The sequence below is a fragment of the Eptesicus fuscus genome, chromosome 12, assembly GCF_027574615.1.
Source record: "Eptesicus fuscus isolate TK198812 chromosome 12, DD_ASM_mEF_20220401, whole genome shotgun sequence".
Lineage (NCBI taxonomy): Eukaryota > Metazoa > Chordata > Mammalia > Chiroptera > Vespertilionidae > Eptesicus > Eptesicus fuscus.
In genome coordinates this window covers 27408441-27479700 of record NC_072484.1, presented here as the reverse complement: position 1 = coordinate 27479700, position 71260 = coordinate 27408441, and the positions used below count along the sequence as shown (strand labels likewise).

The window sequence follows — 71260 nt, the reverse complement described above, 5'->3', positions numbered from 1 at the left end:
TGATTTTTAGAGAGAGAGGAAGGGAGAGAGGAGGGGAAGACACCGAGAGAGAGAAACATTGATGTGAGACAGATAATTGGTTGTCTTCCACACTCGCCCTGACCTGGGCCAGGGATCCAGTCTGCAACTGAGGTACATGCCCTTGACCAGGAATCGAACCTGCGACCCTTAGGTCCTCAGGCCAATGCTCTAACCACTGAGCAAAACAGGCTAGGGTGACAGTTTCTCTTGATGTGTGTAAAAATGTGGGATTAATCTTTCAAACTAGCTCTGGAGATTTTTTAAAATTGTGTGTGTGTGTGTGTGTGTGTGTGTGTGTGTGTGTGTGTGTGTGTATTAAAGTAAAGTCATTAGGAGTATTGAGACCATTGAGAAGTAAATAGATCACCAGATTAAACTGGAGGTTTTCTTTGGCTGTTTTAATGACCTCATAGAAAAAATTTTTATCTGAGATTGAGATTCTAACTAGAATTGAGGTATTGCCATTCATGAATATGAAGCTTTTATTGACAACAATTACTGGATCCAAAATGTAAAGAGACAAAAGGAAAGCCAGTGGTCATTTATTTTATTGCAAGCTACATACATTTAGAATTTTCTAAAAAATGCTTGCATTCTTACAAATTGCCTATAAATGTTCTCAATTTAATTAAAGAAATCCAAATGAATAATTTAGAATCTTTCTGGTCAAAAATATCTTCAGAAAGGAATTGCTTAAGAGGCCAAAGCTGTGCTATACATTGTACTGTGCATCACAATAACAGTGACATTTGTGAAGCTTATTTAACAACAGTGGTAAAATACTTACAGCTCTCTTATGTAAGAGAATATTTTAAGAAGGGTTCATATTTTAATAAGAGCTAAAATGGAGACATTGTATTTAAAAATTTATGTTAGCTATAATTCACCCACCCTTTAAAGTACATAACTTAGTGATATTTAGTATATTCACAGATTGTATAACCACTATCAAATTTCAGAACACTTTCATTACCCAGAAAGAAACCCCATATCCATTAACAGCTATTTTCTAATCCCACCTCCCCCAATACTTGGAAATGAAATGTGATAACCTTCAAGCAGAATTTGTTATTTAGCAAAATCTCAGGGCTGGGGAGAAACCTCAGGAAACCATATGGCTCATTTTCTACCCTTCAGAGCTTCTGGAGGGAGAGCTACACATTTTTACAATAGCTACTGTGCACTCTACAAGTTAACATGAGAGAAGTGGCAGTATGATAACCATATTATACCAGGTTAGATGGTTTCTGCATTCAAAGGGCCTGCTTAACTTGTTATTGTATAGCTTTGTGTCTAATCTGGGATCAAACCTTGATACTCTTATGAGATAGTAATACTTTGGGTGTTATTCTCAGATTTATCATACAATATTATTTGACATTTTTTCTACCATTTACTACTTTATTTTAACATAATCACTGGCTTTTCTTTTGTGCCTCCTGAATCTTTATGCAAAAACAAGAAAGGTAACTACTTTAGGGAAATCAAGATGTTTTGATTCTTTGTTGTCACGGATTCTGTTGGAAGAAATACAATCGCATTTATATGTCTCACCAAGATGCGCAATGTACTTTCACAAGGAGACCCTAGTTCCTTTCCATCAAAAGGATTTCTGAAGAGCTTCAATCAGAGAAACAATACTGTTTTGTAATAATAAACAGGAGCTGAAAATTGTTTAGAGCAACAAAAGAAAAATATTTCTCTCCCCCAAATCTGATTACTTAACAGTAATACTTCGGCAATATCAGTAGTTATTAAAAACATCTACTTTACATTTGTCAGGGGGAAAAAGAGGGAAGTATAAGCAAGAAGCTACAATACCAAAGAAATATAATAAAGCTAGATTTTTAAAGGTACCTTCTAGTTTATGAGAGGAGGAATTATCTCAGTTATTTTTTTCCAGAGGATTTTACAGATTTCAGATGGAAAGAGTAAGTGCCAAAGTGGGAATATTCCCAAATAGCACTGATTGGGGGGCGGGGGGTGGATAATGGCTCAACATAGCGGAGCCTGGGTGCCAACGGTGGATCACCTGGATCTTGTCTGAACTACATTTCAGGAAGAATAGGGGGTCTTCATACCTTGTTAGCCACTTCTTAAACATTTCGCAAAAGATTTCAATATGCTAGATATCTTTGGGCCTCTTGAAACTATTGAAGTAGATCCCAGGCCATACTTTGAAGAGGAAAATTCAGTAAAGTGAATAAGTGGAATAGTGTTGTATTTCTAGGTTGAGCCCTATGATATGTAGTTGATTGGATGGAAGTGGTTAAAGAGGCTTGGGGAGCAAACACTTAGGAGGGAAAGGTCAGGTTGCTGGTTAGAAATAACTGCATTTGAGTAGCTTACATCTCTGACGTCTGAGAGTTTTGCTCTAGCTCTTCTCTTGTTTTAGGGACCTAGAAGAACTTTCTGCACTGAGCTTCTCCTCCAGGAAGTGCCAGGAGAACTGAGGAGATGAGCCTATGTGTACATAAATGCTTTGAGCTTGTCCAATGGAAAAGGCTTAGACAACACACAGTCAACGTGAAACATAAAAGTATCAAAACAGCTTTGAAAGAAAAAAAGAAGGCACTGGAAAATTAAAATCACCTGAAGCATTTCCCAAGAAGACAAACATACTTCAGTCTGGTTTAAAATAAGCAGAATCTCATGAAATTTAATTTAAATGAATTAAAGATTATCCTTTTAAACTGCCTTCATACTTAGTTGTTAAACTAAAATATCCCCATAAGTAGTTAGTAAACACTTACTTGCATATTATGTTACGGACTTGATGCTCTATTAGTTAGAATTAGATACCCCCATGTTCTTTGCATGGCTGCAGACAATGGGGATTATATACAGCATGGACTGATACAGATGCATGAGCAAGCCTGTTCAGCCAGAGAGCTTCTGGCAGCTAAAAATGAGGTAATTGTTCATGTGAGATAGTCACAACCATGTTTTTGTAAAGGAAGTGAGTTTTGGGGAGGATATTTTTCAGGGGGTCAGGAATAGGTATAGGAAAGCACAAATTTTTACCCTTTTGAATGGGCAGAAGGGGTGAGGAGGACACCCTGGTTTCATCTAAACTAGGTTTATTTTAAACTTTTTATTGAAGTATAATGGGCAGATAGGAAACTGCACAGATCATAAGTATAAAGCTTAATGAATTTTGCACGCATTGAGCACACCTGTGTTATCAGCACTGAGATCAAGAAACAGAACATTACCAGTACCCCCAAATCTCCCCTTGTCTGTGGTCTGAATTTGATTTATACTGGGTATAAGATAGCATTCATTTCCAAATCATGTTTAAGACATTGCTAGGGAACACAGCTCTGTGTGTGTGTGTGTGTGCGCGCGCCAATCATACCCAACTATCTCTGTTCAGCTCTAATTTTGCCCCGTCTCCAAGTATTGCATGTGTGAGGTGGGGGATAATTTCGTGTTTGGATACACACCACTTTCAAAATTAACTCAAGTCATTTTCCATTCTTTTTCTCTTTCAAAGTTGTCAGTTCTATGCCAGTGGACAACAGGAACCACAATGAAGAAATGGTAAGTTGAAATATAAGTCCAGAATCTAGACTTATTACTAGACTGTAGATTCTCCCACTTCTTATTACACCAAACCAAACAAAATAAACAAAAACAAAAAACACATCTTAGTCTTACAAAACCAGGTTTTCATCCCTGAGGGAATGAGGGCAAAGGGTGTCCCTCCTGCCCTAAGCTCGCACCTCCTTCCCGGATGTTTTAGTGCCTCTGAGGATAACTTTCTCATCCCACTGTTTCCTCCCAACTTGTTCAGAAATGGGTATTTATTTCTCTTCTCAGGGTAATCTTGGCCCAATGCCATCTTGCATTGCTCTGTGGAGAGGCCTGGGAGGTTTCATTAGTATAGGAAACTAATCTACATTCCTACCCCAAGGATTCTGCATCAGTACAGCTCACAGAGCCAAGTCTTTCTGGGCATCAACTCTGGGTTGAGTAGTCTGTCATCCCATTGGTACCAGCTTTTGCCAACCTGCTTTTGGGTTTCCCCCAGGTGACTCGCTGCATCATCGAGGTTCTCTCAAATGCCCTGGCGAAGTCCAATGCTCCACCCATCAGCCCTGAGTGCCGACAAGCCCTGAAGAAGAGTAAGTTTCCTGCACTACCAGGGTAGCTTTGTCCCTCAAGTGATCCTTGTTCCTGCTCCCTCTAGTTCACCTTCCACTTTACCTCCAAATGAACCAGGGACATAATGCAGTGGGGGGAGTACAGACTAGACTGGTATCAGGGGAAGCAGAAGATATGGCTTCGAGGCTCTATTCTGCCACTTGATAGCTATGTGACCTTGGGAGCACTGCATCCCTTGCCCCTTTGGGCTTATTCATCAAAGTAAAATGAGGGGGTTGAACTCAGTGGTATTTGAGATGTCTTAAATTCCTTGGTTCCAGAGTTTGGATTTTCATTTGGGTGCAGAAAGATGTGGGGAGTGCTTGTTTGTGATTGGAGGAGGGAGGATTGAGTGTTCTGGAAGTGTTGGAAGCTGAAAGAATAGAAGGATATTTTAAGAGTATTCTCCTCTTTTCTTTCTACTCTTGACAGTGATGATCCTCCAAGTTAGAAGCTGGGAAAGATGACTTGGAAACGTGTGGCCTGTTTACATGACAGATGGGTTAAGCCATTTTAACGCAGAGATTATTCGAAGGGAGATACTACCAAATTGTACCAGGAATTCGGGGCCTGAGAACTGGAAAGGGTGAGGGTAGAAGCAGAGCATCCAATGAGTCAGAGCAATAACCTTCTGAATCTAGATGGGATGTTTTCTCTACACAAATCAGCTTCTGTTGAAAACAAAACCGGAACAGTGACGCAAGCAGTATCAATTGGGAGTTGACGTCAAGAGATCAATTTTATAAAACTATGCAGTCTCTCTTATGAATGAAGTAAAACTGATTTAAACAAATCCAAAAACACTGTTCCCTTCAGCACCTCTTTATGCTTTTAAATTTTTAGTCAGGCTGGGAACAGTGGACTTTTCTTTTTCTTTTCACCTTCAAAATTTCTCATTGCACTTAGATGCATAGCCCATGGACACAGACAATAGTGCAGTGAAGGCCAGGGATGGGGCAGGAGCCAGGCAGAGGGGGGCAAAGGGGAAGAATGGGGGACATCTTTAATACCCTCAACAATAAAAATAAAATTTTAAAAATTTCTCATTGCAATATAATACTCTCTTGCTATTGCTGCACATGAACCCACAAGCATAAAATGGTAAAAACAAATATCAGCAATTGACCAAAAGAATTGCCTGGGGGACTCAATCCACCATTGGGAGTTTCAGGGTAACCATAGTAGGTGTATGAACCTCTTCCACTGGGTTGATCGGGTCATCCTTGCAACATTATAGAGATGGAACGTGCAATTTCCCCTTTTTACTTGAAAGAGTGAGCTTTACGCCTTGGTTTTACAGATGGCTAGTGATTGTGCTGCTAATCACAGCCCTCCTCTGATCTCACCTGTGGGAGCTTAAAGCTAAATTTAGGAGGAAGTGCTAAGCCTCAGGCACAAGCTGCTATAGGCAGCACATGTTTAACTGGGGAAAAATAAAAATACTCTGTTCCTGACCAGCAGGCAGTAGGAAGGGGCCACATAGTCTCTGCCCCGGGAAGCTGAGATCCTGTCTGATCATGGCATTATTTCAGCTGACTCTCAGAATGACATTGGTATCTGGCCAAAGCCTCCCTGCTTATGTGAGCCTACCTGGCCAGCCCCACCAGCCTCAATGCTACACCTACCACCACTGGCTCTTAAAAGGCAAAGGGACTGGTGAGGTGCCAGCCAACAGGTATCTGGGTGTGAAAGGTCAGAGACATTTCAACTGTCTCATAAAACATGAGAATGTTATCATGGCAGGCTGGGCATTAAGCAGGGGGATACAGACCTTCCACTGTTTCTTGGACATTTTTGCAAAACAGACCAATTCTTTTCTATTTTGCAAATGTCAGTTCAACATGACTCAACAGAGCCATGAAAATGAAAATATAATGTGAACCACAAATATAATTTCAAATTTTCTAGTAGCTATAAACTTGAACAAAAAGATAGATACAGAGACAGTAAAGCATCAAACAGACTGTCAAATTACAGGGGGCAAGTTAGGGAGAGGTGGGGGAGATAAGAGATCAATCAAAGGACTTGTATGCATGCATATAAGCATAACCAACGGATGCAAAACTCTGGGGGGTGAGGGCATATATGGGAGTGGGGTGGGGAGTGGCAATGGTAAGATATGTACACATATAATACCTTAATAAAAAAAATTGAAAAAAAAATTTTCTAGTAGCCACATTAAAAAGATAAAAAGACAAGTGAAATCAATTTTAATAATATACTTAATTTTATCTAATATATTTTATTTACTATATAATTTGTATACATCCAATATATTTATGATATATAGTATCCAAAACATTCAAAATATAGTCATTTCAACATATAATCAATATGAAAAATTAAGATGGTTTACAATTTTTATATGAAGTTTTCAAAATCTGGTGGTTACCTTATAGCACGTCTTCCGTTTGGACCAGTCACATTTCAAGTGCTAAATAGCCAGAGAGCTGGTGGGCCATACAATGGACAGCTCAGATGTAGCCCCAGAGCTGTGGGTGGCGTTGGCTGCAGGCATTCTATCTGAACTCAGTGATAGAAGTAGAAATCCAAACCTCCCAGCTAACAAGTCAGACAGTGTTAACTGCATATCTCCTTTCATGGGATGTCCTTGAGTTAAGGAGGATTTAGTACAGGAGCTGTCGCCATTTGAAAAAGATGGGAGAGAACAGCATTCAGTTAAAATATTGGGGTAGATCATCTACTGTTGACTCTTGAAAGTACAAAGAAAACTCAGTCTACTGATCTTCATCCTCAACATTTGAGAGCATGTTGGGCAGATGGGACTTGAGTGAAGGAAGAAATGGCCTTTCCACTGCTGTGTAGTATTCTTAGTAAAGAAATATGCACCCTTCTTCTCACCAAAACTGTTATATTGTCATTACTGCTAGGTTGAATTTACATAGCTGATTGGATAATAAAAGTCTGATAAACTAAAAATTAAAAAATTTTCCATTTTCCTTTGAATCCTGATATTTTTTATTTTGGCGATTTAACTTTATTTAGCTGGATTCCAGGTGGAGCCATTAATACAATGGTAACTTTTCAATCCCTACTTAGAGCAAAGATGGAAAGAATAGTCCCGAATCACACTTCTCTTAGTCTCAAGGTCTTAGTCTGCAAAAAGATGAATTAGACAAATTCAAAGGTTTCTTCTGGTTCTAAATTCTAGTATTTCATAAATCTATACTTGGATTTCAGTTTGATCATCGATAGGACCAATGAGAGATGCTGGTTGGGTGTTATGAAAACATAAAAATAGAAAATTTATTATTAGATTGAAACAGCCAAGGAGTTTCCATACCATTTGCTTTTAAAAGGAATCTAAGTATTTCTTTATTAACTTAAACATTTTTCAAGTGATTGTTCAGCACCCTTAGGATTTGTAGTGATCACTGAGATTGGTGCTTGTTGAACCACAAGCAATTCTGAAGTTACACGTACTCTTTTAAATTTTTCATTACAGGTGGAAAAGAGGTTAAAGATGAAGAGAAAAGTGAAAATGAAAAAACAAGGTTCGAAGTAAGATTGTTAAGAGACCAAGCTGACGCCTCAGAAGCCCACAGGCCCTCCAGCAGGGAGGACACAGGAGACCCGGAGGTGGCGGACATCCAAGGCCTGTCAGTGGCCAACACAGAGGGAGGTGGGCACAGCCGAGAGGGAGCAGGCGAGCCCCAAGGGAGCCTCCATCCCTCTGAGAATCAAGTCTCCAAAGAAGCGAAGACATACCATTCTGAGAAGAGCGAGGGAGAGGAAGGAGAGAAACACCCGAAAAGGGAGCATGGGGAAGGTGGCAGTGAAGAGAAACACCTGGAAGAGCCAGGCGAGACACAAAGTGCCTTTCTTGACAAAAGAAACCAGGCTACAGCTAAGAAAAAAGAGGAGATAATGTCCAGATACAATCCACACTCTTCCAGGCTCCCCGAGGAGAAGACACACAGCAGGGAGAGGAGTAGCCAAGAGAGTAGAGAAGAGACAAGGAACCCGGAGAAACACTCCCATGAGTCTAAAAGCCAATCTGGGAGCCAGGAAGAATCTGAGGAAAGTGAGGAAGATGCCAGCCATGAGCTGGACAAACGACACTGGAGGCCGAGACATCACCACGGGCGGAGCAGGCCTGACAGATCCTCTCAAGAAAGGAATCTTCCCTCTGAGGAAAGGGGACAACCCCATGCGGAATCTGAAGAGCCCAACGTGGGCAGGGCCAGCTTAGGGGACAAGAGGGACCGTTATCCAACCCACTACCGGGCTTCAGAGGAAGAACCCGAATATGGGGAAGACGTGAGGAGTTACACAGGGGTCCCGGCTCCTGAGAACCTGGCAGGGGTGCGATATGGGAGCAGAGGAAATGAGAAGTACGGGGCTCCAAGGCCTCCCAGTGATGAGAGCCAGGAAGAGGACAGGCGAATTCACCCCAACGCAGAGCTTGACAACATGGCATATGGGTATGGTGAGGAGAGTGAGGAGGAGAGGGGCCCTGAGTGGGGATACCGCCACAGAGCCAGGGTCGGGGAGCCTGGGGCCTATGCCAGCCCAGACAAAGCAGAGAAACGATTCTTGGGTGAAGGACACTACCGTGTTCAAGAAAACCAGATGGACAAGACAAGGAGGCACCCGCAGGGCGAGTGGAAAGAGCAGGACAGAAATGACCTCAACTATGGCGAGGAAAACGGTGAGGAAGGGGCCCAGGGGAAGGGGCAGCGGCAGGAGGACCTGCAAGGCACCAAGGAGAACAGGGAGGAAGCCCGGCTTCCAGGCAAACAGTATGCTCCCTATCACACCACTGAGAAGAGGAGGAGGTTAGGGGAGCTGCTGAACCCTTACTACGCCCCTTCCCAGGTGAAGAGCAGCCACTTTGAGAGAAAAGACGACATAGATGACAATCTTCTTGAGGGTGAAGATGAAAATGGCCTGACCTTGAATGAGAAGAATTTCTTCCCAGAATACAGCTATGACTGGTGGGAGAGAAAGCCCTTTGAGGAGGATGTGAACTGGGGATATGAGAAGAGAAACCTGGTCCCCAAACTGGATCTGAAAAGGCAGTACGACCGTGTGGCCGAACTGGACCAGCTCCTGCACTTCAGGAAGAAGTCGGCTGAGTTTCCAGATTTCTATGACCCCGAGGAGCTGCTGAGCCCACGCCACGCAGCGGAAGGTGAAAAGGACAGGGCTGGCCCCGGAGTTCTGACCGAGGAAGAGGTACAGTGTGGGGATTTTGTTTAAAATTAACTTAAGATGGTTAATGTTAATATGCTCAAGACTATCTAATATTAATGGGGAGAAACTGGTGGGAATTAATCACCATGATAATGCACCCCTAGTTAACGGAGTGGAGACAACATCTGTTTGATTCCCCCCCTGATAATCTTGCCACTGTCGGCATCCCTGCCCACCTGCTGCTCAACCTTGACCACACGTTGCATCCCCTGGAGAGCTTGCAGAATTACTGATGTCTGGGACTCACCCCCAGAGATTCTGTTTGGTACTGGGTGCTGCCTGGGCATCGGACTTTTTTTTAAAGCTCCCAGGTGGTTTCAGTATTCAGCCAAGGTTGATAATCAACCACTGCTCTGGTGTCTTCCCTTGCTTATTTGGCATTGCATCACTATTTCCCAAGGAAGAACAGATGATAGAGATATTAGTTATTGTGGTCTTTCCTTGCCAGCACATGGCCAGTAATAATCAGAAATTTACACCTGGGAGAGGTAACATGATCAGAGCTGTCCCCTTTTCCTCATATTGATCACATACAGTAGGTGCTTCTCAAACCTGACTGTGCATCCGCATCTGGAATTCAGTAAGTCCCAGGTGGAGTCCAAGAATCTGCATTTCTGACGAGTTCCTCAGTGACGCCGCGGGTGCTGCTGACGGGGGGGCTACACTTTAAGAACCACTGATGTAGGGTGTCTCATATAACCCCGAACATATCAAAAATTCCCCTTTCTGTTCATGCTGCCTTAGACTACAATGAAATAAATTGATCTGGGACCTTATGCTTCTATTTTTCTGTGTTTTTTAGGAAAAAGAACTTGAAAACTTGGCTGCCATGGATTTGGAACTACAGAAAATAGCTGAGAAGTTCAGTGGTAATCGAAGGGGCTGAGGGTCCTTGGAGCCAAAGGCCATTTTAAGAAGCAGCCTTCACATTATCTATTTCCCACCACTTCACCGGAAGACACCATTTATCTAGCCAAAGGCAGAAAATAGAATTTATTCTTCATTAAGTGCTTGAAGCATCGGGAATGTCTTTAATTTTTGCCAGAATGCTATTGAAAGTAAAAATAGCATGACTTGTAGCATATTCTCTCGCAAAATCAACATATTAACATGCTTGTGACAATGACTGTGCTACCATCCTTGAAAATATATGTTTGTATCAGTTTAAAATAATAAAAGATTCATCTGAAACCAAAAGTTTCATGTTCTCAGCTTCCTTTGGGCTAATACAGAAGAGTGTGATTTCCAAATCCATTCTTTAAAGTGAATGCTAAAGACAGTACTAGCACTAGGATTTATTGGTCTTAGACTTAGAATAGGAAAAAAATGCAAAACTTTCAAGGATGTAAAGAGAGATCAGGAAAAGACATTTGCTCCTGGAGGCTGGAGAAAGATTAAATAGGCTTGAAGAACCTGTTTGGAAAAAAAAAAAATGAGCCAAGACATTACTTTAAAAACCCTATAATCTGGAGAGCTCTGGGAATATCCGGCTAATGGTCAGTTTTCAGGGCTGAAGAGAAAGCCTGGATAATGGGTAGAACTCAGGATTGGGAATCACATCTGGTCCAGAAAGATCTCTGGACCATCAGGGCCTGATTTCTACTCTGCAAGGCAGGGATGGGGAACCTTTTTTTCTGCCAAGGGCCATTTGGATATTTATAACGTTATTCGCAGGCCATACAAAATTATCAACTTAGCCTGCTATATTTGGTCAAACATTTAATTAACCCACTCCTAATGCTTTGGCAGGGCAGGAGGTTAGTGGTTGAGCACCGACCCATGAACTAGGAGGTTGAGCACCGACCCATGAACTAGGTCACAGTTCGATTCCCGGGTTGCAGTCTTGATCCCCATAACAGGTATGCAGGAGGCAACTGATCGATGATTCTCTCTCATCATTGATATTTCTATCTCTCTCTCCCTCTCCACTCCTCTCTTTGAAATCAATAAAAACATATTTAAAAAAATAGAAGTCAAGGATTGCCCAGGGCCACCAACTTCTTTTAATTACAATAATATATGTTTAAGGTGAAAACATCAAGTTAATGACAAGAACACTCTGGCTGCTGGGTTGAGATAAGGCCGAAGGGAAGTGAGGGTGGAGATACAGAAGCCAGTAAGGAGGCCACTGCAATAATCCTGGTGGGTCATCGTGATGACTGGGACCAGGGTGATGGCCCTGACGGTGGGAGTAGTCACACTCTGACCTATTTTAGAGAGACATGACAGGTAGGGCTGATGGATTTGGTGTGGCATGAGAGAAAGAGGCATCACAGATGATACCAAGGTTTTAGGCTTGAAGAAGAGAGGTGGGGAAGACTGCAGGAGGGGAGGTATGAGCAGCTCAGGTTGGGGTATGTTGAGTTTGATATGTGACCAGACACCAAGTGGAAGTGTTGAGTTGGGTATATGGGCCTGGAGCTCAAGGGAAGGTCTGTGCTAAGGACATACTGTGGGAGTCATCATCATAGAGATAGTATGTAAAGCCTTAAAACTGGGCGAAATCACCTCCTTTTCTATAAATGAGCCAAAGATGGCATCTGTGCATTAGCCCCAAAGGTTGGTTATTTCTTCACTGTAGGCTGAGAACTATTAATTCAAAAGCCTGCCAGGGCCAGACACAAATTTTACACATCCATTTATTTTAAACATCATCCAAATGAGCAAACGTTTAGACATTTAGGATCCACCTGCCTACCTCTGCCAAAGCACACCTGTCATCTGCTGGCCATTGATAAAATAGTCTTGTGCTTATAAAACCCCAAGCCTTATAAGTTATCACATTTATTTTTATTTATTTATTTTTTTGCCCCTGAGCTCTTAGACCCAGCAACTCCCTGCCACACTGCTGAGCAACATTGCTAGACACAAAAGGCACCTCTCTGATTCCCCTCTCCCTGGGAGTTCTCTTGTCTCGCTTCCCATCTGAGTAGCAACTCCAAGGTATCGCTTCTGGGCAGGTTTCTGCTGTGAAGGACATCTCCCTTCCACCTTCGAAACCTGTCAGGTGTCACCCATTACATTACACAATAAAATATGTGGGTGCTACTGCCACCTCATGGCATATCTTTTTCTTTCATCATCTCCCAAATCCCTCCATCTAGGGAATGAGTGTAGATAAAAAGTGAAGAGGTGCAATTGGTGAGCCAACTGGTGCAATGTTTTTCTAAACATTCATCTCAGAGGGGATGAGGAACCAGTGGTGGAGATGGAGGAAGAAAGGCCAGAAAGGCAGGAGGGAAACCAGGAGAGTGCTGTCCTAGAAGCCACGGGAGGAAAACTGTAGCAAGGAGAGGGGTCAACCATGTCAGATGCTGCCAGCAGGTTTGGGGGGCCCAGAAGGATCACTTAAATCCATGGTCAGCACACTTCTTTTTCTTTTTAAAAAATATATTTTTATTAATTTCAGAGAGGAAGGGAGAGAAACATCAATGATAAGAATCATTGATAGGCTGCCTCCTGCACACCACCTACTGGGGACTGAGCCTGAAACCCAGACATGTGTCCCTGACCAGGAATCCAACCATGACCTCTTGATTCATGGGTTGACAATCACTGAGCCACACTGGCTAGGCAGCACACTTTTTCTTAAAGAGCCAGATAGCACATACGTTCCGCTTCAAGGGTCATATGGTCTCTGTCACAACTGTCCGCCTCTGCCACAGAATAGAAGCAGCCAGGAACCATATATATACAAATTAGCATGGCTGTGTTCTACTAAAACTTAATTTATGGGCACTGCAATTTGAATGCCATGTAATTTTTCAAGTCACAGGACTATTCTTCTTTTGCTTTTCCCCTCAACCATTTAAAAATGGAAAAATCATTTTTAGCTTGCAGGCCATACCGGCAATGAGCAAGATTGGACTTGTGGGCTATATTTTACTGAGCCTAATTTAAATCAATCACATTTTTTTCTTTTGCCTCCTCTCTTCCTTGAGTCTGTCACCATGTTTACTAGTAACAGGTTTTCAAACCACAAATCATCAGTCCTCAAAATAAACTATATTGAGAGGAAAATAACTTTCAAAGGTTAGGGTTAACTTGTTGCTAATGCAGGTCAGTCCACAAGTCAACCCCAGGGGCAGCTTGGTGGGCACACAGGTAGTGCAGAACAGACTGAATGGATAGAATGGAACTTGGGAATGGGCTGAGTCACAAGGAAGAGATGGTTCTAACAGTCACCAGTGGAGACCAGCCACAACTGAATGAGTCTATGCCCCGTTCCCCTTGACCTGGTTGTATGTGGGTGACACTTGCAAGTACTGTTTGCAAAGGCAAGTTTAGTGAGGTGCCACTCAGGGCATGTTTCCTTCCAGATCATGTGTTACAATCAGCTGAAAGCCAGTGAATGCGGTGTCACAGACGGCATCATTAACGTCAGGCCAACAGATCCCGGTAGAAAACACTTTTATTCTTTAAAAGCAATTGTTATAAGAAAAAAGAATCAGAACTGTACCTGGTAATCACACTGGCCATTATTAAAATAGTGCATGCTATTAGGAAAAGCATTTTTTTTTTTTCTGAGATGCTCCTGGCTGATCATCTGCGTCTGTACTGTAACGATGTGAACAATACACACCATGAGCGTGTTTAGTGAGCAAGACTCGTGGACAGGAGCCTTGGCTGACTTGAAACACTTGTCTTGGCTGCAGCAGATGCCCAAATAATGTGATTATATTTTTTCGGAGCTTAAAAAGACTAACCAACTAATCATGCCAGAGCTCAACAAACCAGCATTAATAATCACCAAAAAGGCACTTTAAAATACATTTGACAAGGAGTGACACTAATGCAATGAGAACTGGTCTAAGCCCTGTGCTAAACTGTCAGTTATAGGGATAGTGCATTCTGTCTCCATGTGTATGTGTATACACATATATATATATAAATATCTATATATATGAATATATACTAACATCCATATACAGCAGGTCCTCGGATAACATCGGTTCATTCAGTGTCATTTCATAACATTGATGAGATGCCTTAAGAACTTAACTCTTGTTTCTATGAACTAGCCTATGGTAAAATTGGCTTCAGTATACATTGTTTTTGCTTCAAGTCACAGAATCTACTGACAACGTTAAATGAGGACTCACTGTACATATATTTGTGTATTCAATTATGTATCTCCATAAGTCTCTGGGGAGGGAAAAAACCCTTTGTTTCCTTTAATTGAATAGTACCCCAAAATTCTAGTCACTTTATTTAGAATAAAGAATGAGGAGATTGGTAAATTAATACAAAAAAGCACCCTACTACACCTATCAACAACAAAAAAAGCAATAAAATAAATACTTGACTTTCCTAAGTTGTCAACTATTAAAATAAAACATCTGGCATTTAAAAAAAGTTTCTCCCACTGCAGGGAAGAGGGTGGACATTTTTGGTACTGTAAATCTAACACACACATCTGTATTGCTTAGGTTGCAAAGAGTGGAATAAACAGGGAAATTTTCCACAAATTCCTTCCTTAAAGTACCCACCAAGTTTTAACTATGCTGTGTTATTCTGCTTAACATATAAACAAAGTCTTGTGTAAATATATCTTTAGGATGTCTAAATTCTCAAGATATCTGCATGGAGTACTAAAAGTACTTAGTGTATTGCTGTGAAATAAACAGAATTGGCCATATCTCAGTCCACTGCATACCCAGGCCTGGGTATTTTGGCTCAAGGTTTTGACAGACCAGATCCACCTGTCAGAGGTGAACAAAAGGCTTACTTATCTTTCCCAGGAACAAGCATACAGACATAATCTTATTCTTAGGACATTTAAAGTTTACTTCCTAACTATATAACGCCTAAGAACAAAAATCAAAGGAACTTTTGAAAGGTTAAGAGTCAGACTCTGGGCATTTCCGTTTTTTAGCTGCTGGTTCTTCCGTCTTGCATAATTCTAAAGTGCTTGAGTTGGATTTGAGACCGGGGTCTGCTTTAAGGTTGTCCATGGTGACAGTGAAGCCTGAGAGAAGGTACCCCCCACCTCCACTCATCAGCAGTTTGGGATGACTTCGATCTGGTAAAACCTAATCAAGACAGAAAGACAGACATTCATGTTTTCCTCAGCAGGTAAAGTACATGCTAACAATATACATGCCAGAAACCAGAATTTAAATGACACAGATTCTCTTGAACATTTAAATGAACCAATTCCTAAGGAGCTCCACCCTTTAAATCAGGAGTCCTCAAACTTTTTAAACAGGGGGCCAGTTCACTGTCCCTCAGACTATTGGAGGGCCGGACTATAGTTTAAAAAAAAACCTATGAACAAATTCCTATGCACACTGCTAAGTCGGCTGCTAAGCAGGACAGGCAGCGGCGGCAAAAACACCCGGCGGGCCGGATAAATGTCCTCGGCGGGCCGCATGTGGCCCGCGGGCCGTAGTTTGAGGACCCCTGCTTTAAATGATTGTGTTAGTAAAAGTACCGAAATTGGTTTAAGTGATTTTCTTGTGAAAAATAAAACTGAAGCTGCTTCTCTTCATCCTAAAGCAAGTTTGTAGTGGCAAATGGTTTGTGCAGTGCTCTGGGCCTGGATACTTCATGGCCAATGGTGGGGCTTAGGTCCATGGAGATGTAGCTACTGGACATACACCAGTCTCCCTTTCCTATGCCCTGTTGACTCTGACAAGACTTCTCTCCTGCTACCACAGCTAAATGCGATGGCTGCCCTGGAGGGCAGGACAGCCCAGGGCGGTAAGTGTCCTGTTAAGACAAGCAAGATGTCCAAGCAGCAGGGCAGAGCCCGTGGCAGCATGGAGGTGTTCCCGCAGATCTTTCAAGAGGGAACTGGCTGTGAGGATTTCAAGCAGCAGAAAGCTTCTAGCAGCTGCTCCTTTGGGATCTGCTGGAGCCGTCACTCCCACGGAGGCCATGGCTGCTCCAAGTTGATAACTGGGTATGGCTACCAGGACTGCACCATTTCTGCCCAACATAGGGCTTCTTTAGTGGGAAGTCTGAGGTTCCCCATGATCCTGGCTGGCACTTTCTCAGAGCAGCACTGCAGGTCCTTCTTCCCCTACTCCTTTGTCACCTACCCCCCCGCCCCCCGCTTTCATAGGCACCAGACCTGCATCATGGTCTGACAACTCTCCCCACCTAATCCTATTCCCTCTCCCCTTATCTTTCAGAGGCATTGTCCCTGAAAAAAATCTTACACTTCTAATTTCATCTTGACATACGCCTTCCAGAGGACCTGAACTGACACGGAGCCCACTAATAATCCTGAACTTGCTGCTAAAATATCTGAGCAGAGATGAGAGGGTCACTTTCTTGGTTTGGGATTTTGCTATTGTCAGTTATTCCCCCCCACAGTGATCTAGAGGCCTTGAGTAAACACAACCAGAATGCTTTGCATAGTAAATGTTCCTAGAGTAACACAGTAACAGACCCTGACATGAAAGGAGAAAGAAAGGGTCAGGAAAGCTCAGGGCCCTTTCTCTGAGTTATAGGCGTGAGACTGTTTCATCTCTATAGACAGAAAAGGGGATATCTGTATTTGACAACTTCCGGCACCACTGCAAGCAGCCAGAGACTCCGGCGAGCAGCTCCTGGGACTGGCTGTAAGAAACGTACCTGGTAATTTCTGAGCCAGGTTTCAGACAGCCTGAGGTTGATGACCCCTCCTCTTTCCCGCAGTTTTGTGTAGCATTCCAACAAAGGCTGAAGGCACAGAGAAAGTTCTGTTAAGAATTACTTCTAGGGCCACACAATTTGAGAACCAATATTCAGATACAAGAATTCCCCTCCATTCTGTTTGAGTATTACCTCTTTATACTGACAGTAGACCACGAATGGTCTTGAAGGGGCCACGAAGTCCAGCAAGGACAGCAGCAGTGGAGTGGGATGGAAACGACTGGCTACAATTAAACTGCAAGAAAGATGTTGGATATATTCCTCTCTATGCTCCCAAAACGGAACATAGGTTTTAAAATACATCTAAAATGATCATGTATTTGCATGACTTACATAAAGAGGAGCTTTATATACATTCCAGAAATTCCAAATAAAATGATGAGCTATTAATTTATAGAAAACAAACTGAATTATAAGCTCTCATGGTGCCTGGCAACTCGAAAGTAGCACTTAACATTCTTGATTTTTAAAAAATCATCTAGCAACAAATCCAACATCATGATGCTGGCTTTGCAGACAATTGAATCTCTCTCTCTCCTTGGCGGGTCTCCCTAGCCCTCTCGTTAGCCAATTTCAAATCAATCTGAATGCTCCACCACCCGCACCCCCCCGCTGATGCACCATCATTGGAGAAATTTCAAATATCTTTAAAAACTCTGAAACCAGTCCAATTTCCCACTTCTGCCAGATGCATCCTCCTTTCTTTAAAAACCCAAGCCACAACTATTATCTCTGCTCCCACTAGAATCAAAGCAGACAAGCAGAGAATGCTAATCTGTTTGAGGCCGAGCCCACGTGCAGCAAGGTGTCGCCCTCATTCTTTCATCAACGCACCCATCTGCGTTCCTTTCACTCAGCAGTGCAGCAGCCTCTAACTGTCTTTTCCTCTGCTCTTCTTGTCTCCTCTGCTTTTCCTGAATCTTCAAGAAAAAATAAGAAACGAATGTACTGAGGTCAGTCAGGCTTATGGAAATGCTGGTCTGCCAAAACATTTTAACAATATTTATCAACTTGGACTAAAGCAACAGAAGGAGGTCATTGCTAAGGAAGCTGAAAACACACAAGACAGCCCATTATTAAACCATCGTTAAACTACTATATACAACGTTTCTGTATCACAAAACTCCATCTCAAAGATTATATCACACACGTGTGTGCACCCACACACACACTCTTTCTCCATCTGGTGTGTGCGGTATTTATTATTTTGGGAGCTGATGCTGCAAAGCCAAATCAAATCTCAGTGCTTAAACAAAATTAACTGAGGTCCTGAGGGGAATATTATGAGGGCAGTGGGGACTCTCACGTTCTTACATAATCCTTTTTGCTTCCTCTCTCTTTAGGATCCTTATACTCTGGGTCTTGAGAGACAATTTCCATCGTTTCTTGTTCTTTGGGGTGCGTGCTCTCTGGGGCCTCTGCCACGCTGTCTTCGTTTTCTTGTTCTGGAGTCTGTTTTTCCTCCAGTGTGCCATTACTTTCTTCCACTGAAGCACTGTCTTTTAGCTCTGAAGATAACATCTCGGCAGAAAATGTTCCATTTAGGAGACTGTCCACTTTGTTGAGTGGGAATTCATAAAGACCACTGAGGAAAGATTTTGGAAATCCAAAACATGCTGTTGCTGCCCGAACTGGGCCACCTCCAGGGTACAGCTGAATAATGGAACCAAAGCCTGCACAGACAAAAGAAACAAACATCTCTTGAAGAAAGTGACTCTAGATTTTGCAAATCCTCATGGTCCTCCACAGTAAGACTGAAGGTCTCTCTACTTGACTCTGTGCAGAGGCTGACAGATGATGAGAGTTTGGAGTCTATGAGTACTCCCAATGGATGTAATATAATTCCCAAACAGATGAACAGGAAGTTTCAACAAGCTTACCCCCATTTGATACTACCATAAAAACCTGTGATTGTGTAAATTTGGATATCACATGATTGGTGACTGGTTCTCAGCTTCCGCCCAGTCCAGTGCCATTACTTTCAAACAAGGTAGTTGAAAGTTTTTTTCTTTTTAAAAATATATTTGTATTAATTTCAGAGAGGAAGGGAGAGGGAGAGATAGATAGAAACATCAATGATGAGAGAGAATCATTGATCGGCTGCCTCCTGCACACCCCCCACTGGGGATTGAGCCTACAACCCGGGCAGGTGCCCTGACTGCGAATTGAACTGTGACCTCCTGGTTCATAGGTTGATGCTCAACCACTGAACCACACCGGCCAGGCAAAAGTTCTTCTCTTCTATGGGTCAGAGAAAGAGCAGGCAAATCAGGCTGTGTTATATTTTCCAGGAGAGAATACATCCTTAGTATTTTTCCCACTCAATTCAGGTCAGTAAGGTGAGCACCAGCTATCCGAGTTTACTGAAATCATTGCCCTGGAGGTCTTAGCCAGCCACAGGCTTGAGAACCATCCCCACTGCTCCTGAAGCTGGGAAGGACAACTGCCATCTGTGGGTGCCAACACAGTACAGGCTGGGAGATGTGGGCTGTGCAGCATGGTCCTGGGACTGGAGCTGTGCAGGCCCAAGTCATTTCAGTAACCTCACAGTAATTCAACCTCACTTTCCATGAGATTACTTTTATTTTTTTAGACTCCTCTACTCAAATCATGAACTTGAAAATGTTAAAACTTACCTCCCATTCGTTCCATCATAGCACCCAGCACTAAGCCTGCACACGTTTCCATCACAATCATTTTATTGCCAGCACGAATGTTTCCCAATGTCAACATCTGGGCTAGTGTATCATATCTCATGTGGCTAAAATAAAAAAAATTAAAAAAAGGATGATTCACTCATTTTAGCTAAGCAAGTCCCGTTATTTTAATCATCATTTTTCAAGATTTGTTTCATTAAAAGTATGCTGATAAGATTATCAAGGCAATAGTAAAAAGAACTTACAATTTATGGGGTAGGAGAATACTTTATTCAGGTGAGCAAGTTTTTCACTTTACTTAAAATCATGACTTTCTTAAAGATAAATTTTCCCCCAATTATACTTTTGAAAGAAACAAAGCGTACTTAATTTTTCCAGGCTCTCTGGCATAATACATAATTGAAAGGATGCGGGTAGACGGTTTCACAACAGTAACGATGGCTTCATATCTGGGGGAAGAAAAAAACAGAGCACTAACTTTAAACTGGTTTAAAAATATTTCATTTTTAGTAACATGTTTTTTAAAGCTACAAAAATGTTTAATATTTCCTTTTCAAACAAAAACTTACTTCTTTTTCTTCTTTTTTATATATTTATCTTGAGCAAATTCTGTCTTGTCTCGGAATGTTGTGCTATTTTCTATTAACTGCTGAACTATTTCCTATAAGAAAAGAAGCAGGCAGATTTCCTGATATTTTATTTTAGGTTTCTTATCCCAGAATGTATCCAAAGGTCTGATTCTCCAGCCCCTTTTCCATAGAAGTCCACATGGATGAACTTGGTAGTTTTTTACTCTAGAATTTGTATTCAAATACAAGTACTTTGTAACTCCATTTAAACCAAGATAAAAGAACAGAGATATACAATAAAAACAGAAGAGAGGGCAAGGCAACTGTCATTCTTGAAGACACTAGCTGAAAACAATGCTGAAAATAAAGTTAAGCTCTAATAGGCACTAAGTTATTAAATTTTCTTTGCTAACAATGTTAGTAATGTCACTTGCTTACATTCCTGCATCTAAGAAATGAAATTTTTGATACACTGAATTGCATGTACATTCCAAGCTATTTCTAACAAGTATGCAGTATTTTTACATTTTACCTTGGGTAAATTCTGCTTTAAAAACCAAGCAATTCCCTAAATACCAAACAAAAACAAAACACAGTATCCTTTGAATATTACCTCTCCTTTAATGCCCTTGTCCTTTAAAGCTTTTATGTCATCTTGAGTAAGTTTCTGAGATTTCCCATCATCAACTATATTTCGATTATCAGTGCCCGCTTCTTTGGTCTCTAAGGAAGGAAATTGCTTTATGACATTTATGATCTGAAATTATTTTAAAATCTTCCTTCTTCTAAGTTCATATCCACAACCAGCCCATCAGTCACTCAAATTTGCCTTCCAGTTCCACTGGAATGTACATGCAAATTTTGCCTTCCAGTTCCACTCCAGCCTATCATCCTATCTTGCCATGACTACTCCAATTCTTTAACTCACCTTCCTGATCCCACTCTTGCCCTGTTACGATACACCTGACACCAGAGTTCTCTAAAATGCAAACTGGCTCATTTATTCTAATGCACAAAACCACAGAGGCTTCCTCTAGCAATTAGAATACAATCCAAAGATGACCTGCAAAGTTGAGTATGATTTGGCTCCTGGCTATCTTCTTTTGGCCTCATTTTTTGACTCCTGCACGTACCCCATACTCAACCACATCGCCCTTCTTTCTGTTCCTAAGCCCCTAAGCATGGTCCCACAGCAGGGCATTGGTACTTGCTGCTCTCTCTGCCTGCAATGCTCTTATGACAGATGTGAGTGGCTGGATCCTTTCCATCACTCAGGGCTGAGCTCAATCATCTCAGCCAAGTCTCAGCTCATCGAATCAGCCTCCAATACACCTCCTCCCTGCTTTGTCATCTTCATAGCACACTTCACCATCTGGTTTGCTTACCTACCAGATTATTTTTGGTGTTTCCCACTAACACATTTTATGGCATGATCCATCTCATGAATTGCTATAATTGCAATGACTAATCATGTCTGGAACATATCTGTTACTTAATAAAAATATGGATGTTAATTTAAAAATATTTAATGAACTGGTTTGAACCAGAACTTTAATAGTATTTTAATCATTTACTTTTAAAATTACTTAAGACTATTTATTTTATTAATAAAATACTTTAAGTACATCTTCTTTAACAAATATTAGGTATTTCATTTTAATTAATAATAACAGCTAAAATTATGGGGCCTTTACTATAAGCAAGGTACTACTAAGAACTTTCTATATGTCATGTGACTGAATGCTCACTATAGCCTAGGCATTAAATGTTTATAGCCCCATTTTACAGATAAGGATATAAGACTTAGAGAAACCAATTAACTTGCCCAAGGGGACAAGACAAGAAATAGAGCTGAAACTTAAACCTAATGAGCCAGACCTCTTAACCTCCACCCAATACGTAAACTACCTCAAAGCTTTACTCAGCTTCTGGGCACTGAAAGGGCTCTGCATCTGCGCTTACACTGAAGCAGCAAGGACTCAGGGAATTAAATGCCTGGCCCAAGGTCAGAGAGTGAGTTAACAATGGGCTGGAGACAGAATTCAAGTATCTTGAAGCCAAAGGCAGAGCTTGCTTCATTCCACCAAGCTATAGTTCATAGATTATGCGTTTAGACGTCTTTGGAGATCGGCTGGGCTAGCACTTTAGAACGAACTGGAGGTGACAGATTTCTGACTAGCCAGGTCAAGAACACCTATTTCATACACCCAAGTAGTGCACCTGAAGTAGGCTCTTTCTTTTTCTTCGTAGGCTGAAGGCTTCCTCCACTGGTCACTTCAAATGTGGTTCCATAACTATGGCCAATGACGTTATCCAGATAGAACCACTGTTTTTCAAAAGTTACTTTTCTGGGGAAGAAAATGCAATCATTAGCTACATCACATTTGCATTCTGAATAGAAAAGATATGTTTTGATCTAGTTTACTTTAAAGCTGGTCTTCACAAAGGATGATCTACAGCATTATCTCTGAACATGAACTGACAAATGAACTAGAGCGAATTGGGTTTCGGCAGAGACATAACATCAATGAAGAAGCCACAAAAACACTGATTTTGGAATGAGAAACAAGGACAAGACATTCCTCTTCCGAGGCAGTGGTGTGACTCCAATTAGCACTGTCGACGGGATGGCCAAACTCACAGCCTTGCAGACTTCCTAAGTAGCATAAAGGGTTGCCAAGATTGCCAGGCCACGGGACACACACTGACACCTCTTGCAACTTACATAAGAAAATCTCAAGACTAAGCAATCATTGAGGTTATGGGGATTTAACTAATTCCCTAGCCTAAGTGGCCATTTTCTTTGAAAATTATCTAGTAAAAGCAAATTATATTTACAAATAAACCACCCAGATTTATTTTTTTTCAGTGAGAATAACATTTATGGAGAATGGCTGATTACAAACAAAATCTCATTACCCAAATTTTTATCTTATTACAATTTTATTTAATTTATTTTTAATCCTCACCCAAGGATATTTTCCCATTGATTTTTCAAGAGTGGAAGAGAGAGGGAAAGACAGAGAGAAATATTGATGTGAGAGAAACACATTGGTTGATTGCCTCCTGCACGTACCGAAACCAGGGCCTGGGCCAGGGAGGAGCCTGCAACTTAAGTACATGCCCTTGACCAGAATGGAACCCAGGACCCTTCGGTCCACAGGCCAAGGCTCTATCCACTTAGCAAAACGGCTAGGGCTCTTATTACAACTTTAAAGGGAAGTTCCACAAAAACAAAAATCTTTCCTTTATTAAGAAGAAAACTAACATCTGCTGAATGTCAGTCAGGGGCTAGGCAGTATATGCTAGCTGTTTCATACTTTATTTAATTCTAGCAGTAATCATGGAGCACCGTATTTCCAGATGAGCAATCTGAGGCTCAGGGAAAAGTGTCTTGTCCAAGATTCACAGTTAAAAAGTGGGAGCAGGGATTCAAATCCAAGTCTGCCTGTCCCCAAAGCCTGGTTCTTTCCACTATACCACACAGTCTACCCAGCAAAGACCAATTCATCTCAGGATGCTCAGGACATGGCCCACATTGATGGAACTCTGAATCCAGGAAAGTAGGGCCCAGTCAGAGAGGTGTGGAGCCATGAGTGGGATTTGCAAGTCTTCTAGATACCTAGGATTGTTTCTGCCCAACCAGATGAGGGTAGCACTAAGGGAAGGGAGAATTTGGCCTGGGATTTAGCTGAGCTTAGAAGGTCATTTTCTAAATAAAATGTAAACTAATGCTGTGGCTTCTGGTAAGGAAAGTGATGAAAAGTGTTTGCAAATTTTAAAAAATTCCTAAAAAGTATTTTTTAGAAATAAAGATGTTGCTGACTGTCTCCTTAATAAAAAAGTTCTTGTCTAAAAGAGAACATTAAAGAAGCACACTCAAACAACCACATTTCAAAATTAGGCAACTTAAAAAGACAGTATGAAAAAAAGAAGTTTCACTTGCACTGTCATTATACAGTTGCACAACTTAGAGATCATTCTTTGAACTTACAACCTAAGAATGTTGCTGCTCTATTAAACTTCAATTAGAAGTTTAAATAATTATTATTGGCACCTTCCAAAACTTATGTACTTGGGAGCAAGCACACATTTCTAATCAGATATTCTGAGGGGGGGAAAAAAAAGTACTGGTTTCAAGAATACAAAAGTACAGTAGTGATGAGGGATATAAAGCTGGTGTAGATAGTACATTTCTAGACTAAAATCCCTCCCCAATTGTATTTTTTTTCTTTAGCGGATTGGTGCTTGTACAAAAAGCTTGGTTGTCACCATTTGGTGCTTTGGGGACTGTTATTAGATTATTTTCTTACGATATTTGTTTCACGTTCGATACCAGTTACAAAGAAGTAAAGTAATTCATCTGAACTGAGCACTCACCAGAAATTCTAAGCCTCACAATCCCTAGACTCATGGTCTGCTAGCTGTTCTCTTGACACTGCATGGAACTTACTGCTGTGTCAAAAGTTGTATAACAACCCAACTCAAAAGAAAGCTTGGTTGTACTTTTCAGATAATTAACCAATAACCAAAACACCCCAGTACATTTTCACCATTAATGAGCAACGGGGACTTAACAACCTCTGCTAAATGGTATCAAAATTCCCACTTTTCTAATACTAAATCAGAGTGATTATTAATCTGCAGGTTCACAAACCAAAACTAATTTCAAGTTCTGAGACCTTGAGCAAACGGCCTTTGGGCAATTTAACTTTGCCAAACCACGCATGCCCTAATGTGAAATTTGGAATCCTAGAGTGATCCCACATTCCAGTTAGTTATTCAGTGTAGACAGGCAGTCCTTTTGGATGGAGAGAAGAGCCCAGAAGGCCACATAAAGTCGGAGAGGTTTCATTTTTGTGGGAGTGATCCTGGCCGAGGGATTAGGGAGGAACAAGGGCCTACGGGAGAACGGGGGTGGGGTGGGGGGGACGGGATGAGAGGCAAGGATGAGATCAGAGGGTGAAGAGTGAGTTCTGTGAGAAAACAGGAGAGAAGATCTTAAGAACCTAGGGGGAAGAATCCCAGGGCAGGGAGTGGGGTGAGCATGCTGCTGGGGGGGGCCAAAAGTGGAAAAGGCACTCTGTGGAAAGACTGAGAAGGATGCCGAAGGCGGAGGGCCGGTAGGAGACCACAGAAGGGGGACTCTGTAGAAAGACAGGAGGGAATCGGAAGACATTGAGGGCCAAGGATGGCATCCTGGGAAGTGGGGGGAGGCCTCTGTGGGAAGATCTGAGAGGACATCACTAGAGAGGACGTTGGGGATGCAGAGAGCCAAGAATGGGACCCCGGTGGGAGGGTACGTGGGAAGACCTGAAGGTACGGGGGTATCTAAAGGATGTGGGGCATTGGGCCCCTAAGGTCAGCGACCGGACTCACTTTCTTCTCTGGACTTGCACCGCTTTGAATACATCTTCCCGTTTCAGCACCACGAAGTCGCCGTCGCCGATGCGGTGGTCCCCGGGCTGCGGTGGCTGTGGGCCCGGCTGCTCCCCTGAGCCCTCCATGGCGCTCAGCGGGTCTCCCGGCCCCGCAGCCTCCCTCCAGGCCCCCGCACCCGCTCTCTGGTCCTCAGCGCCCGCCGCAGCCAGCTTCCGTTCCCAGGAACCGAGAGGACGCAGAACCCTCCCACCGACACTGCCCCCACGTGCGGAACGCCGCTTCCTCTTTCCGGTCAGACCCTAAGGGACAGCTTCCGGGAGCCTCGGGTTTTCCGTTTGGCCGAACTCCTTGATTGGCTGCACTATGTCCCGCCCCCCCAGTCTCGCCGCTCCTTGGGCGGAAGTTGCGTCACAGCAGCGCCAAAAAACAATTTGGAAGGCGGCTGGGCTGCAGCCTGAGGTGGTGCGCGTCTTTCTGCGAGGCTTCCGGGCCGTAGTGGAGACCCTGAGGTCCCCGGACTACTCCGGCAGAGGAGACTCGGCCCCGCGCGGGGACGGTAGGAGAGCTGCCGCTGAAGAGCACCGCGGATCGTGGGCAGGGGGGTCGCCTGAGGACTCGGAGTCTCCTCCCGGCCCCGCCGTGCTCCTCCCCGAGAGGAAGGGAGAGCCGGCCGGCGGGTCCGCTCCTGCCAGGAGCCGCCGGGGCGTGAAGTAGGAAAGCTTTCGGATCCCTAGTCTTTGCCAGTAAGAACTTAGCCTGAGGAGAGACGTAAGTGAAGTAGGGCATTGAACGAAGCGCAGCAGGCCCACGGATGGCTGGCTCCTGTACTTATTTTCTAGTCCTACTTCTTGCATTTGTGTTGGAATTTTTAGAGTTGTGTTCACCCCCACTATCTCATTTGAGAAGGGTGGGGCACGTAGCGTTGTCGAAGGAGCGCTTCAGCTGGGGCGTCGGAAGACGAGGTTTTGAGCCCAGGACTGCCACCGAAAACTTTGATCTTGATCAGTTCCTCTGGGCTTTCGTTTCTCAACGTGTTATGTGGTCTAGACAATTACCAAAGCCCTGTCTTGCCCTAACATCATGAACTTGCTTAGTTATTAACTCATTTGTTTAAATCCCTTTATTTTTTTAAAATATATTTTATTGATTTTTTACAGAGAGGAAGGAAGAGGGATAGAGAGCTAGAAACATCGATGAGAGAGAGACATCGACCAGCTGCCTCCTGCACACCCCCCACCGGGGGATGTGCCCGCAACCAAGGTACATGCCCTTGACCGGAATCGAACCTGGGACCTTCCAGTCTGCAGACTGATGCTCCATCCACTGAGCCAAACCGGCTTCAGCTGTTTAAATCCCTTTAAAGAAAGACTTGGATACACGCTCTTGTAATGAGTTGCACTGCTGTATACGGATGTATTATTATTTTTATATTTAGGATATGAACCGGTTTTTTTTTTTAAAGACTATTATTTAAAACCGTTTTAGGTTTACAGAAAAATTGCAAAGCGTTCCCATACATATCTATCCCTCCCCCCATACCTTCCTATTAGCATCCTGTATTAGTTACAAATTTGTTGCAGTTGATGGGCCAAATTCCATACATTATTATTAGCTAAGGTCCATAGTTTACATTAGGGTTCACTCTTTGTGTTGTACAGTTCCATGAGTTTTGACAAATGCATAATGTCACATACCCACCATTACAGTATCATACCGAATGGTTTCACTGCCCTAAAAATGCCCTGTGTTCCACCTATATGAATTATTTTAAAACCCATTTTTAAAGGTCATTTATATTTCAATTTATTGATACTTGGCTAGGAACTATATGGGTTTAAGTTTAATAAAAATGAGTATCTTGCTATGTACAAAATAGAAAAAATCTGAGGGGTAATTAGCAAAAAGATTATAACAAGTACGGATATGCTTTCCAAAAAAAACCTGCATTTCAACAAATTTATCTAAAAACTGTAAATAATCCATTTAATCAACATTGACCTGGAAACTTGCTTCCATTGTCTTTTAAGACAGTAATGGAAGTTTCCTGAAAAATTAACATCTTTCACATTTAGGTCCCTATGGAAATAGAAAGGTTGAACATGTATGTATGAACTCTATCCCACTCCTGTGTTTCCCCAGAAAGTTCTATCTCTAATGCCTATGTAAGAATATCTTTGCATCTCTGATAAAAGTGTGTATGACACTGCAGGACAGACTTTATAGAAGGAGCTATGATGATACATCCCTAGCATCTCACAGGTCAGGATTATGTTCAGCCAGTGCTGCCCTATAATAAGTCTCAAAACACTGCAAACCAGTTATCTTAGAGTTAATTACCTGTCTTGTTTTCATTTCTATTGTGGGAGCTCTTAAAAACAGGTACAGTACCATCCTAGCTGGTTTAGCCCAGTGGACAGAGCAGACTGAAGGATCCCAGGTTCAATTCTGGCCAAGGGTACATGCCCGGGTTGCAGGTCTATTCCGAGTAGGGGACATGCAGGAGGCAACCAGTCAATGATTCTCTCTCATCATTGATGTTTCTATCTATTTCCCTTTCGCTTCCTCTCTGAAATCAATAAAAATATGTGTGTTTTTTTTAAAAAAAAGACAGGTACAGTACCTTTTCTTATTTTTATCTCATGAGCATCCAGTATATTTGATTAAACATCTGTATATACCTTAAAAAGAGGTGGGGATTAGAAGAGTAACTGCGGATGAGAAGAGTAAGGGATTTATATCAGGTGTACAGGGCTGCAAGCCTGTTGACTAGTGTCAAACTAGAATATATTATTTTTCACTTACTTACTAGTTAATGCATTTTTAGGAGCACTATTTCCCCTATAATTTTGATGAAGACTTTTCTAACTTCTATCTTTTAGAAGACATGAATGGTGAGTATAGAGGCAGAGGATTTGGAAGAGGAAGATTTCAAAGCTGGAAAAGAGGAAGAGGTGGTGGGAGCTTCTCAGGAAAATGGAGAGAAAGAGGACACAGACCTGACCTGAATAAACCCACAGGAAAACATGGTTCTGGTAGGGGCGGTCAATGATTATTCAATTTTTAAATTTTTTCATGAAGGAATCTATTCATGCCTGGCATTCAAAACACTTTAACCTCAAATTTCAGCCTTTTATTGATGTTAACCCTTTAAGATGGTATTTGAATGTTAATATCCAGAATTCTTACTGAAGCCTGTAATTTAGATATTCTACTAATATGTCAATTTCTCATTGTTGGTAGGAGAAGCAAATTGGAAAAAAAATGTTTGCTCTGTCTCTACTAATCTAGTTTCCTGTTTTGTTTTGTTTTCAGAACAAACCTCACAGTCTTTGCTACTACAGTCAACATTGGATCAGTTCATACCATATAAAGGATGGAAGCTTTATCTCTCTGAAGGTAGAATTAATAGTGTAAAAAGTGCCATAAATTATATTTTCTTAACTTGACTTTGGATGCTACATTTTATTTAATCATTTGTTTACTGATGTATAGTCTCTTCTTTAATATTAATTCACCCAAACTGAAATCATGCTTATGTTATAAGAACATTATGTTTAAGGGGGGTTTAATATAGGGAATTGGTTATAAAGATGAAAGACTTAAAGAACAAAAAGGGTACATTGAGGTAAGCTTCTAGATAGTAGTAACTTTAGGGAGCAACAACTGTCCTTATGAATGAGGAATAAAAGATAAGAAGTTCTGAGGTTACTAGAATCTTAAGAATTCAAAGGAGGGCCTCTGAGGTATACCCTAAAAGGTTGTGGTTAGATAACTGAGGTGAATTAAATGGGTTGCTGCTGGTAACTCTGGTGGAAGGATGGCACAGTAGATGCTGGAAGTTGGGACTGTAGCTAACCTCTGCCGCTGGAGAGGTGCTGGAAAGAATTGAAAATAAGAATAAATTATTTTCTTCTTTCCTGCCATCTTCTAGTCTCTTTACAGTACCTCTAATTGGCAGAACCTAAGTGGTCTGGGAAATTTAGTGTGCAAATCTTGATCATAAGATCACAGAACAGCCCTAACCGGTTTGGCTCAGTGGATAGAGCATCGGCCTGCGGACTGAAAGGTCCCAGGTTCGATTCCGGTCAAGGGCATGTACCTTGGTTGCAGGCACATCCCCAGTAGGGGGCGTGCAGGAGGCAGCTGATTGATGTGTTCTCTCATCGATGTTTCTAACTCTCTGTCCCTCTCCCTTCCTCTCTGTAAAAAATCAATAAAATATATTTTTTTAAAAAAAAAAAAAGATCACAGAACAGACGATAGAAGGGTAGGCTTGGAACCAATACAGGTTTCTATAGAAACACAGTTAACGAATCTCCCTTTTATCTTATTTTTATTTTTTAAATATATTTTTATTGATTTCAGAGAGGAAGGAAGGGGAAGAGAGAGAAACATCAGTGATGAGAGAGACTCATCGATTCTCTGCCTCCTGCACGCCCCATACTGGGGATTGAGCCCGCAACCAGGGCATATGCCTTGACCAGGAATTGAACCGTGACCTCCTGGTTCATATGTCGATGCTCAGCCACTGAGCCACGCTGGCCAGGCAGGAATCTCCCTTTTATAATAAAGAACGTCAGACATCTGTTGATATAGGTTTGGAGAATTGTCTTTTCTGTTCTCTTATAGAATCTATATGCTTGTTATGTCTCTTATTAGATAGATAGATAAAAGGTAGATCAGTGGTTTTTCCTACTAGACAGCGATTTTCAACCAATGTTCTGTGGCACACTGGTACACTGCAAGAATTTTTAAAACATGCAATACCTGACTATTTAGTTAGGGGAATTGACATCTTTTCCCTTCGATTGTCAAATAAATAAGTGACAATAGCCAACACAACAAGAGCCATCTGGTATGAATGAATCAAAATTATACCTATTTTTTGTTAGATTGCAGAATTTTAGTAATTTATGTGTGCCAGGAGATAAAAAAAAGGTTGAAAAATCACTGCACCGGACTGTGCAATGCTTAAGGGCAACGATCTCGCTCCATAGCAGGCACTCAGTATTTATTTTGTGAATGAATAAAGTACGTTACAAATATTTCTTGTATTAAGAGTCTTTTTTTCTATCATGTACACAGATATGTTTCATAGTACATTGTACTATTGTGTGCTTTTTTAAAATTGATTTTAGAGGAAGGGAGAGAGAGAGAGGAAAGAAGGAAGAAAAAGAAACATCAATTTTGTTGTTTCATTTATTTATGCATTCCTTGGTTGATGCTTGTATGTGCCCTGACCGGGATCAAACCCACAACCGTGGCATATTGGGACGATGCTCTAACCAACTGAACTACCTGGCCAGGCTTCATTGTACTCTTTCTGTGTGGGAGACCAGTTCAGAAATGTTATAGAACTTTAGAATGTAAAAGATAGTTTTACAGATTCGAAACCAGAGTCAAGTAGTAGACTGTCTCTCCCCTGATCTCAGGAAGGGATTTGGCGGGTAGCAATTTGGACTAGTAGAATTTACTTTGTAAAGACTGTTTTTAGCTCTGTTTCAGAATAAGAGTTTAGTTCATGTGTCTACCTGTGGCTTTATTACAGTTTTTGTTTTGCTTTATTATGTAACCTATTTGAACTAATAGGTTCTATTATATGTCAAAATTTTAATACAAAGATACCCAGATATTGGTGCTTTCAGTTGTTTTAAAATATTTTTATTTTTCAATGACAGTTGACACATTAGTTTCAGGTGTACAACATAATGATTTGACATTTATATAACTTGTGAAGTGCTCACCCCATAAGTCTAGTATACATCTGACATAAATATTGGTGCTTTTAGAGAGTCACTTCCTGCCTATATTTCAGATTATGTAAACTTAAATTTGTTTTAGAATCTTAAGTGCATATTCCATACCACTTCTTATCTAAATGTAATCAGAAGGCAAAGCAGTTGGAAAAAGTCATTTACTGTGTGTCTAGTGTTTCTTCTGTCTCATGAAAATTATGCTTGTATGTGTGTGATTTTTAGTGCTAATGCCATATTTGTTTGATTAGTTTACAGTGATAGCTCTCCTTTTATTGAGAAGATTCAAGCATTTGAAAACTTTTTCACAAGGCGTATTGATTTATATGATAAGGTAAGAGTCCTATACAACAAAAATTACTAGTCCCAGTTTTTTGTGTCACCTAACTCAGTGGTCAGCAAACTGCGGCTCTGTTGACTAATGAGTTTGCCGACCACTGACCTAGACTCTCGATTCAAATAATTACAGGCTGTTGTTGTTCCTTGTGATTAAGCCCCTATCCCAGTGGTTGGCAAACTCAGTCAACAGAACGGCAAACCACGGCTTGCGAGCCGCAGTTTGCCGACCACTGATCAAACTGAACAATGTATTTGAGGTGCTAGGTGATCATAGACACTGGAGCCAGACTGCTTTGGTCCAGCTCCCAGCCCTGCCACTTACCTGCAATGTGGACTTCATTGAATTAGTCACCTTCTCTGTACCTCGATTTTTTTCATTTATCAAATGAGGATAATAGGATTATTAATACCTACCACAAGAGTTAAGAGGCATAAATAATAAGTTAATGTATTGCAAGTTTTAGAAACATGCTTGGACACAAATTTTATAGTACTTATTTTCACCATATAAATATTATATGCTTTTGCAAAGTGGGTAATTGGATGCTCTGAAAAAGCAATTATTGTTTTTATTCCTTAATATTTTATAGGATGAAATAGAAAGAAAAGGAAGTATTTTGGTGGATTTTAAAGAATTGACAAAAGATGACGAAATAGCTAAATTGATACCAAATATAGCAAATGAATTAAGGGATGCACCTGAGAAAACCTTGGCTTGCATGGGTCTGGCAATACATCAGGTAAGTATTTATTTTGTGAAACTTTTGTCAAAATTTTAAAGGAATTTCACAGTAACAGTACCTTCTCTAAAAGATACCAACAGACATTAGCTAGAATGAAAAGGTTGCTGTACTATCCAGAAAAATACCATTCATTCTAATATATCCGCTTACTTTAAATATAACATTTACTTCTAATTTATTTCAGTTAGTTTGATCTTATTAAAGATTGTGAGGAAATTAAGCCTTGTTTCAAGGAGCTGTATAAGCTCATAGAGAAGATACCAGGCATCATGGTGTTATCAGTTAGTAATTTGGAACAAAAAGATCAACCTCAAATTTCAGTTCAATTTAATCTCCCTGGGTGTCCCCATATATAAATTGAAAATAGCAATACCTGCTGTGCCTAATGAGTTTTTCTCAGGGTCTGATGACACAACATACATAAAAGCACTTTTTAGACTGGCAAACACATAAATGCTTCAAGGCAAAGTAGTAAATCTCAGGACTGACAGAGAAAGTGCTGGGGACGTTCAGATACAGAGAGAAGATTCTCATCTGTTGTGGAGGAATGGGGAAAGCTCAGAGGAAGAGTGTGTAGAGGTGATGTGGTTTATGATGGATCTTAAAGAGGTATTTTGCAAAGGAGGTAAGGGTATCCAGACAAAGGAACAGTTCATTACAAAGATGTGTACCCTGCTGGTAAACCGCGACGGAACCTTGGCTTCTATCTTCAGACTCCTCTTGCTCCTTAGTTCTCAGTATCCAAGTTACTACAGCCTTTCATTTCTATTTCTAAAATATTTCTTAACTCCATCTCTTTTCCATCCTACTGCCTCTGTCTTAGGCCTTAATTATTTTTCCTGAATTGTTGCCATATGTGGTAAAACATGATTTGTCCTTGGAAACTGGTGATTTTTCTATCAAATGAAATCCACATCCTTTAAATGGCATTAAAGGCTTTCCATGAGCTGGTTCAACTGGCTTTCCCCTTAATTCTCCTTCATTCACTACCATCCAGCTAAACTGAGTTCTTTCTGGGATTTTCTAAATAACTTCTACCTCTTGCATGTGCTGTCCATTCAGCATAGAATGCCCCTTTTCTTGCATATCCAAATTTTTAGGGCCTAACTCAATCATCTCTCTCTGAAGCCTTTCTAATGACCCCTTCTCAAAACGCCCATGATATTTCTACATGTTATTCATGGTTCTTGTAACAATTAGAGTTGTATATGTGTGTCTCATTTTTTCTCTTAGATCATCAGCATTTTTGTATGCAAATAGATATTAACTATTTATTTTCTAGTCAAATGCCCAGGGAGTGGGTATTGGGTATTTCAAAAGTCATGTTTATTTTCTCTGTCTTTTTTTAAATCCTCGAGGATATGTTTTTCATTGATTCTAGAGAGTACGGAAGGGAGAAGGGGAGAGAGAGAGATGAGAAATATTGATTGGTTGCCTCCCATATGAGCCCCATCTGGGATCAAACCTGAGACTCTTTGGTACACGGGACGATGCTCTAACCAACTGAGCCACATTGACCAGGGCTATTTTCTCTATCAGTGAATATGGAGAAAAAGAAAATACTTTTTCATCATAAGCCATCTAGGACGTAATAGCTTGGGGGCAACCATGAGGACTTTTAAGATTAGCTTTAGTTGGGACAAAAGGTAGCAGACAGGGATGCTGGTGTTTTCCAGTCTGTGGACAACAAAATTTCAGATAAAACATAATTCAGTATAAAATAAGTCATAATTAAATATCAGGTTTTAAGGGACTATTGTAGAGTCCTGTTAGTGTTCTGTTTTGAGCTGTTCATAAACTTTATATTTTCTATAAAAGAGTTTTGCTTCAAGATGATATTTTGTTTCCCAACTTTTGAGTAAATGTCTGTCCTGTTTAGGTATTAACTAAGGATCTCGAAAGACATGCAGCTGAATTACAAGCCCAAGAAGGATTGTCTAGAGATGGAGAAACAATGGTAAATGTGCCACATATTCATGCAAGGTAAGGAATTTGCTGGTTTTAAAATTATTTAGAATTAAGCACTGAAGACTGTTTAAGAATGAGAACCTCATTTTATAAATTAAAAAAATCAGTACAATAAGTATGGTCATCACAACCAAGTAAACCCACTGAGAATTCTTCAAAGAGATCGTGACAGAAATAAACCTTTTCTGCCCAAATAACTTGATTTCCTAACCTTCAGATTTTTACAAATGTTGAATTTGGATGTGTATTTATCCAAACCCTACTGTTTAAATTTAATAATCCATGTAATACACTAAGTGGTATGATTATATTTTGTTAAAATTATGTTGCTACTAGACACAGAACAAATGAAATTTTGTTTTTCTTTAATTCATCTTTATTGTATTTTAAGATTTAATTTCTCATTAAAAGAGGTTAATGTAGTCATCAGGGTTTTGTTTTTCTTTTCCAGAATTTATAGAAGACACTTCCTAATAGTTCGCAAAAAAGAAGTTAGAAACTCAAAAGTTGCTTGAGTTTTGAAATCTATAGACTTTCCTTTTGACATGAATTTTTTTCCTTTTTCACTAGAGAACAGCCAGTGGGACCAGAAGAAAAGGGAAGATTTAGCATTTTTTATTTTTGGAATGATTTAATTTTCGTGAAGTTTCTGATATATATAGGGATGATATGGTTTGAGAATTCCACAGTTGCTCCTAAAAGGATCTTGTGAAAATACAGACAATCTCAATTTTCTGTCCATTGTGAATTCATGGATAAATATGTTCCTATTTTTGGTTTTAGGATATACAACTATGAGCCCTTGACACAGCTCAAGAATGTGCGAGCAAATTACTATGGAAAATACGTTGCTCTGAGAGGGACAGTGGTTCGCGTCAGTAACATAAAGCCTCTTTGCACCAAGATGGCTTTTCTTTGTGCTGCATGTGGAGAAGTTCAGAGTCTTTCTCTTCCAGATGGAAAGTATAATCTCCCCACAAAGGTGATAGCATGTTCTTTACTTTATTTATCTTGGTAAAGAAGGCAAATCGATTTACAGAAAATAGTTCCTGATATTTCTGAACACAGAGCTTATTGTATTTTTGGTTTACAAATAATGAAATACTACAGGGAACAGAAAATAAAGAAGTAAACATTCCTCTATCCACTGCTTAAAATTTACATTTTGCCAGCTCCAGATACATTTTTAAAGATATAAAGCATTATTGACAAAAAATTAGTGTCTATTTTGCCCTTTGCATGTGCTGTTCCCCGTGACCATCATTATCCTGAGTTAATGTGTATCCTTTCCATTCACATTTTTACATTTTGACTTAATAGGTACACACATCAAGTTTTCTTTATTCTGCTGTTTGAAAGTGTTCCTTTTTTCTTAACACTTTTTTTAAACTAGATTTTTAAAACCATAAAAAGGTACTTTTTAAAACCAAGAAAATAATGTAACTAACATCTGTATACCTTTATGAGTTGGCAAATATTAAATTTTATGGTTTCAGCTCATTTTTTTCTATAAGAATAGTATTACAGTTAAAGTAGAAGTCTCTCTATTCCTCTCCCCAGTTCCATCTACTTTATTCCATTCTTAGAGGCAGCCACTTTCTGAAATTGGCATGTAGCCTTCAAGTCTGCATTTCCTTTTCTTTATTTTAAAATTGATTTTAGAGAGAGAAAAATAACAATTTGTTGTTCCACTTATTTATGCACTCATTGGTTGATTCTTGTATGTGCCTGACTGACAATCGAACCTGCAACCTTGGCATATCAGGACGATGCTCTAACCAACTGAGCTACCCAACCAGGGCCAACTCTACATTTTCATACTTGACTATATATGTAGGGTTTGTTTTCTTGTGTGTATTCACATAAATGGTATACTGAATGTCACATTCTCTAACTTTTTTGTTCACGTGCTTTGGAGTTCTACCTTTTTTTTTTGTTGTTAATCCTCACCTGAGGATTTTTTTCCAGTTCTTTTCAGAGGGAGTAAAAGGGAGGGAGGGAGTGGAGGAGAGAGAGAGAGTGAAAAAAACATCAATTGGTTGCCTCCTGCATGTGCTCTGACCAGTTCAGGGAGCAAAACAGCAACTGGGGTACATGCCCTTGAACCAGAATCAAACCCATGACCTTTAGGTGCACAGGCCAATGCTCCAACCATTTAGCAACACCAGCCAGGGCAGTTCTGCCTATCTTGATACACATCTAATTCTTTCATTTTTACTGTTGTGGAGTATTCTATTAAATGAACAGCTACTAATTATCTATTCTGGTGAACATTTGTGTTGTTTCCATGCTGTAGAGAACATTCTTGTACATGTCTCCTTAACAAAGAAATTTCTGTTATAGGATATGCTTATTTTTAACTTTATTAAATGTTGCCAAATTACTTTCCAGAGTGTTGGTCCCAACTTACACCCCTACTGGTAGTGTTAAGCAATTGGCATTTTCTCGTGTTTTCATTAACACTTGGTGTTGCTAGGCTTTTTAATGTTTGCCAATGTGATGGGTGTGAAATAGAATTTCATTTTCAATATGAATTGCTATGATTTTTGTTATAGTTGAGTATCTTTTCACATCTTTATTGACCATTCATCTGTATTTTTTAAAAAATATATTTTATTAATTTTTTTAAAATATATTTTATTGATTTTTTTACAGAGAGGAAGGGAAAGAGATAGAGAGTTAGAAACATCGATGAGAGAGAAACATCGATCAGCTGCCTCCTGCACACCTCCTACTGGGGATGTGTCCACAACCAAGGTACATGCCCTTGACCGAATCGAACCTGGGACCTTTCAGTCTGCAGGCAGACGCTCTATCCACTGAGCCAAACCCATTAGGGCACTTTTTTTTTTTTTTTTTAAGATTTAAAAAATATATATTTTTAGAGAGTGGGAAAGGGAGGGGGAGAGAAAAACATTGATTGGCTGCCTCCTACACACCCCCTACAGGGGATTGACCCCTCAACCCGGGCATGTGCTCTGACCAGGAATTGTACTGGCAACCTTTGGTGTATGTGACAATGCCCAACCAGCTGAGCCACACTGGCCAGGGCTCATTTTTATTCTTTACTGAATTTTATGTTTATATCTTCTATTCATTTTTCTGTTTATACATAAGTTCCCCTCTTATCTGCAGGAGATTCATTCCAAGACCCCCATGGATGCCTGAAATGGCAGATAGTACTGAACCCTATATATACTACGTTTTTTCCTACATGTACATAACTTTTCACGTAAAGGAAACACTTTGTTTTCTCTGGCATATCCGAATTGCCAGCATCACTGCTCTTGTACTTTGGAGCCATAATTAAGTAAAATAAGGGTTACTTGAACATAAGCACTGTGATGCTGAGACAGTTGATCTGATAACCCAGACAGCTACTAAGTGACTAAAAGGTGGGGAGTGTATGCAGCATGGATATGTTGGACAAAGGGATGATTCATGTTCTGGGAGGGGCAGAGTGGGATGGGGCGAGATTTCATCATGCTACTCAGATCAGCACACAATTTGAAACATAAAAATTGTTTATTTCTGGAATTTAAACCTTGTTTTTCATATTTAGATCTTTCATCTATCCAGAATTTAATTTTGTCAGTGGCAAAAAGCTAAGGTTCTAATATTCTTTTAGATGAAAAGTCAGTTGCCAACAATGATTAATTAAGCCCTCTATTTATTCCTGCTTTGCTGTAGTATACCGTGTTCCTATAGACATGCAATTCTGTTTCGTTTCACTGGTCCTTTGTCAACTCTTTATGATCTTATTTACATTGATCTTATTAAAACTTTTGATAAGGTAGTTAGATTTTCCATATCTGTTCTTCTTTTCCAGAGTTGCCTTTACCATCCTTGGACTTTAATAAACTTTATATTTATTATACATTTACTCAAATTGGAATTTCCTAAGGCTTATTTCTCTCACAGGAAGAACAAGCTATTGGTTCTGAATAATCAGGGTTGTTGATAAATTGGTGTCATCCACTGTTTGGGCTTAAGTTTCAGGCAGTGCCTTAGCTCAGAGGCCAGAAATTAAATCCTCATTTAATATATTTTTATTTATGTCAGAGAGGAAGGGAGAGGGAGAGATAGAAACATCAATGATGAGAGACAATCTTTGATCAGCTGCCTCTTGCATGCCCCACACTGGGGATCAAGCCTGCAATCTGGACATGTACCCTGACTGGGAATCTAACCATGACCTCCTGGTTCATGGGTCAATGCTCAACCACTGAGCCACACCAACCAGGCTAAATCCTTATTTAAATCAGGAATTTTATTATTTCTCCTGGTTTCTGTGGGTCAGGAGTTTGGAAGAACTGCTTGGCTGGGTAGTTCAGGCTCTAGATCTCTCATGTAGTTGTAGTCAGATGGTGGCTGGAGCTGGAACAGCAAGGGGTGGAGTGGCTAGGGGCTGGCCAGTGATCTCTCCTCCATATGGCTTTTCTGTGTGGGCTGATTTTGGCTTCTCTTACACAGTATGACAATTCAGGACACGTAGGCTGTTCATATGGCTGCTGATTGCTTTAAGAAGTCCAGCTGATAGGCAGAAATGGCTTTGTCTCTTTTTAGCTAGCCTCAGAAGTCAGGTGGCATCAATTCTCTCATATTCCATTGGTTACAAAGTGTGTCACAAGCCTGTCCAGATTCCAAAAAGGGGAGATTAGACGCCATTTCTTGATGGGGGAGTGGCAAGGTTGTATAAAGCCTTATGGGGAGATATTGTTGCAACCATATTTGGAAAATACAGTCTGCCACAATCTCTGAATTTATAAATGCACCTTAAAGTTCACTCAGCAAACAAGTGACGTATGAAAACTTGAACACAACTTATTCATTTGTTATTTATCATAACACACAGGTATGTATGTTATGATAAACAGTGCAAAAGGAGGCTAGTTGGGAGAGCTGGTGATTAGAAGACCCAGGAAAGGCTTTTGAAAAGGTAAAGATTGAGGCTGAGTATGTGGGACCATATGCGAGAGGGCATTCAGGATCAGGAGACTGCCTGGGCACAAAGGAAGGAATAGAGCTTAGGGTGAGAGGCACCTTAGGGTGAGGAACCTTGCATATCCCCAACAGAAAGAGTAAAAGCAGTGATCAAGAGGGACCAGCTGAAAAGGTGGCTGGTCCCTCAAAAGCTTGTGATACAGAATCAGTGCAGAAGGAAATAGGAAAACATTGCAGCTCTTACTGCATTTTCCATTCTGATAATTTTTTTTTAATCCTCACCTGAGGATATGTTTTTATTGATTTTAGACAGGAAGGAAGGGAAAGAGAAACATCAATGTGAGAGAGGAACATGGATCTATTGAAACAATATTAAATAAAAACTTGAAATGTGATTGTACTTTATCAAAATCTGAATGCGAATCTTGTTGCAGTGTCTTGTGCCTACGTGTCGAGGGAAGTCATTTACTGCTCTCCCTAGCTCTCCTCTCACAGTGACGATGGACTGGCAGTCAATCAAGTAAGCAATCACACTATTTAATAAAAGGCAGTTTTACGATATTTCAACTGCAAAGAGAATCTATAATTTTCCTATATTATACTAGGATTCTTATTTGTATACATTTATAAAGTATACAATAAAAGGCTTAATTAGGAGTTTGTGTTGAAATGATAATTGTCTTTATTCAAAATTTGTTCTCTATTGGATACCAGAAAGGATTTGATGTGCGAGTATTATGTCCTTTTTCTACTGAGAAATAGTTCATGGTATTTCTCACTTATATGACTCATTGAACTGGATGTAGACCATAAACAAAACTGTATAATTTCCATAATGAGCTATGATAAAAATAATACTGTTTTGAAAGTTTAAAATAAAGAATTTCTTAGAAATGGGCATGTTTTATTTTATGTTCTCACAATCCATGAGGCATTTTAATGTAGATTTTTTTAAAAAGCTGTTTTTTAAAACAAGTCAAATTGTGTGTGTGTGTGTGTTTAACAATTTATTTCATTTTTCTAGCTATAGTTGCATAACTACATCCTAAATATAAAATAATAGGTAGTTTTGAAGTTAGAATGCTCTCTCAGAAAACGTGGCTAAAACAGGAGATGGTCTTAAAAAACTAGAATCTAGGGGAAAAGGGAGGTAGATTGCTATCACGCTCTACCTTTACCCGCTCTGCCCTGTAAAAACCAAGATCAACACATGTAATAATTGTTCTCTATGCTGAGATATTTACAAATACTCTATTTTATAAAAGAGGAAATGTTTCAGACTCCTCCTGAGTGTGATTGTATCTCTGGTGAGTGGGGGAGCCTGGTATCCAGGCCACGTTTACAGTACTTTCACCACTGAAGGGTGTAATGAGGGCTTCAGAGGTGCTAAAAGGGCCACAATAGAATATATACATAGAAGATCCAGGGTAATTTAATTATTTGAACAAAATCTCTGTTTTCCGGTAAAAATAGCAGAAAGAAAAGGAGCTTAAATATTTTAATTGGATTTTTTTCTCACTTTAAAAAATATTTTCAATTACAACATACAATATTATATTAGTTTCAGGTGTACAACATAGTGACTAGACATTTATTTAACTTAATGAAGTGCTCACCCCCGTAAATCCAGTACCCATTTGACACCAATATTTCAACTGAATTTGAATAGTGACCTCCTGATACTAGGAAGTCACACCTAGGGGTATAAAACAGTGACTTCCACTTTTTTGTAACTTTTTCCTGTGTAGTATGTTGTGGACATCATTTTGTTTTTGTCCATCAATACTTTCCCATTTACTGTTTTCTAAAATTTAGTATTTCTTGTTTGATGCACACCCGAAAATTTCTCTTTACTTTTAGTAAGTGTAATTTTGGGTGGACATTTTGGAGGGAGGGTGACAAATGCACAATGCTCATCCTGCCCATCCTTAACTGCAAACTGCTGAAGTGATTTTAGATACATCATTGAACGTTTTAAACTAATTTTAGAAAACTAATGGGTCCTTTATCTAGCTCAGCACTATGTGGACCCTGACTAGTTAATATGTAGAAGAAATAACCCAAAGTCAATATGTGTACTCACTGAAAATTGCTTACCTATTTAGAATCCAGGAGCTGATGTCTGACGATCAGCGAGAAGCAGGTCGGATTCCACGAACGATAGAATGTGAGCTTGTTTATGATCTTGTGGATAGCTGCGTTCCGGGAGACACAGTGACTATTACTGGAGTTGTCAAAGTCTCAAATGCTGAAGAAGGTGTGGTATAACTCTTTCCTCATTTGGATTGTCCCTCAGTAATTTGTCAACATTTGTCTTTTTTAAAGGTACTTCTGAATCTCCATTAATTTAGAGAGTTCCTTGTTCTTATTTCGTACACTAGAGGCCCGATGCACAAAATTTGTGTAAGGGGCTCCGCCCTCGAAGCCTCGGCTGCCTCACAGCTCTGTGGCCCTGTCCCGTCCCCTCTCCCCACCCCCCCCAGTTGTTCTTGAAGGTCGTTCTGCTGTCAGGTCCAATTAGCATATTAAGCTCTTTATTATATAGGACTAGAATCCTGGTGCATGCAATTTGTGTGGGGGGGGGGGGGGGGGTGTTCCTCAACCCGGCCTGCACCCTCTCCAATCTGGAACTGCTGGCTCACCTGCCTGCCTGCTGATTGCCCCTAACCGCTTCTGCCTGCCAGCCTGATCCCCTAACCGCTCCCCTGCCGGCCCGATCTCCCACAACTGCCCTCCCCTGCCGGGACACGCCTCCTCCGTGCAAGGCAGCAGAGACGCCAGGACCGGCCTCGCCGCGCAGAGCTGTGGGACCCCCAGGCCTCGTTGCACGGAGGGGCAGCCAGGCCCCGCCTCCGCTGTGTGTGCGGCCATCTTGTGAAAACATCGTGCAAGGGCATTGCGCGATGCCACCTAGGCTATTATATAGAATAGGTGAAACTTTCCCTCTGAAAGAAGGTTTATTTGTAGTTCATTGTGCCTTTCTTGTACATCTACTTGAATTTTTGTAGGGAAAATGAAAATGCCAATTATTACATTTCACACTTTGAAATTTACAGGTTCTCGGAATAAGAATGACAAATGTATGTTCCTTTTATACATCGAAGCAAATTCTGTTAGCAATAGCAAAGGACAGAAACCAAAGGCTTCTGAGGAGGGATGTAAAAATGGAGCATTGCTGGAGTTCTCACTTAAAGACTTTTACGCCATCCAAGAGATTCAAGCTGAAGAGAACCTGTTCAAGCTCATTGTCAAGTATGTATGACCCTACCTGAAATTTTATTATGTATGTGCATGTTGGGCTGTTCTTGGCTGCAAATAACAAGAAATTAGTCAAAATGGTTGCAAAATAGAGTTCACCAGCTAACTGCCCATTTTTGTTTGACACATGAGCTAAAAATGGTTTTTACTTTTTTAAAAAAGATTTGTAAAATTTATTTTTAGAGAGAAAGAGAGAGAGGGAGAAATATTGATGAGAGAGAGAAACATCTATCAGCTGCCTCCTGCACACCACCTACTGGGGATCAAGCCCACAATCCCAGGCATGTGCCCTGACCCAGAATAGAACCCAGTAACCTTCCGGTACTCGGAATGACACCCAACCACTGAGTCACACCAGCCAGAGCCATTTTTACATTTTTTAATGGCTGAAAAAGAATGAAAAGGAGGATATCTCATGACATGCAAAATTATATGAAATTCAGATTTTGCTGCCTATAATAAATAAACTTTTATTGGAATACAGCCACCCTCATTCAAAAGAATTCAGAGTTGAGGCAGAGAACAAATGGCTCACAAATGCTTACTGTCTGGTCCCCTTCAGAAAAGTCTGCTGACCTCTAGTGTAAGTACTATGGAAAAGTTACTCAGCAGAAGAGTGATGGGACAGTGAATTCCAGAGTTATTTCAGTTAGTTGCATGTAGGGTTTTTTTGTTTTTACTTTTAAAACTAAGAAAGAGATTCACATAGAAGTTACTTACATTGGATTATTTCCTTGTTATTGCTGTACAATAGAGAAGAAGCAAAGGGGAGGCATCCTGTTTAAGCCAACTACTTTCTGGTATGGTCTGGGACGTGTTACCTAATTTTTCCTTCATTTTTATAGAAATAATACTTGTCTCAGAGGGTTCTGAAGGTTAAATGAAATTTTGTGTTACCTAACAATGCTGTTATTTTAAGACTTTTTTGACAATTTTTTTGGATAGTTTTGAAAAAATAGGGGGAAATGAGGCAGAATAATAGATATGTCTAAGAGAGATAAAGAACTGAGGTTTTGAAGTGCATTATATTAGAAAATTGATCTAGACTTTAGGCTCTAGGAGAATTTGACACCTTTTCTGCCTTTAATATGTTAATTAGCTGACTAAGAAAAGTATGGCGTTCCTCAGGGGTTCTTTGTTCTTAAACTCTCAGAGACTTCTCATCTGCCCTGAGAGAGAGCTAGGGTTGAGGGTTTGATCTGGTGAGAAGTGAAGGTGTGGTGAGTGGTCTGTAACGGGATCTGAGGAGCTACCTGGTTGAGGATCAGAACACTTCTTTTTGGTTCCTCACATCAGTTATAAATAAAAATGAACATATGGCCCTAGCCTGTTTGGCTTAGTGGATAGAGTGTAGGCCTGCAGACTGAAGAGTCCTGAGTTTGATTCCAGTCAAGGGCACATGCCTGGGTTGCGGGCTTGATCCCCAATGGGGGTGCTGCGCAGGAGGCAACCAATCAATGATCTCTCTCATCATTGATGTTTCTGTCTCTTTCTCTCCCTTTCCCTTCCTCTCTGAAATCTATAAAAAATGCTTTAAAAAGAAAATGAACATACTAGTAGTGGTCCTTCTTCTGCAGTGTACTTAAAAAAGATAAAGTAGTATGAAAAACAAGGGTTTTCACCCTGGCTGGTTTCACTCAGTGGTTAAGAGTGTCAGCTGGCAGACTGAAGGGTCTTGGGTTCGATTCCTAGTCAAGGGCACATACCTTGGTTGTAAGTTCCTTAGCCCCAGTAGAGGGGAGTGCGGGAGGCAGCCAATCGCTCTTCCTCTCCCTCGCTCCCTTGCACACTCTAGAAATCAATGGAAAAAATATCCTCGGGTGAGGATTAAAAAAACAACAAACAAACAAAAAACTAGCATTTTCTTACCATGGTTTACTTTTTTTTTACCTTTTAGTTCTAAGTTTGTGATTTTAGCATCAAAACTAGATTTTTTTAATTTTTTTAAATTTTATTTTTTAAAATATATTTTTATTGATTTCAGAGAGGAAGAGAAAGATAGAAACATCAGTGATGAGAGAGACTCATTGATTGGTTGCCTCCTGCACGCCCCGCACTGGGGATCAAGCCTGCAATCTGAGCATATGCCCTGACCGGGAATCAAACCCAGGACCTCTTGGTCCATGAGATGACACTCAATCCACTGAGCCACCACAGCCGGGCTAGATTTTTTTGTTTTGTTAATCTTGCAGGGGTTGGCCAACTAGGCAGAGAAGGCTTGTTTTGTATATAAAGTTTTATTAGAACACAGCCCCACCCATTCATTTACAGATTTTTGATGGTTGCTTTCACTCAAGTTAAGTAGTTGTGTCCAAGATAGTAGAACTGAAAATATTTACTTTCTGGCCCTTTAAGAAAAAGTTTGTTGACCCTTGCCAGATTAACAAATGGAGGACCATGAAAGGAAGATAGAAAAGACAATAGAAGGTTTTGTTTTAGTTTAGGTTTCTTTAGAAGCAATGATATTATTTGGGAAGCAGTTTATTTGGGAGGTGATCCCCAAATATACTGATACTGGTGGGCTGGGAAGTGAGACAGAGAAAGGATGGCAGTCAGTATGTGGTGCTGTGCCTCAATGAACAGATTATTACTGGCATCCAGGGCTTACTCCTCCTGAGGCTTCTGGGGCACTAAACTGTGTAGAACTCAGTATTTTTCCATCCAAGGTTCTGGGTTTGGAGCTGCTCCTGGGAATATTAGGTAACCCAGCACTCTAGCTTGCCCAGCCTGTCTGCAGCCAGAGAAAGCCCTTCAACAGACAGGTGCAGGTGTGTGGTAGGAAGCCAGCAGTGATTATGAAGGAGCATGCTGACCAGTAGTGCCAAGGGATATGGCAGGACACCGACATCCGTGTTTACATATTGTAAAAGGGATAATGATCCACTGTTTACTCTTGAGTATATCTCTTCCACCCGGTTTGGTTATTTTGTTTCTTGTTTGTACAATAAGTAAGTATAAATATACTTCTTTATATTTATATATGATTTTACATGTTCTGATCATTTGACTTGAGCTGAAAAAATGAAATTTTATCTAGTCTTAAAATGTGTATGCAGTTCACCTTTTTGTCTCCTTTCAGTGACTTGGCTGCACAAGTCTAAAGATGTCTATTCACATAAAATACAAAATAATTCATATCCTAAAGTGGAAGACCATGATTATGGTGCATTTTAAAGGCTAGTAATGTAAAATGATCAATAGTATATTTAGTGACTTTAAAATACTTTACAAGTATCCTTCCTTACTCTGGCACAATATTTAAGCATTTTTCCCTTTATAGATTAATCAAGAATTTTGAGAAATTTATTGAATATTAGAATAACATGTATTGAGTTTGGGGGGTGTACATTTTTTATTTTTATCTTTTTTTGATAAAATATGTAGTAAGTTAAGCAAACTTCAAAGAAGATCTTATAATAGATCAATGAAGGGGAAGTTAGAATTTATGAGTTGTATTCTGTTTTTCAGCTCGCTTTGCCCTGTCATTTTTGGCCATGAAGTAAGTATTTTACTTCATCTTTGCTAAAAATTATATATAGTTGGCAAAAATCCTATATAATAAAGAGCTAATATGCTAATTAGACCGCACGGTAGACCAACCTTCCAGAATAATCTTCTGGAACAACCAGTGGGCAGGGCTGCGAGGGTCGAGCCCTTTGCATGAATTTCGTGCATCGGGCCTCTAGTAAAATATAAAGACTTTATTAATAAATAGCTAATTTCTACTGGCCAGTTGCTCATATTTTAATGTGAGTCATTATTCTCCATAAATGAATGTCGTGATGGGAAACTACAGCCCCTTTTGGAAAAAGCTACTTACCAATTAGAGTTAATAGGATGGGCTTCCTTTAAACTGACTCTGGACAGTTAAAGCAGAAACTAACAAGTATTTCTTAGTTTTGTGGCATGAATTCATGCCTTGCAAGGTAGGTCTTCACTTAGGAACTTTTAAGATACTGCTCTGATTTTATACGCTTTCTATTTTTTGCTTTTTTAATCAGATACATTATAATAGTTCATATTAGACTTGCTTTTCTTAGGAAAAAAAGTTCAATCATGTTTTAAAAGAAAACCCCTAAACAAATAAACGTTGTAAACATAAGAGGAGTAGTGTCCCTTTTGCTAGTCATCTTTATGTTCTTATTTTTTTCCTTCTTTCACATTTGAGCTTGTTAAAGCAGGGTTGGCATTAGCACTCTTTGGAGGAAGCCAGAAATACGCAGATGACAAAAACAGAATTCCAATTCGGGGAGATCCACATGTCCTTATTGTTGGAGATCCAGGCTTGGGAAAGAGTCAGATGCTACAGGTAGGATTATATGTAGGATGCTACAAATAATCACTTAATATTTGACCTTTTGCTTAGTATACACATGAATAATTCACAAATGAATTTGTTCAAAGCATGTCGTATTTGTGTTCCAGAGGATACAGTTTGGTGATATAAGTGAATTGGGGTTTGTGTGAGTAATATGTAACTTGTATCTGACCATCTTTTCAAATTGAGCCAGTCTTCTGTCTCACAGGCTGCATAGACATGCTGGTCTGTTGAGATGTCAACTGTTGTAAAACATAAGCCATTTCCCAAACCCCTTTTTTGTATTCAGTATTGCTTTGCTAGTCTTTATTGTTTAAAAATAAAGCAGAGTCACCCATTCTCTCTTCACAGAGCTACATAAACAGTGTATTGGGCTTTCAGAATAATCAGGTGCCATTGCTACCCTGTTTGCAAGGCTGGTGGGGTCCCTTAGAGTTTAGGAGATGCAGGCCTGCTCCTGGGAGGGAGAGTGCATGTTGGGTCCTTTGTCTTGAGGCTTTTATCTCTCCTGCAGGTGTGAATTTTAGGGGAGGACTCAGGGGAGAGTTTCAACAGAATAAGATCATGGTCTTCACTGATTGGTCAGCAGTTGGCAGTGGAAGTTCATCCCAGGCAAACCCCTGGAACCTATCCCCAAAGCCCCCTTTTCTCTGACTTCTTAGCCAAAGCAGACCAGCCTAGACTCATTTTCCTAGCCCTTCCTTGTTTCACTGTTCCCAGCTTTAATAAACGTCCTCTAAAATAAAAAATTAAAATTAAAAAGAATAATCAGATAAAGGTAAGAGTTCTTTGGAATACATTTTAACTACTTCTGAGTCCAAAGCAAATCAGCTCCTGTGGCCAGTCTAATGGTCCTCAAGAAATTTCTGCTTTTGTCAAGCTGTCCTCCCTTCAGGGACTTATGATGGCCCTGGAAGGTGCTGCTTGGTGGAATGCTTGTGGTTTTCTTGGAGTGACACCTGGTAAGCCAGCCATAATGTCCTTTCTAAGAATGCTCATGTTGTCCATCCATACCCCCTCCCCCATGTGGAAAAATGTGACCAGACCAGAGGCTCTCTGGCTTTTTGGTAAATTGTAGTCCAATGACTACTGAGTCATGTTTGGAGCTCTTTGAAAATATTGTGGCCTGCCCCAGGCCAGTTGAATTAAGAGTCTCTGAGTTATGGTCCCGTGATCTGTACATAAATGATTCTGATGTGCAGGCAGTATTGAGAACTGCTTTGATCTTGTCATTACCCTGTAAACCCACATCAGATGATTCTTTATTTCTTGTGGTTAAGTGTAAAACCAGTCATTTAAATTTTTAATCTGCCCTGACTGGTTTGACTCAGTGGATAGAGCGTCGGCCTGCAGACTGAAGGGTTCTGGGTTCTATTCTGGTCAAGGGCATGTACCTTGGTTGCGGGCACATCCCCAATAGGCGGTGTGCAGGAAGCAGCTGATCGATGTTTCTCTCTCATTGATGTTTCTAACTTTCTATCCCTCTCCCTTTCTCTCTGTAAAAAATCAATAAAATATATTTAAAAAAATTTTTTTTAATCTGGCATTTTATCTATGTTTCAATACTTTTTTGCTTTTGACTAACTGGGCATATATATATATTTAATTTTGTACCAAGCCCTTGCTACAAGCCTGGCACAGAGCACAGAGTACCTAGCCAGAATTTGGATATAAAAGGTAGACGTGGGGATCCAAATTGTTACACTTTCTTTTCTATCTTTTGTAGCATTGTGTGTGTATGTGTATGATTTTTGAATTAGTATATTATAGGTGGAAGCCTGGTTTAACCTCCACAGTGTCTGATTATCTCTACAGATCATTTAATTTCTGCGTTTTGTTTACAGTATATAAAATGTCATTTTTCTCTTTTTTATTGATAAAATATGTCTTGACAGATAGATAATGGTTCCAAAATACATTAAATGGCACTGAAAATGTTTTCATACCAAGAAATGACACTGCACATTTTTCATGTTTTTTTGGACCTGAGAATAATGCCTTTAAAACCCGTGGCTCAATTTAAAAATAGAAGCTGTAATATTAGTGGAAATTAGGTGTTGTAAATAATGGAGGGTATTGTATATAAGTCTGCTAGTCGCACTAAGCCAGGATTTTTTTAAAAAAATACGTTATTTCCAAAAATAATTAAAAATGGAACTCCCATTTGACCCAATAATCCTACTTCTAGGACTATATCCCAAGAAATCAGAAACACCAATCAGAAAGGATATATGCACCTCTATGTTCATAGCAGCACAATTTACAATAGCTAAGATTTGGAAACAGCCTAAGTGCCTATCAGCTGATGAGTGGATTAGGAAACTGTGACATGTCTACACAATGGAATACTATGCTGCAGTAAAAAAGAAGAAACTCTTACCATTTGCAGCAGCAGGGATGGACCTGGAGAGCATCATGGCTAGCAAAATAAGCCAGTGGGAGAAAGATAAATATCATATGATCTCACACATTTGTGAAATATAATGAACATCATAAACTGATGAACAAAAATAGAGCCAGAGGGAGAAAAATCCTATATAATAAAGAGCTAATATGCTAATTAGACCAAACAGCAGAACCTTCTGGATGACCTTCTGGACGAAGCCGGGACTGTGAGGGCTGAGCCCCTTGCACGAATTTTGTGCATTGGGCCGCTAGTATTCTAGAATATAATAGAAGTAATCCTGTTATTTGCAGATTTTTAATATTTCCTACAACTTTTGTGATACCATACTATGTTAGTACAGTTTTGGTAATATTATCATACTTAAAATCCTTTTATTCTTGATATATTAATGTTTATTGCATGTAATATTATATGTAAGATCATTTTTCTTGATATATTGTTTATTGCGTATAACATATTTAAGGTAGTTTTTCTTGAAATATTAAGGTTTATTGCATGTAGCATTTAAAATCATTTTTCTTGAAATAAAAACAAAACAAAAAAATTAGGCTAACACTAACAGTTATGAGTCAGTTACTTTGTATTTTTAATCTCCTTTTCCTCTGACCATTTAGTAAACTGTCCTATTCAGACTAACATGTAAGGAATTACAAGTAATAAAAATAATTATAGCTGCTGTTTATAAGCAAGGCACCATAGGTATTGGGTCATGCACTGCGCAAGTCCAGATCACACTGACATTGGTCTCCTGGAGTTGTACAGTGCAAAGCCATGTAAAGTGGCCTTGAATTGGGCACTTACTGTGTGCCAGGTACCAGGTTAAGTGCCTTAACATACATGATATCATTTATTCCTCAGGACAGTATGTGATAAAACCTAAGGAAGCTGAAGCTTCGAGAAGTTTTAGAGCAACACACCCGGTACATGGTAGAGTCAGGATTAAAACGGGTCTGCTTGACTGAAGGTCCATGCTTTTAATTGTAGTGCTATTTGACTACTTTTGTGAACTGCCATAGATTGTTTACTCAGAAGGCAGGCATCATTGAGCCATTTTATTACTTGATGTTTAAAGAAGCATTGGATCCTTGGAGATTAAAATTGGTACTCAAATTTTTGCTAGTTGAACTTGAAAATGAAGCATAAAATGGAATGTGTATTCACATGACCACAGACATCTGAATCAGGCTGCTTGGGTTTGATTGACTCCTGACTTCACACCTTCATAGCTGTGTGAGTTACTCTCTCTGCAGACGTGGGTTTCTGCATCAATACATGGGGATGCAATAATACCTTCCTCTTACCATAGTGGTAAAAATTGTATGGTAAAGTTCTTAGGAGAATACATGGCATGTAATTAACATTCGTGAGCAATTAGTATTAGCTATTTACTTTCTCTGATTCTCTTAAACTTTTTGTTTCCTCAGGCAGTATGCAACGTTGCTCCACGTGGTGTGTATGTTTGTGGTAATACCACGACCACCTCTGGTTTGACTGTAACTCTTTCAAAAGACAATTCCTCAGGAGATTTTGCTTTGGAAGCTGGTGCCCTGGTTCTTGGTGATCAAGGTAAGAAACCAAAGATAATAATAATTCTGGGTTTGTGGTTTTCTTTAAGCCTTTTCCTTTTTAGTCAGTTTCTTTATATTCTGTTCAAGAGTCATTTGGACAGCACTGACCCAATCAGGGTGTTGAGAATGAGTGCCAGAAAGATTTGACTGATGGTTTATAAGAAATCCAATTAGAGGGCTAAGCAAGAACGAATCTTCAATTGAGCTTTGTTACCTAAATTTCTTGTTGTGATGCTTTAACCTGTTCGAAAAACATGTTCCTATGAATTTGTCAGGCTATGTCCAGATTCCAGTCCAGTTAAAGTCATTTATTCCTTCCAGTTTGCCAGTGACCTCCACATTTCTAAATCCAGTACCCATGAGCCATGTTTGGCACAGCTGATCACTGCCCCCTCCAGGAAATGCTTTATCTGCTGGTTTCCAGGACACTGCACTCTTCTGGTTTTCTTTCTTCATTTACCTTTTCTTCTCGGTCTTTACTTGTTCTTCATCTCTCTAACCTCTTAGCTGGTTGGCACCTCGGGATGCTTAGCTTTTGTTCCTTTTTTCTTGGTCTATACTTAGTTTCATGGTGACCTTATTCTAGTCTCATGGCTTTACTTATCTATATGCTGAAAATTTCCACATTTATATTTCTTCTCCCCTGAACTCCTGGCATATATTATTGCCTATGCAATATTTCTGCAACTCTCTCAATCTTAACATGTCCAAAACCAAGATCCTGCTCTTCCTCTTCAAATCTATTCTTCTTACAGTCTTCATTTCAGTAGGTGACAATTCCATTCTTCTAGTTGCTCATAACGGAAGAGCATCTTTGACTTTTCTCATACTCACATCCAGTCTGTCAGCAAATCCTGTTGGCTCTATCTTCCAAATACGGCTGACCCTTGAATATCATGGTTTGAACTGCATGGGTCCACTTATAAGTGATTTTCCCCCCAATAAATACATACAGTACTGTAAATGTATTTTCCTTATTTTCTTAATAAATTTCCTTTTCTTTAATTTTATTGTAAGAATACAGTATATAATACGTATAATACACAAATATGTTAATCAACTATTTATGCTATCGGGTAGGCTTCTGGTCAACAGTAGGCTATTAGTAGTTAAATTTGGGGAGAGTCAAAATTATATGCGGATTTCTGACTGCACAGGGATCCATCGCCCCTATCCCTGAGTTGTTCAAGGGTCGACTATATATTAAATAGCCAACCTTTTCTCCATTGCTACTACCCTGATCCAAGGTACCATCACCTCTCACATGGATTACTGTGATCTCCTCTCAGCATGCCTATGACTAGCCTTGCCTTTCCTATTTTTAAGAAGGCAGGGAAATCCTATTAAAACTTAGATCACTTCGCCGAAACCGGTTTGGCTCAGTGGATAGAGCATCGGCCTGCGGACTCAAGGGTCCCAGGTTGGATTCCGGTCAAGGGCATGTGCCTTGGTTGCGAGCACATCCCCAGTAGGGGGCGTGCCAGAGGCAGCTGATCAATGTTTCTCTCTCATCGATGTTTCTAACTCTCTATCCCTCTCTCTTCCTCTCTGTAAAAAAATCAATAAAATATATTTTTTAAAAAAAACAACTTAGATCACTTTATTCTTTTGTTCAAAACTATTCAGTAACTTCCTGTCTCATTTAGTGAAAGCCCAAGTATTGGTAGTGTTCCAGGGTCATTCACATTCTGGCCTTTCATTACCTCTTCTGCCTCATTACCTTCTACCTCCCTCTTACTTCCTCTTTTCCAGCTACAATGGCCTCCTTGATATACCATGGTCACCACCAGTACACCACGCACATCACAGTCCTACATCAGGACCTTTGTGTTTGCTCTTCTCTTTGTATGAAACGGTCTTACACCAGATATGTCTGCAAGGCTTGTTCCCTTTCCTCCCTCAATTTTTTGCTCAAATGTTCTGATCCCAGCAGGCCTTCCCTATATACCATATTTTAAATTCTAATCCCCACTGCCATCATCAGATCTTATTTTCTTTACCCTACTCTACCTTTTTTCTGTAACACTTACTACCTTCTAATATACTATAGGGTTTACTTTTTTATAGTCTGGCTCCCTACACCAAGTGATTGTAAGCTTTACAAGGGCAAATAATTTTGTCTTTTTAGTGCTATATCCCACATGCCTAGAACATCGTCATCATCATCATCATCATCATACCACCTAATAAAATGGTAATATGCAAATTACCATCACTCCGCTACGCCCACGATTGGAGTTCCTCTCCGGAGGGCCGATCATGCTGGTGAGAGGCGCTCTGAAAGGCGGGTGGCCAGAGGAAAACTGCTGCTGGCGGAATACTGGTGCTGGCAGCCAGGTGAAGGAAAAGTCTATTGCACGAAACTTCGTGCAACGGGCTCCTAGTAATAAGATATATAGAAGGGATTTATAAATATTTGCTCATTAGAAGTGACAGTATTTTTACCAGTCACCAGGTGAAGAAAATAATAAATAAGAAAAGGATACTTATTGTGAAACTGTCAAACTTTCCATTAATTACAAATTGAAGGTGATATGGGGTTTAGCTATACAGATAGCCAATGTGATTTAAGATGTGGAATAGGTAGAGAAGCCAAACACTATGATGGTAAATATAGCACTGTTGCCCTGGCAGGAGTAGTTCAGTTGGTTTGAGCATTGTCCTGATATGCCAAGGTTGCAGGTTTGATCCCAGTCAGGGCACATATAAGAATCATCCAATGGATGCATGGAATCTCTCTCTTCTCTTCCTCCCCCTCCCTCTTGTCCTCTCCTTCCCCCCTTCCTTTCCCTCTCCCTCTCTAAAATCGATAAATTAAAAAGTAGCATTTTTAAAATACAAAGGAATATTAGTCAACAGAGCTCATATCCTAAAAACAAACACAACTAATGTCTTTACTGAACACTTACAGGGAAAAAAAGGAGAAGTAGGATGTTTTGTAATATTTCCCTTTTTCAGTATCTAATGAAATAGATCATTTTTTAAAAAGCAACAAGATTTAGTAATTGTAGCCAAAGAAAAGAGAAAGCATAAAATTTTCAAAGTTAAATGCTTTAAAACCAGGGATCAGTGAACTTTAATCCACAGGTCAACCTAGCCTTTACCCTGTTTTAGTATAGTCTATATCTAAAAATGGGTGTTTTATTTTCAAAGGAAAACCCAAGAATATGTAACAGGCTCACAAAATGTAAAATAAATATTTAAATAAATAAATAAACCCCTTTACAGAAAAAGTTTGCCAACTCATGCTTTAAAACTTTGAAAAGTGGCAGTCAAAGTAGCAGCTTGACTTTGTTTCTGCACTGTCCCCTCTCCTGAGGCACTGTGCTAGTAATATTGAGAATATCCAGTAATACCATCAATTCCAGAGAGGCATGGACTGACCTCTGAGCTGGCATGCTTACTTGGTTGTAAGTAAGGGGTTTAACGGAGCAGCATCCTCTGGAGATGTTCACCTAACAGGATGCTCAGGGTATGGGCAGGAAGGGAGGAAAAGTATTACAAGGTAATGTTTAAGGATCTCCAGTAACATATGAATCAGCTATAATATACCTGGCACATAAAGTGCCTTCAGTCAGTGGTAGGTCTTCACATTTTGTTTAAAGAGGTTAAGTGATTTCCTTATTGCTGAGAACTGCATTAGGACTTCTGACTTTATTATGCTTTTCTTTCCAAATTATGCTGCTGTACTATTCCCAAAAAAAACAGCTCAAAAATCACTTTTTTCTTAAAAACTTTCCAGATTTCCCTTTCTCTTTTAACCTCCTCCCCCCCCCCCCCAGAAAACATCTTGTATAATTATGCATACCTTTTATAGTTGTTGAAGTATACTATCTTGAATATGTATATATCTTAAAAGTCTCACCTGTTAGATTTAAGTCTTTAAACTTCTTGAGGGTCACTTTCATATGTTCTTCATTTTTGTAACCCTCATAAAATAGTGCTTTCCCTATGGAAAATGCCGAATGAGAAAATATTACATAAGAGTAGTTAAATAAGACATTTTATTTGCTGTAAAAAAATCAGGAATTCTTTATTGTATGACACTTTATAATTTTAACTGCTGGAAACAGTGGAAATATTTTTTATTGTGGAATAATTTCCATTACAATTTACAACTTTACCAAAGGACACTTTTTTCTGTATTATTTTACTGTGATTATAGGTATTTGTGGAATAGATGAATTTGATAAGATGGGAAATCAACATCAAGCCTTGTTAGAAGCCATGGAACAGCAAAGTATTAGTCTTGCTAAGGCTGGCATGGTTTGTAGCCTCCCTGCAAGAACTTCCATTATTGCTGCTGCAAATCCAGTTGGAGGACATTATAATAAAGCCAAAACAGTCTCTGAGAATTTAAAGTAAGTCTCTTCAAATATTTATATCTTTAATATATTGAATACCTACAAATCAGTATGAAAAAGATAATTGAGTGTATATTGGATAGTTCACAGACATTACAAATTTCCAGTAAAGGATTGTGGCTCACTTGTCCCATAAACCAAAAGGTTGCTGGTTTGATTCCTAGTCAGCACAAGCCAGCGTTGTTGGCTTGATCCCCAGCATCCAGGAGGCAGCCAATTGATGTTCTGCTCTCACATCGATGTTTCTCTTTCTCTCTCCCTCTCCCTTCATCAATAAAAATATATTTAATAAAAATATGTTTGAACATTACATATTAAAACAGTGAAGTACTATTGATATCTTCTAGATTGGCAAACATTTTATACTAGAGGCCTGGTGCACAAAATTTGTGCAGCGCGGGGCAGGCAGGGGGTGTCCCCTCAGCCCAGTCTGCACCCTCTCCAATCTGGGACTCCTTGGGGGGTGTCCGACTGCCTCTCACAATCCGGGACCCCTGGCTCCTAACTGCTCGCCTGCCTGATCGCCCCTAACCCCTCTGCCTGCCTGCCTGATCACCCCTAGCCACCTCTGCCTGCCTGATCGCCCCTAACCACCTCTGCCTGTCTACCTGATCACCCCTAACTGCTCCCCTACCGGCCTGATCGCCCCTAACTGCTCCCCTGCTGGCCTGATAGCCCCTAACTGCCTCGCCCTGCACCCAGGACCCACGGTGCCCTCCTCCAGCTGGTCGCAGGCACCTGGGACCCGGGCTTCCCTCCCTCTGGCCAGCCACAGGCACCCAGGACCCGGGCCAGCTGTAGCCACAGGGGAGAGTTGGGCAGGCGGCTTGTCCCTCTCCCAGGCCGCAGCCTGATTAGTCCCTATTCCTCTCTCCCCAGTGTTGAGTGTCTGAGCCATTAGGGTGTGAGGGCATGATGATCATTTGCATATGAGCTCTTTATTATATAGGATATTAATAATCATTGGCAAGGAGATGGAGAATTTAGCATTTTAAAGGACAACTTGGCATGTTTATCACTATTGTAAATGTACACATTGTTCCTGCCAGTTCTTTTAGGAATTATACTCACAAAAATAGTGACACAAGTGCACAAAGATAGGTGTACAGGGTGGGTGTTACAGCATTGTTGAACACTGCCAAAGATTGGAAACAAAATGCCCATTGATAGGGAAGTAGTTAAATTATATAGTAAGACTGTACAGTGTCTTATGAGAATGAAAGGCGCTTTCTAAGTAATGATAGGGAAATACATCTATGCTTTACTGTTAAGTGAAAAGAGCACATTATATACTCATATATGTAGTACGATCCCACTTTATTCCAAAAACAATCTTTATATCTGTTTGCGCATATGCTTTCTCTTCTGATTTGTTTGTACAGGTTGAACATAATGTATAGGAAGGGGCAAGAAGACTGAAGTGATGCAAAAGGGAGAAAAAGACAAAAGAATGCCTCATATGAAAAACTGGAACCTTAAATTCTTGGGGGAAAAAGTTAATTTTCTAATGTTTATTAATGTAATTATTACCTTTAATATAGAAATGGTTCACAGTAAAATACACAATTGTACTTTGAGATTCTAGGTATTTTTATATCACCACCACCAAAAAAGTCAATTTATTAGTTTTTCTTAATAAAATAACAAAGTGCTATATTGGAAAGAGTAGAAGGATCCATTTGAACAAGATTCCAGGTTTAGACATAGATTCTAGGTTTTAGTGTACCATAAATCTGCTTTGGGATGTTGGTGAAATTTGTTAATCACTCTGGAATTCAGTTTTCTTAACTCAGAGGAGTTATCTCATTGGTGGGTTCAGAGAAGGTGATTAAGTAGTATGCAGCATTTTTATTGTCATGACTAATTAGATGCTTATTTAAGGAAAAATGGGCTTGTTCTGGCTGAATAGCTCAGTTGGTTAGAGTGTTGTCCCGATGTGAGAAGGTTGCGGGTTCGATTTCCGGTCATGGCACATAAAAGAAGCAACCAATGAATGCATAAATAAGTAGAACAAATTGGCGTTTCTCTTTCTCAAAATATCAATAAATAAAAAAGAGAAAAGGAAAAAATGGGCTTTTTGCTTCTAAATGGGCATAGGTACTTTGAGTGACTTAATGGGTTTGTGAAGCAACAGATAATAAAAGAAGTCCTTAACTAGATACCTCTACTGTGTCATACTGTGTCATTTTAGCATAAAAATCCAAAGATCCTAGATCATGGGTAATAATATAGAACATACACAATTCAGTGGTTTGGCTGGTGGGAGAGAGGGCTGTGTGCTCACCCTACCAGAGGGCAGTGCATCAAAACGGCACATATTGAAGGGCACATGGCCAGTGTCTCTGGAGTTGGCAGCTGTGTTATCCAAAAGCTATAGCTTGTTTCTATAGTCTAAAACCTTTTTTAAGTTCTACATGGAACTTGAGTAATAAACAAGTTTTCTAGGTTTTGAACTCGTTTTTATTTCAATCATTGTTTCTTCTTTTTTTTCATGCCTTTTTAGAATGGGGAGTGCCCTGCTATCCAGATTTGATTTGGTCTTTATCCTATTAGACACTCCAAATGAAGATCATGATCACTTACTCTCTGAACATGTAATTGCAATAAGAGCTGGAAAGCAGAGAACTGTTAGTAGTGCTACAGTAGCTCGTCTGAATAGTCAAGATTCAAATACCTCTGTACTTGAAGTGGTTTCTGATAAACCATTATCAGAAAGACTGAAGGTACAAATGCTTCTTAATCATTTAGTTCACTTCTGTTTGAATGTCAGAGTTCAGTGTGTTACTGTAGAGCAGTAATATATAAACTTTCATATCATAAACATATTTTATATTATAACTAGAGGCGCGGTGCGTGAAATTCGTGCATGGGGGGTGGTCCCCTCAGCTCAGCCTGCACCCTCTCCAATCCGGGACTCCTTGGGGGATGTCCGACTGCCTCTTGCAATCTGGGACCCCTGGCTCCTAACTGCTCACCTGCCTGATCGCCCCTAAATGCCCCCCCTAATGGCCTGGTAACCCCCAACTGCACCCCCTGCCAGCCTGGTCGCCCCTCACTGCAACCCCTGCTGGCCTGGTCGCCCCACACAGCCTCCTGTTTGGTCGTTTGGTCGCCTCCACTGCCCCCCCCCCCCCGCGTGCCAGCCTGGTTGCCCCACGCAGCCTGCTGTTCAGTCATTTGGTTGTCCCTCACTAATCCCCCTGCCGACCTGGTCGCCCCACACAGCCTGCTGCTCAGTTGTTTGGTCGCCCCTCACTAACCCCCCTGCCGTCCTGGTCGCCCCACGCAGCCTGTTCGGTCGTCCGTTTGGTTGTTTCGGTTGTGACGGTCGCTTAGACTTTTATATAGATAGATACTAGGGTTTATGTAAACTTTATTAGAAATAATCTTTATTAACTAGACCAAGAGCTAGAACTACAGTGTGTTTGGCTTACTTGAATTCTTAAATTTTATATTTATCTAAACAAGTTACTTTAATTGAAAGATTTTAGTTGCTACTTGTCCTTGTAATTTGGACCTTTTTATCATGTGTTAGGTGGTTGCTGGAGAAACAATAGATCCAATTCCGCACCAACTATTGAGAAAGTACATTGGTTACGCTCGTCAGTATGTCTATCCAAGGCTATCCACAGAAGCTGCTCAGATTCTTCAAGATTTTTACCTTGAGCTCCGGAAACAGAGCCAGCGTTTAAATAGCTCACCAATCACTACTAGACAGCTGGAATCTCTGATTCGATTAACGGAGGTTTGTTTGAGCTTATATTTTCTTAAGGAAGGGGAGATAGGAGTAATACGGTTTCTCTCAATTTTCTGCATGATAGACTTGGTTTTTCTTTTTACAGGGAGATATTAGAAATAGATAAGTTTTTGTAAAAAATAGATCTTTTCTTGACATGGGAGAGGGAGAGGGAGAGGGAGTGAGAGACAGAAACATCAATGATGAGAGCAAATCATTGATAGGCTGCCTTCTCCACACCCCCCAGTGGGGATCGAACCCGCAGCCCAGCCCCAGCATGTGCCCTGACTGGGAATCGAATTGTGACCTCCTGGTTTACAGATCAACACTCAACCTTTGAGCCACACCAGCCAAGCATGCAACTTTTTGTGTTTTTTTTTTTAATGACATTTAGGAAACTCCTGTAGTGTGAAGAGTGGTTAGATTAACTAAGGATGTTGGGATTTAAAGTTGAATATTTGAGAACATGGAATGTGTCAAATACCTTGAGTATTTATTTGGTTTGATACACAACAGGTCCATAGGATAGTGCCCATTTTCCTAATATTAATAACATCTATTCACAGCTATGGAATGCTAAGAGGACTCTGGCAGTTAAAATTAGCTGAGTCAGGGTTTGGGCTTTTTGCTTCTAAAATCTTACCAACTCTTCTTTGTTGTTTTGACACAGTGGTCAGCAAACTGCGGCTCATGAGCCACATGCGGCTCTTTGGCCCCTTGAGTGTGGCTCTTCCACAAAATACCACGGCCTGGGCAAGTCTATTTTGAAGAAGTGGCGTTAGAAGAAGTTTAAGTTTAAAAAATTTGGCTCTCAAAAGAAATTTCAGTCGTTGTACTGTTGATATTTGGCTCTGTTGACTAATGGGTTTGCCGACTACTGTTTTAACAGATTGGTTAGGTATGACTTCCTGAAAGTAAAAGACAAGGAAAAACCAAGTATATTTCATAATCAAATCTTCTGAAATGAACACTCAGAAAGATACGTTAGTAAATAAAAATAAATTTTAATCCATATTTTAGTATATGTACTGCCAAAGTGAGCACTAATCCATATTTTAAATGAGTAATTATTTTCATACTCAGGTTTTCAAGTCGGTTTTTGTATAAAATAAACAAAATCTGAAGACATACATACCTGTTCAAACAATGTTAAATATACATAGTGTCCCCCAAAAATGTATACACACTGAATGATAATAAAACCAGTATTTATTAACATACAGTTGATTTTCAGTGTTTAAAAGAATCTACAGAGATGAATTATTTCTTTTTTGTCAATGCCTGTTTTCAAACTGATGACTGTTCTGGTTCAGGCACTGCTGATAATGCGAACCAATGGAATCGCAAACATCAAGAATCATTTTGTTCGGTATTTGTGCGTATGCATTTCCTTGACTCTTGCTGGTTTTGTACCATAAACTTTATCTTTTATCTATCCCCATAAAGAAAAAATCTAGTGGCACTTCAGGATAAATTTTCTTTGTTCAAAGCTTATTCTCGTTTCACCCATCATTTCAAATCAGTTAAACGTGAAAAGGAGTGAAAGTTAAGTGTTATCAGCTGTTAAAGTGGATATGCATTTGGGGAGGGAGACACCTATATTTATATTTTGTTATCTGAAAATGGTTCACAGGCACGAGCAAGGTTGGAATTGAGAGAGCAAGCAACCAAAGAAGATGCCGAAGATATAGTAGAAATTATGAAATATAGGTAAGATTAAAATTTTTAATGTTTTAAATGAAGTACCAGTCATCTTTCCATCTTAAATATAGATTTTAATTAGGCCAAGCAAAGTTGTTTTTATTTAGCCCATTGGATCACATTTTTCTCTGAACAAACTATACTTTCTTAGTTTAAAACTTGTGAAGTAATTTTGACACTAAAAATTTTTTTGAATGGGTAATACATTCACATAGTTCTAAAATCATTTCAAAAATACATATTTAGAGAAGACTTGCTCCCATCCTATTTACCATCTACCCATCCTTTACCAAAACACCCATTACTTTTTTTGTAAATAGCATATGAGTTACACTGTTCTGTATATTTTTTAAAAAATTTGACATTATATCTCAAGATCTTTTTCTATTAGGACATAGAGAATTCTTTTTATAGCTAAACTAGAGGCCCAGTGCATGATTGAATCATGCATGTGTAGGGTCCCCGGGTCTCCTACACGCTTTTGCTTTCGATCGTGGGGGAGCTGGGTGCCTGTCCGCTGGTGCCGGAGCAGACAGGCACCCAGCTCCCATGCTTTTGATGGTCTGTGGCGGGACGTGAGCTTGCTGCCCCAGAGGCCCCTTCTGTTCCGCAGCACAGCCATGGTGCAGACGCTGGCCCAATTGGCTACCCCGGCCACCCCGAGTCCCGCCCCCTGCGCCTCCCGCTGGCCCAATCGTGGGCGTCGTGGAGTGATGGTAATTTACATAGTACCTTTTTATTAGGTAGGATAGTATTCTATTATTTAGATACATCATAGTTTAAGCAGTCCCCCATTGCTAGATACATGAATATCCTTCCATTCTTTTCCTTTTACAAACAGTTTTGCAAAGAGTAATCTCTATAAGACATTTAATATGTGGGTAAGTGTATACCTGTATGAGAAATTCTCAGAAATGTTATTTCTGGGTCCAAGTATAGATACTTTAGGATGTTAACAAATATTGTTAAATTGTATGCTTTGTATTTTACTTTTTTAAATATATTTTATTGATTTTTTTACCGAGAGGAAGGAAGAGGGATAGAGATCTAGAAACATCGATGAGGGAGAAACATCGATCAGCTGCCTCCTGCACACCTCCCACTGGGGATGTGCCCGCAACCAAGGTACATGCCCTTGACCTGGAATCGAACCTGGGACCTTTCAGTCCGAAGGCCGACACTCTATCCACTGAGCCAAACCGGTTTCGGCAATGCTTTGTATTTTATATCATTTGGTAGATCATGATTCCTACAAGGTGAAAAAGAAAAAAAGGTTATATTTTAACTGATTGTATGTCTACCTAAGACAGTGGTCAGCAAACGGAGGCTCGCGAGCCACATGCAGCTCTTTGGCCCATTTAGTATGGCTCTTCCACAAAATACCATGGCCTGGGCGAGTCTATTTTGAAGAAGTGGCGGTAGAAGTTTAAGTTTAAAAAATTTGGCTCTCAAAAGAAATTTCAATCGTTGTACTGTTGATATTTGGCTCTGTTGACTAATGAGTTTGCCGCCACTGCCCTAAGACATTGATTATTATTTTTTTTTAAAATACATTTTTATTGATTTCAGAGAGGAAGGGAGAGGGAGAGCTAGAAACATCAATGATGAGAGAGAATCATTGATTGGCTGCCTCCTGCAAGTCCCAAACTGGGGATCGAGCCCACAACCTGGCATGTGCCCTGAGTGGGAATCGAACTGTGACCTCCTGGTTCATAGGTTGACACTCAACCACTGAGCCACGTCAGCTGGGCAGACATAGATTATTTTTACTCAATAAAAGCAAAAGCTTATTTTAGATCTTTTTTTTTTTTTTCAGTTAAAAATTTTTAATAGGTCCACACATTCATATGCTTCAAAATTCCGAAGTTTAAAAAGCATACAGTGGAAAAAGTTTGCTCCTACCCCGTTTACCAAGTTACCTATTTCTTCCTTCTTTTGCCCCAATGGTGGCAACATATCTTTTGTGTTGTGACTTTCAGATATAAAATACCCATCAGAACTCTGTATTCTTTTTCCCTCTTTTTGAAGAAATGGTAGCATGCCACACACATTCTATACCTTGCTTTTTTTATTTACAGTGCATCTTGGAGTTCATTCCATATCAGTGCCTAAAGAGCTTCCTTTATTTTTTTGCAACTGCATAATATTCCCTTGTGTGAGTGTATAATAATTTAGAAATTGTTCTTTTTAATATGCTCTCATAGCAATTAATATATAAATCTGTTAAGAATCTACTTTTCCAAGGCTAAAAATATATTAACTTAAAGATGAAATGATTGTGTTAAGTAATTTCTATTTGAAAGTAAATCGATTAGCTCCCCCCCCCCCCCCCCGCCCTCCACCTAAGAGCCCTGTTCTGGGGCTTGCGTGGAGTCAGACCCAGGTGACACTGCCTGCTGTCCCCGGCTCTGAGTGGAAGTGGTATAGCATAGCTGGAAGAGCATGGGCTTTAGAGTCAGACCTGGAGCTGCACCGTTAAACGCTGCTTCTCGGTCTCCGTTTGTGTAAACGCCACGAGCGATGGTGCTGAGGTAGCATGCAGTGAGGCTATATAAAGTGACAAATGTGGTTCTGGCACATTAGTGGACACTGGTAACTGACACTATACTTATGACAAATAGCACTAGCTTTGATGATATTAAGATGAGACTGAGCAGATCTCCCTTTCTCTGACCTATATCACACACTAAAGGCTTAAAAAACTGGCAGATCTCACATCAATCGTCTATGCCTTCCATTAAATTTTCTGTTAGCTCTAAGCTGCAGATCCTTTTCTTCCTTTCCTCGTAGGGAGAGAGTTTACTGGTTGTCTCTTCATTCCTCAGCTGGTACTGGCCTGTCCATGGAGGCCACTGTGTTCGCTCTGCTGCCACTAGAAGCATGCTGTATGTGTAGAAGGGCACCCATGCTACCTCCTGAAGGTGTAAGCCTTAACCTACAGTTTGTTTCTTGCCCTATAGGCAAGAAGATCTTAAAAGTGGTAACTGTCCAGCCCTAACCGGTTTGGCTCAGTGGATAGAGCGTTGGCCTGCGGACTCAAGGGTCCCAGGTTCGATTCTGGTCAAGGGCATGTACCTTGGTTGCGGGCACATACCCAGTAGGGAGTGTGCAGGAGGCAGCTGATCGATGTTTCTCTCTCATCGATGTTTCTAACTCTCTATCCCTCTCCCTTTCTCTCTGTATAAAATTAATAAAATATATATTTTTTTAAAAAGTTGTAACTGTCCAAAATATTTTTAGCCCCAGCCAATGCCATAGTGAATTTCATAGTGGCCACTCAATAAATACATGTTTAAATCTCTGCTGCATGAGGCCTTATGGTAATTCCACATTTTTCTTATAATCTGGAGGCCTGGGATGAAAATTTCTATAGCCATGCCACCTTGGGTAACCTTGTTTTTCCTCTTCTCCCATTAAGCATGCTGGGAACGTACTCTGATGAATTTGGGAACCTGGATTTTGAGCGATCCCAGCATGGTTCTGGAATGAGCAATAGGTCAACAGCAAAAAGATTTATTTCTGCTCTCAACAACATTGCTGAAAGAACTTACAATAATTTATTTCAATTTCATCAACTTCGGCAGATTGCCAGAGAACTAAACATTCAGGTATAATAAGCCAAATACTTAATCTTTTTTATAATAATGTCAGCAGGTCTTTATTAATGTATAACAGAACTTTTAAATATCAAAATATTTGGGCCCTAACTGGTTTGGCTCATTGGATAGAGCGTCGGCCTGAGACTGAAGGGTCCCAGGTTCGATTCTGGCAAGGGCATGTACCTTGGTTGCACATCCCCAGTAGGGGGTGTGCAAGAGGCAGCTGATCGTTGTTTCTAACTCTCTAGCCCTCTCTGTAAAAATCAATAAAATGTTAAAAGAATGGGATAGGCACCCTGACCAGTTAGTTGCTCAGTGGTTAGAGCATCAGCCCTCGGACTGAAGGGTTGCAGGCTCAATTCCTGGTCAAGGGCATGTACCTTGGTTGCAGGTTCAGTCCAACCAGTTGATGTGTCTCTCTCTCACATCCATGTTTCTCTCTCTCTCTCTCTCTCTCTCTCTCTCTCTCTCTCTCTCTCTCTCTCCCCCTCCCTCCCTCCCTCTCTCCCTCCCTCCCTCCCTCCCTCCCTCCCTCCCTATCCCCCTCTCCCCGCCCCCTCCTCTCTCCCTTTCATTCTCCCTCTAAAAATCAATGGGACAAAATATCCTTTTGGCAAGGATTAAAAAAAAAAAAAGAATGGAATAGGCATTTTGGAAAACAAAAAATAAGTTTGTTTTCTTAAGTTATGAAACTATCTGTGTATAGCTTTAAAGAAAGTTTTTATCTTTACCTTCTTTTCAAAGGTTTCTCAATATCATGATAGTTACTGGAAAACATGTTTTTCGGACAATCCCTTGTGGACAAGTGATCTTAATATCTTTGAACCTCAGTTTCTTCATTTGTTAAATGGACATGGTTCCACCTGCTCTACCAATGGAAAAGTTTAGTGAAAAGGATGTAATAAGACTTTTTTGTTTATTATTTTATTTATTTTTGTTAATTATCAGCTGAGGATATTTTTTCCATTGATTTTTCTTAGAGTGGAGTGGAGGAAGGAGAGGAAGAGAGAAACATTGATTTGAGAGAGACACATCAATTGGTTGCCTCCCACCTGCACTGCAACCAGGGCTGGCCTACTTTCTCACCACTTAGCAACACTGGCTAGAGCTGTTTATTTTTTTAATTTATTTTTAATTATAGATGACATATCATATTCATTCAACATTTATGTACCTTACAAAGTGATCAGCACAATAAATCTAGTAACCATCTGTCACCATACAGAGTTATCTTATTGACTCTATTCTCTGTGCTATACATTACATCCCTGTGACTTATTTTATAACTAGAAGTTTGTACTTCTTAATCTCCTTCCCCTTTTCTGCCATGTAACACAATATATATGGAAGATTGCCTACTTAATTTCAAAAATTAGTCAAAATTTTTTTGAACGCAAAGCTAAAACAAATATAAAAGATTCCCTGCATTATAGAATCCAAAGTTCATATGTAGACAGTTTTCTCTGTAAGTACAAATAATTTTATTTTCCCAAGAAACTTGACAATTGTACATTTAATTTTGAGAGATTTTAAAAAATCGTATTTTGCACATTACTTAGTGGTCTCTTTTTGTTTTGTTTGGGCTAACTCTTGATGTTTTCTTCCAGGTTGCTGATTTTGAAAATTTTATTGGATCACTAAATGAGCAAGGTTACCTCTTGAAAAAAGGCCCCAAGGTTTACCAACTTCAAACTGTGTAAAAAGACTACCAAGCTAGGACCTCCTGGGTTAATTAGCATTTTAAAGCCATCTCAAGAATGGAGAATATGCAGAAAAAATAACTGTTCTGAAAAATGACCTCCCAAAAATAATATAATGAGAAAAGAGTGTTGAACTAATTTAAAAAGTGATAGTCATTTGTTAATTTTCACAATTTATTCTGTAGTTTAAAAAGAATTTTTTTAATCTGAATGATGCAATTATAAATTACTTATAGTTTTATTTTTTACCTGCCTTTGATTCTTTTTTTAAATTAAATTTACTGGGGTGACATTGGCTTCTTTTAGTCTTATATTTCATAAGTTTTGTGTGTGTGTGTGTGTGTGTGTGTGTGTGTGTGTGTGTTTTGTTTTGGTTTTTTTTCTTTTTGTTACTCCTCACCCAAAGGTATTTTTCCCATGGATTTTTTTTAGAGAGAGTGGACAGGAGGGAAAGAGGGGGGGAGAGAGAAACATTGATGTGAGACACATCTATTGGATGCCTCCCAAATGGGCTGGGGATTGAATCTGCAACCCAGGCATGTGCCCTTGACTGGGAATCGAACCTGGGACCCTTCAGTGATCTAACCACTGAACACCACCGGCCAGCCCACTGCATACCAAATGTCCACTTGGGGAAGCATTCACAGTTACTTTTTTAAATCCCGACACCTCCTCCCACCTGAGCACACCGTGTGCACTGTAAGTTAAACTTTTTTTTTTCAAGTTTGGTATTAATTTTATTCTATTTTTTGTATAACTTTAAGTAAAGTTTTATTTCACAGGCCTCAGGAAATGGGTAGAAGTCATAGGACAATCTAATCTCTCTTCTCACCAAAAACAAGTTGCATATATTTTGATACGTGTTTGTCCTAGAGGGGAAAACTGAAATTTACATTAGCAATGCTATTCAAGATCCTTACATCAGACTGAAAACCAGTCTCCATTAGAGATTTTAGTCCTTTGTTCAGGTGCCCAGACAGAATCCAAAAGCTGTTGAGCATCAGTGAAGATGGATGACAGGCATCTGGCATGGAAGGAGGAAGGAATGCAATCCCTTAGAATGGTGTGGTGGTTTTCTTTTTAAGTCATCTCTGTAGGAAGGTGCTGGGCAGGCATCCCAGAGAAAGGATCCAAAACTCCTTAAATTGGCATGAGTTTCAGGCACTGCCACAGCAGTTGGTACAGGAGAACCTACTCTCTCAGGTTCAGGCGGAAACAATTTTGTTTAGAATGCTAGATGGCCAAACTTCAGCCTGTGGTCCAGTGCAACCCTTGCCTCACTTGTCAACAGTGAAAAGTTAGTCTGTTCGAAGAACCAGCTGGAATCACACCACCGTTTGCTACCTCATGCTCATTGTTAGGAAAAGATTAACTTTGAACTTTCTGAGCTGTTAATTCCTGGGGACTGCTTTATTCCTCCCAAAAGACTGTTGGTGAAATAATCCTCAAAGGCTGAAAGCTAAAACCTACCAGTCCTGGGCTGTACCTTCCTGCAGAAGAGCAGCTGACCTGCTATCCCATCCAAATCTCAGCCTGAGGTATATTTCAGTGAAGGCAGGTAGCTGTGCTTCTCAAAGCAGAGGAGCAGTTTAAGAGCAGAAAGGTAGAGGAAATCTACAAAAGAATTACCTTGATACAGATTTATCCCATAGTGTGAGGGAGAGGGCAAAGAACCCAGTGGCATTTTGCTTATCCAGCAATTTCTGTCTCTGTGGTGACCAACTCCTTCCCATTCCATAGGGTCTTGAACTGCTCAGCGACAGGGAACTCATTAAAGTGTCCATCTTCTGAAGGAATGAGGACATTCAGAAGATTTGGCACTATCTCACAATCCAAGGAATTCTTCCTCAAGTAAACGTGGCAGCCATCTGTTTTGTTGATGGAAATGGATGGCATTTTACCCATTACCTGAACTTTGACATCTCTACTATTATCTCCACAATGCCAAGCATATCATCAAATACCAGACTGAGTTTCTTATAGTTAGCTACTGTAATGGAATTAATTTTGCCCTTGATTTGCAAAGTCGTGTTGACACACTTGTGTATGTAGCCATCTGTTTCAGCTCTGTAATCAATCACTTGCTTTTGGAACACTGTATCCATATCCACAGTGCATGTCAGAGGCATGGGATACTGCCTTCGGGTGGCCTACCGCCCTCTCCCATCTTTCTACCAGATTTTGCATGTCAGCCATAATGCACCACCTCAGGACTGCCAACAGCCGTTCTCCACTTCCCCACAGTTACTTTTTAATGTTTAAATAGTTCTGACACAAAAAAATGAATTTGTCTTTCAGAAAGTTTCAATTTATTTAGCTTAACATTTTAGTTACTGATAAATTTTAAGATGTGTTATTTTTATTACTAAAGATAAACACGTACCTATCCTATATAATAAAGAGGTAATATGCAATTTGACCCTCTTGCCCTCACACAAGATGGCCACCCCCATGTGGTCAAAGATGGCTGCCACAAGATGGCCAGCAGGGGAGGGTAGTTGTGGGCGATCAGGCCAGCAGGAGAGGGCAGTGAGGGGGACCAGGCCTGCAGGGGAGGACAGTTAGGGGCGACCAGGCTGGCAAGGGAGGGCAGTGGGAGGCAATCGGGCCGACAGGGGAGCAGTTAGGCATCGATCAGACTGGCAGGGGAGTGTTTAGGGGGTGATCAGGCTGGCAGGCACACGAGCAGTTGGGAGCCAGCAGTCCCAGATTGTGAGAGGGATGCCCGACTGCCAGTTTAGGCCCAATCCCACAACCGACAGCCAGACATCCCCCGAGGGTCCCCAGATTGGAGAGGGTACAGGCTGGGCTGAGGGACATCCCCCCTCCCTAGTGCACGAATTTTGTGCACCGGGCCTCTAGTTTTAAATAAATAGCTATGCAAGGCTTATATTAAAACCTATATTTCTACATTCCCTAATTTTCTGCTGAATTTCAACTGTGATCCTATTTAACTCCATTTTTCTAGAGACATGCTAGTAGTGCTAATTCTTAAGTTTTTGGTTTTAAAAATTATTAACTTTTGACTACAGAAGGTCAGAATGTTGTTAAGTCCTTTTTTGTACATATTATATACTTGCCCATTTCCAATTTTGTAGTACATCACAATTTTGTTAAATCTATATTCTGCTTTTGTATTATGACAAATACTATTCATTTCCTTGTACTTTTTGTTTTCTCTAGAATAACTTGTTTTTTAACTACTTAATTTTCTATGAACCTCCCACTAATTTGACCTAAGGCTCCACTGCAAGTCTAAGTCTCTTCTCAGAATGTACAACAAATCAAGTACTGTGTCTTTCTTAACTTCTTGGTAACCTTTCTCCTGGAATTCTTTGGTCTTTTCCAGTCAGAACTACACAGCTGTCATCTTGTGACTTCTCATTTTCTCTCCCATTTCCTGGCTCCTGTGTCTTCTTTCTTGTTTTACTCCCTCTTTTTGGTAGAACCCATCTTTTTTCTCTTTTAATTTTTTTATATTGATTTTAAAGAGAGAGAGATGGAAAGAGAAACAGAAGCATCAGTTTGTTGTTCCACTTATTTATGCATTCATTGTTTGTTTATTTGTATGTACCCTGACCAGTGAATCCAACCCGCAACGTTGGCATGTTGGGACTGCTCCAACCAACTGGGCTACCTGACCAGGGTGGGAAGCTATCTTCTAAGTAGCTTCCTGAGAAAGAGTTCATAAAGCAAATTCTACCCTCACCTCTGGATTGATAAGTTTGGCCATAGAATTTTAGTTTGGAAATCATTTTCACTCAGAATTTTAAATACTGCTCTGTTGAGTTTAGTTTTCAGTGTTGCTGTTTAGATATCCAAAGGCAGTTTTATGTTTATTCTTGGTGTGTGACCTTTTTTTTTTTCTATTGGCACCTTTCTCCCATGATGTTCTGAAACTTTAGTTTTTAACTCTGTCATGCCGGTTTCTCATGCCAAAAATGTTGGGGTTATCTTTACCTCTTTTTTCTCTCATCCCCGTATCCATCAAAGCAAATCTTTCAGCACTATCCTCAAACTATCTGGGATCTAATTACTCTTACTTATTTCCAATTCCACTATTCTGGCCGAACCCATCATCTCTTGTCTAACTTCCTAAAGACAAAGACTTTGCTTTATTCACTGCTGTTGCCATAGCAGTTAGAACAGGTTTTAATCACTGGCCGCCTTTCCTGTCCCTGAAGGAACTTTACCTTTACTCTTCTCTCTCCTAAGCTCCAAGGGCCTTTCTTTTGCCTCTGTAACTTACTTCCTGAGCCCATTTCTTCTATAGCTCACTTCTTCCACCTGTGACTTTCTAAATAAACTTTCTCTTATAGTTTGAGTCTTGGCTCTGAATTCTTAGCCAGAAATCAAGTACCAAAGTTGCTGAACCAAGGTCTAACCGCAGGTAACATTCTGGTGCTATTTTCCCCACACCAGCAAACGTATGATCAGATCACCCTGTGATGTTACTTTCAGTTACTGAACTTGTACTTACCCCCTTTTGTGTCCATATAACAAGCAATATGAGAGACATAGACAAAACAATGAAAAAAAAACAAGAGTTCACAGGCTCCAGAAGCTAGTGTCACAAATATTTTCTCCTGCTCACCACTTCTACTTCCACTGAACTTTGCAGACAGAGATCAGAGAGACTGTCAGGGTACGAAGCTTACCTCTTGCTGGCTTTTGTCACAGATCTCGCAGGTGTAGCAGCCCTAGGAGCTAGCAGTGTTCCAGCCAGTGAGTTCTGGCTGGCTCTCCAAAACTGTGGGGGAGGAAAAATAATTTTCCTCCCACCCTTCTAGGTTGTTCTGCCTGATCTAAGAATCAAATTGAGGTGAAAACAGATTAGCAGAATGTGGGGAAAGAGGCCACATACTAAACCTGATAAGCTCAGGGGAAGACTGCATGGCGGCCTTACAAACTCAAGAGACCAAAAGGAACCACAATAGGATGGTCTGAATCTAACTAAAAGCTGGTCATGGCAGGTAATCATGTCCTAGGCCTGTATCTTCCTTGACAAAGGTCAATCTTTACCTTAAGTCAGCCTGTCTCTTGTCTTCTTTGTATCTAAGAGAAGTTTTGCATCTAAGATACTTTGAAATGTCAGAGTGATTTCTTTTGCAGACCCCTCAAGGCCCAACTGCCAACTCTAGAGAATGAAGCCACAGAAACCCGCATTGTTATCTTGTTTCCTGCAGTCCATCTCTATGTGCTATAAATGTTATTAACTGTCCTGTACCC

General features: G+C 40.2%; 3 protein-coding genes across 5 annotated transcripts in view; 2 read left to right on the top strand and 1 right to left on the bottom strand.

Annotated features, from left to right (window-relative positions):
- The window catches only part of CHGB (chromogranin B), an 11650-nt gene extending 1080 nt beyond the window's left edge, over positions 1-10570 (top strand). The window contains exons 2-5 of the mRNA XM_008141070.3: positions 3518-3564; positions 4055-4148; positions 7634-9366; positions 10187-10570. Of these exons, the coding sequence (XP_008139292.2) occupies positions 3518-3564; positions 4055-4148; positions 7634-9366; positions 10187-10270 (1958 nt within the window). The 3' untranslated portion in view covers positions 10271-10570. The remainder of the gene's footprint in view (positions 1-3517; positions 3565-4054; positions 4149-7633; positions 9367-10186) is intronic.
- Positions 10571-13777: 3207 nt separating this feature from the next.
- TRMT6 (tRNA methyltransferase 6 non-catalytic subunit) lies at positions 13778-25917 on the bottom strand. Of its 2 annotated transcripts, XM_008141071.3 has the most exons (11): positions 25631-25917; positions 22472-22599; positions 20865-20974; positions 20252-20343; positions 20048-20131; positions 19662-19786; positions 18340-18698; positions 17860-17945; positions 17158-17260; positions 16966-17052; positions 13778-15416 (listed from the first exon to the last, which is right to left on the bottom strand). In XM_008141071.3, the coding sequence occupies exons 1-11, from the start codon at positions 25756-25758 to the stop codon at positions 15225-15227; spliced, it is 1494 nt and encodes a 497-aa protein (XP_008139293.2). In that variant the 5' UTR covers positions 25759-25917; the 3' UTR covers positions 13778-15224. The 2 variants fall into 2 exon arrangements, with proteins under 2 accessions (XP_008139293.2, XP_054580095.1); XM_054724120.1 differs by lacking the exons at positions 20865-20974; positions 25631-25917 and having other exon boundaries at positions 22472-22536.
- Positions 25918-26104: 187 nt separating this feature from the next.
- On the top strand, positions 26105-66321 carry MCM8 (minichromosome maintenance 8 homologous recombination repair factor). 2 transcript variants are annotated; one of them, XM_054723786.1, is made up of 19 exons: positions 26105-26376; positions 28513-28665; positions 28946-29029; positions 31638-31720; positions 32316-32465; positions 34348-34451; positions 35220-35418; positions 39815-39900; positions 41486-41637; positions 42437-42632; positions 46107-46137; positions 46807-46947; positions 50788-50929; positions 55097-55292; positions 57799-58018; positions 58831-59040; positions 60665-60741; positions 64151-64340; positions 65939-66321. In XM_054723786.1, the coding sequence occupies exons 2-19, from the start codon at positions 28518-28520 to the stop codon at positions 66029-66031; spliced, it is 2502 nt and encodes an 833-aa protein (XP_054579761.1). In that variant the 5' UTR covers positions 26105-26376; positions 28513-28517; the 3' UTR covers positions 66032-66321. The 2 variants fall into 2 exon arrangements, with proteins under 2 accessions (XP_054579761.1, XP_054579760.1); XM_054723785.1 differs by having other exon boundaries at positions 26105-26401.
- The last annotated feature ends 4939 nt before the right edge of the window (positions 66322-71260 follow it).

What these genes read in the sequence shown, in the direction of transcription:
- TRMT6 (XM_008141071.3), bottom strand. Translation starts at nt 25,758, where the DNA reads ATGGAGGGCTCAGGGGAGCAGCCGGGCCCACAGCCACCGCAGCCCGGG. An exon ending in AGTGAAAGGAACGCAGATGG is followed by an intron (nt 17,261 to 17,859) that starts GTGCGTTGATGA and finishes TCTTTCTTGCAG; the next exon opens with TTTAATTGTAGCCAGTCGTT. An exon ending in CCTGGCTCAGAAATTACCAG is followed by an intron (nt 15,417 to 16,965) that starts GTACGTTTCTTA and finishes TGTCTTGATTAG; the next exon opens with GTTTTACCAGATCGAAGTCA.
- MCM8 (XM_054723786.1), top strand. Translation starts at nt 28,518, where the DNA reads ATGAATGGTGAGTATAGAGGCAGAGGATTTGGAAGAGGAAGATTTCAA. An exon ending in AGTATAATCTCCCCACAAAG is followed by an intron (nt 35,419 to 39,814) that starts GTGATAGCATGT and finishes ATCTTGTTGCAG; the next exon opens with TGTCTTGTGCCTACGTGTCG. An exon ending in CTGTCATTTTTGGCCATGAA is followed by an intron (nt 46,138 to 46,806) that starts GTAAGTATTTTA and finishes TTCACATTTGAG; the next exon opens with CTTGTTAAAGCAGGGTTGGC.